Source organism: Parus major, chromosome Z (assembly GCF_001522545.3).
Source record: "Parus major isolate Abel chromosome Z, Parus_major1.1, whole genome shotgun sequence".
Classification (NCBI taxonomy): Eukaryota; Metazoa; Chordata; class Aves; order Passeriformes; family Paridae; genus Parus; species Parus major.
The window spans coordinates 9,945,069-10,006,016 of record NC_031799.1 but is presented as its reverse complement, the minus strand read 5'-3'; the positions used below and the strand labels follow the sequence as shown (position 1 = coordinate 10,006,016).

General features: G+C 40.8%; 1 protein-coding gene across 2 annotated transcripts; it reads left to right on the top strand.

The window, feature by feature from the left end:
- The first annotated feature begins 9,230 nt into the window (after positions 1 to 9,230).
- NPR3 (natriuretic peptide receptor 3) lies at positions 9,231 to 54,670 on the top strand. 2 transcript variants are annotated; one of them, XM_015614919.3, is made up of 8 exons: positions 9,231 to 10,229; positions 14,828 to 14,950; positions 18,545 to 18,711; positions 35,272 to 35,407; positions 39,183 to 39,277; positions 42,952 to 43,087; positions 44,566 to 44,650; positions 47,690 to 54,670. In XM_015614919.3, the coding sequence occupies exons 1-8, from the start codon at positions 9,527 to 9,529 to the stop codon at positions 47,799 to 47,801; spliced, it is 1,557 nt and encodes a 518-aa protein (XP_015470405.1). In that variant the 5' UTR covers positions 9,231 to 9,526; the 3' UTR covers positions 47,802 to 54,670. The 2 variants fall into 2 exon arrangements, with proteins under 2 accessions (XP_015470405.1, XP_015470404.1); XM_015614918.3 differs by having other exon boundaries at positions 44,563 to 44,650.
- Positions 54,671 to 60,948: the final 6,278 nt, after the last annotated feature.

Sequence of the window (60,948 nt, the reverse complement as noted above, 5' to 3'; positions counted from 1 at the left end):
AAGTAGTACATGTGTGTCGCTAAAGGACACAGAATGATTCACATGAACATGTCTCAGTGGTATGACAGGAAAGGAAGTAACTTTATTTTCTGACTCCAGTATTTATAGATTCTTGACATTGACCAGGGATTGGATAACTAAGTTACCACCTTCACAAGCACACTGGTCGTCACGCAAAACATCCATCAAAAGGCGTTTCTTAGTAGGAATGTGTAAACAACCTAAGTTTAGAGGACGTTCATGGGAAAGTAACTTAAACTATGAAAATATTATCAGAAGGTTTAGTTTTCAGTGTAACAGGTGTGCATGCATTCAGACAGACTCAGCTCTTTCCTGTATTCTTTTTATAGAACTCAGACATGTCATTTTGGGGTGTGCATTGCTAATCAATTATTAATTGATATATCTAGGATTAAGGTACTTTTCCAAACTCCTACCTTTAGGATAAGCTGTCCCTGCTTCACAGTATAAGAGCAGATTCCTCCTATTCTGATTATATTTTCCAGTAAGATTTGCACTTAAAACTATTGCTGTTTTTCATTTAAAGCTTTTGTTTTGGATACTGGTCTCAGAAAAGTATATGCTGTCTGCAGTTATGACTGCCACTCTGGTCTCTACTCTCAGTTTTGTGACTGGGCTGAGTGATGTGAATCCCGAGCTCCTCTTCCATTTCCTGTTTGTAGGTTAACGTCAAACTGTGAGGCACCAGTCATTTTACAAGGAAAATAAAATATTAGCTATTTTGTATACTGAGGAGGAGGGGTGATAAAGAAAAAAATTAAAATCTCGTGTCCTTGAACCCCATGTTAAAAATCACATTGATAAATTTTATGCCAAACTTCTGAATCTTGGATGCATCCTTGGTTTTTACAACTGAATTAAAGCTAGCTTTTAATTTAACTGAGCATCACCAAGATGTTGCACTACATAAAACTTTTTTGCTTATATGTGCAATTTTCCAGAATGCAAAAACTGCTTTATTTTTAACGTTTTTTTCCCTAAAAAAAAAAAAAGTTCATTTTTTGTGTGCGTTTCAGAATTCAAAGTCTGAGAATGTGAGTTTTGACAGATACATTTGTAATGAAGGAATTCCCTTTTTTAAAATAGATATCACTGATATTTTTTCCCTAAGAATAACATTTTCTTTTTCTGCAATGGAAGATCATGGCTATATTTAAGTAATACCTATACAATTAGAAGATAAATTTCATAATTTCCAAAAAATTAAGAAATAATAATCATCAGAAAAAGAAAGAAAAAAAAAAAAGGCAAAAACAATGCCTTGTCATAAGACCTTCCTGATACTCTTACCAGAAAATGAACTGATTTTCACATTACTGAGATCAAAGTGTTCCTCCTTCTTCTTGTGGGCCAAGTCCTCCATGCCATGGCATGACATGGCACATGGAGGAATTTTCTACATAATGCAATTAGAAGCAGGAAATGCTTTTTCCAGTAATTTCCTGGGTACAGTCCATAACCTTTGATTTTCCAGACTCAATTTCTTATTCCAGGCAATATCTGTTATACTTCATAGCCCTGGAAATTATCTCCAGATACCAAAGGATAAAAAATACTTTGCATTATCTTCTGTTAATGCTCCATCTAACAATTTTGTGAGGAAATTGCAGTCAGCACAGGGAATTCACATACTGCATTCTAGGATTTGGTTCTCTTTACCATATTTTTCATTGCAGTTGTGACCTAATTTCACATATTTCCAGTGAAACTTTTTTTTATTTGAAAAGTCTGTTCTTGGTTTCTCTATTTAGCTATGACTCAAATGTTCTGGTGATGTTCTTATTAACATCCCTTTTTAGTGATGTTTCATGGACACAATCCAGTAACATTGCTTCAAATAAAGGAACACATGACAGCTGATGAAAAGAGGTACATCATAACTGTGAATTTTGTCAGACCTCTTGTGACAAGTTATATAAAAGCTTTTTTCTTTGTATCATTTTCTCTTGGAAGTATTTGGAATATTTCTAAAAATAGTACAAAACTGGTAAATTATTTCAAGGTTTTATAACTACAGGGATAGAGGACAGAGAACGCCTCAGTTAGCAGTAGCTGTCACGAGGTGGATTCCTGAGGGACTCCATTGTTAGCTGCTGGACAGAGGAAGAAGATATTCCTAGAGGACATACAAAGTTTAATTTATTCACAGTTCACCTAGAAGAATGGGATGGGATGTACTGACAGTAGCATGGAACAGAAAACCAACTCATCACTGTCTTTGAGACATCTGATCCATGTAGAAGGACCACAATATGTCTTTGCAGTCCTTTCTTTCCTAGACTAAGGAAACTTAATATTTAAATCTGTTATAGGAAACATGCTTCCAGACTCTGGTTCTGCCCTTCTCAACTCTCCAGTCTGTGATTTTCTCAAAACAATGATGGTTGAAACAAGCACAGTATTCCTGTAGAGCAGAGAATACTATTGCTCAGACCTGGCATAGACCACTTAAGTTGGTAGAACACCACAGAATCACTCACTCAGCTTCTGTTGGTGTCTTGTTAGGATGAGTGGCTCTATTCCATAGTGTGTCCTGCTTTTTTCTGTACACTTCCCTGAACAGAAAAGCACTGGGAAGTAGCATATTGTTTCTTTGATTTCAAACTACCTCTCCAGTTCATTTGGCATAGATTTTTAACTTGTACTCTTTCCTCCCTCATTAACAGCTAATGACTTTGTGGGCAAGAACCAAACACCGGATAAAATCAGGGTAGAACCACCTTGAAATATCCTAGTTTAACAGAGTTTCATTTAATCATGGAAGTGTTCAGTAATTAATGCAGCCTATATTAATACAGAGCTTTTACTTTCTAATAATCAGTAATTGATTATTGTCACAACTAGCTGCAAATCTCATTGCTCTCATATCTCCCTGATGTCTTCCCATTAGTTTGGCACAGTTCTGGCTCTGTCTTCTTGTGATTCTCCCTTACAAGGAAAGCACTGCCTCATTCATTGTACAGAGCACATCCTGCTAAATAAAGCTCTCATTTCACAAACATCAGAGATTCAATCACCTCTTTAAATAATGTCATGGTTTAATATTGACACCAAGGGTTAACGACAAGATAAGGAAATACAGTAAAATATACATATTTTCTACATCTTTTTGTGTATTTTATCATCTAGATCACCTGAGCCTAATATGCCATCTCAGGTGCAGTGGCCTTGGGATAAGAAATGTGTTATTGAAGCTCACCTGGAGCTGTTTACTCTACCAGAGATTATCACCCCCTCCAGCTTCTTGGCATTTCTTCACATGGAACTGCTCCCTAGCAAGGTTTTAGTGACCTGGTTTAGCAGTAACACCTTCTACACTCAAATCAGGCTGACAGAATGAGGGTAAATAGCAATTACACATGCACTTGTCCTGACATATCTAGAAGGGCAGTAAAGTCTGGTGGCAGAACCCAGCCAGAAGGCCCCATGTTTCACATCAGCTACTGCCAGAATGGGCATGACCTGAAGTCTATTTTTTTACTCGTGGCAGTCTTATTGATTTTGGCAGTTGTACACAATAACCCAATAGTCCTGCTTCAGCTACATTGGGGTCTTGCGCTTCTCTGTCCTATGTTGGACCAGCTCCCAACTGCCTTTGAGAAAATTAAATTGACCAAACACATCTGCCTAAAAAGGTCTGTCTGGTGTAAAAAGAAGAACAGTATAACAACCAGGGTTGAAGAAAAAAAAGAATTAAGCCCCAATATTTTCTGTCCTTTTTTAAATGTGAAAACTTTTGGGAAAATTTGGGAGGAAAATGGAAGTGTAGAATTGTTTACTTCTTCAGAAAGATGTCTAACTCCTGCTAACATTTCCACCACTGTGTTTGTTTGCTCTTTCTGCCTGCTTTGGCAGCAAAAGACATGAAGAAATATTTTTTTTACAAATACAAGGAATGCTTATGTCCTTTTGACCTTAATCTAGAAGTGTACATACAGGAGAATGAGCTAAATATTTTCATGCACATTTTTTGTCTCCCTGTGTGTGATAAAAACACTTAGGCTGTCAGCAAGAGCAAAGTACAAAACTAATGGAAAGAACAAGCAGGCTCTTAAGAAATACATTATAAACTGCACACAAAGAATACATCACTTTCCAGAGGTCTCTCTTATCAATGTGCAAATAGAAGTTACACTTCCAAAAGGCCCTTCTCTCTTTGCACAGAGCATGAGGACACCTCCGTTTCCTCCCACTCTGCTTCTGGCAGAAGTGATCAGTGCTGAGTTCCTGCCTTTTAGCAGGAACTACAACTTGTGAACACTGTTCAGTTTGTTTTTTGAGCCCTTAGACCTTGGTCTAAATAAATTATATAAACTGATGTGTAAAATGGCAGGTTTGTCATTAATTTTAAGATGTCATTTTTTGATTTTCTTTGTTGTATCTCTTTATTGACTATTGGCATCCCACTCTGCTGTATACTTTGTCTTTCTCCATCCACTCATTCATTCCTGGAGCTTTTGTCCTCACTCAGTATTCTCATTTTTTCCCATTACGGTAATATAATGACAAATAACAACTGTGTATTTGTAGTCTATTCATTCATATACATATACAATGAAAGTAGTCTATATATTCATTTTTTAACCACATTAGTGCTTTTATAAACTGAAAATTACAGAACTCCTGAAGCATATTTTATTTTATTTCATTTTATTTCATTTTTAAAATATTTTTGTATCAGCTCATTGGAATAAGATCTGACAATAGTATTAAAAATGTTTTTTCCATGCATTCCCTGTAATTTAATCATCAACTAACATGCAAGAGAAAAGACATACAGGGATATCAGTACTAATTTCCACTGAGGAGTTCCTGCCTCTCATCTCTGGCATCTTGGTGCTTTTATTCCAGAACTCTTGCTCTACTGTGCCAACACAACCGCAAACCATATCAATGAACTAATTTGGTTTAAAAATATAATCCACATTTTGCTTCAGAATATTCCTAAAGATGAATCTGTTCCTGGGATGATACAACTGGCATGTCCTGCAGAGCTGAATATACAGACAAAGCAAACATGTCTGGTTTCTTTAAGTTGTAAGACTTCTTATATGGGAATATGAATTAAAGTAGACTTTGGAATAGTTCTTGTCATAGATGACAGATAAGAGCAATGCAGCTCCTTGGTTGTCAGTGGTCTGGGATGTCTAATCCCAACTCTATTTTTGAGGGACACTGTAATAGTATTTCTTACTTTTCTTTTACAATCAATATGGGTACCTATTGTAGGGTTACTATATCTCAAGCATAAATTATCTTTGCTCTCCAAATGCTTTTAAATCGTCTGGACAGAAATGCCATGATATTGGTAAGGCAGAGCTGATGTTTGTATTTCACCACTCACTCTCTGTCTCAAACTATGATACAGTTGTTTAAAGGAGGGAGATGCACATGAGGAACAGGGCAGCCACTGTCCTGTGCACTCCAGTGATCATCCACTGCTGACCTGTCTAAGACATGGAAATGGAAACAAAAGTGAACAACTTGGATCCAAGACAATTTGTTCAGTTAGATCCTCCTAATTTAGTTTAGTTAGCAAAAAAGTGTGTTCTATACCCGGGCATTACCTATGTTCAGATATTGTCTTCTAAATACAGAAATACAATAAATAAAGAAATTGGTTGCCTAAACAAAGTAAGTGTTTTCTAACATAGTTCAGTCAGAAAAGTTTCACGGTAATGTATAAGGTTACACTGTTAAAAAGAATGCAACTTTTGCATTCTTAATATTACTTTCCTGACTACAAGTACTTGCAAAATAGGAAATGTAGGGATATTTTCAAGTGAGAACAATTGCAATAACATCTTTCTTCTTAGAAATAAAAGTTATCTGGAAGATTGTGGTGTCAACTTCTGATCATTATGTTCTTTCATGAGCTTCAGTGGAACCACAAGTGTTCCACTAATGATTAATGTAATGTATTAATGTAATGTAATGTAATGATTAATGCAACTTTGCAATGTATAAAGCTGTGTTTTGGCCATGTTGCATGTTGTCTGGAGTAGCAGGCAGCAGAAAAGAATTATTGTTCCTCCTTAAACATTCATAACAAGAAGTTTACCTTTATTATTTATGGAAAAGAAAAAAAGTGGGGGTTGGTCTTTTTCATCCTAGCATCTCATTTGTAAAATAAAAATGACATCTACCTGCCTTTACTTTCTGCTGTGAAGTGGAAGCTGTTCAGATAGCAGCAACAGCAAAACAGTTATTACTATGCATGTGTGTGTGTATATATATATATATATGTATGTACATCTATGTTTTATGTTCCCTTTTGTGATCTTGTAGTTCTTATATCTTCACAGAAGTTGGTGTAACTTAATAGGAAAAAATAAAAAATAGAGGTCCCATTTCCATCTAATTTTTAAGCAATGAGATTGGCTCGTCTTGGGTTTTCATGCTGCAGTATTTTCACCTGAAAACCACGTTGATTTTTTACATAACAGAAGTATATGAAGGTAAGGTCATAGAACACAAAAAGACACAAAATACATCATGATACATTTAGAAATCCTTTAGGTGTGTTCCAAAGGAGAAGAGACTCCTTGAAATAAAAAGATAATAGATTTCTTGAAAAACATGGAAAGAGTTTGCAAGTCTGAGTGGCAGGGTATATTTGCAATAGAGGTGATGTTAAAGCATTTCATCTTTTCAGCCTGTAGGTGGGACTGTGTTTTCAGCGAACCCATCTGTGAAAAAAATTCTGAATTGGCATCAGGCAGCTCACACTGCTGCTAATGCTGGCTGGAGCAAGTCAAGTGATTCTCAGCTTGTGTTTGAGTTATTTCTGGGGAGAAAATAGCCTGTGTCCGAAATTACTTTAGTCCTAATGGGCTATTCTGAAATCTCTCTTCTTACTGCAGTCTGTGGGCATTCTGCCTGCTACAAATCTGCAACTGCAGGATTTGTTCCTATTAAAAAGCATTTATGTAGCTGAAAAAAATAATGTCTGTGGGGAAATGTTGAATTTATAACTATGGAAAATACTGTAAGTGAACTGATGATGGTGTATTAAGTGACATTTTGAATTGAGATTAACAAGTAAATTCTCATGCATAACTTCTTGGCTCAGAAAAATAAGTCAATCACAGGCTGGGATTCTTCTTCATAAAAACACTCAGGACAAAAGGGAACAGAAATGTTTATAGTGCTCTAGGCCCACAGAGACACTGACTCCCATACTGGCTCCCAACTGAATGCAGTTACTCAGGTGAGCAAGAGCCACATACTGTGGGCCAAATGGTTTTATAAAAACACTGAAATTGGCTTCTGATGCTACTACTGCTACACAGTACTGGCTAGACAGCTTTTGTTTCTTGTTTTGCCTCATGCTGGTCCTGCTTGTCCCACTCTTATTCATTCTCAGCAGTACTTTACCTCACAAGGAGCAGCCTGTGTAAAGGGGCAGCAAACCTGTGATTTATGGGCTTACTATCTCTTCTGTTGTGTTTACACAGCTTACGCTCAAGTAAGACAGCTAGGAGAGTATGGAGCTCATATGTAAAATAAGAAAGATATTCTGCTGGGGAAGAAGGAAATCAAGAGAGTTCTGACCAGATTTTGGTCCTGTAAACACATCTGTAGGGTCACCATAAAGCAATGACTACAAAGGTCAGCATTTCAAAATGTGCCTTAAGAAAATGTTTTTGCAAGATTTGTGGTAAAGATGGCTGGCGTGTTGTATATTGTAACATTCTGCTTAATCTCCTCTATGTTATACGGAGTCATTTACAACAAAAAATGCCTGACATAACTTACAGCACAGGAGCACACAAAACCAGATTCACCAGGGTGGATGTTTATATGATCTTTGGGAACACTCTGAAGTTTGATTCAGTAATCAAATAAAACTACAAGAAGCACATTTCTCAGACACTACCCATCTTTGAATTTCTGAGCTTCTTTATTTTACTGAGCCTTGTTAGATAAATTTTGATGATTATTTCTGTACATCGTGTTATCTGCTGTTTTCATTCCACTTCTCGGTTGTAATTGCACAAGTGCTTTGAGGTTTCTCTATTTAATTGAGACATCTTAAAGGTGAGCATATGGTCACCACAGGAGTGCAGGTTTCTCATTCATAGCCTGCAGAGGGAAGGCAGCAACAAAAGTTAAGTTTACACATACTGCCCTGACAACGACCTCTGTGCTGAACTAAACAAACCTTCTGTAAAGCCAGGAGCAGTTCTCTCACCTTTCAAACACAAACCTGGCACTCTCTAGCAACCATAAAACATCAAACTGTGCAGCCCTGCTCTGGCTTTCGGGATGAGTGCTGCTACAGTGCGCACAAAGCTACACAGAGCACCATACTTTAGGTTGCAGTAAAAAAGCATCAGGTGTTCCAAAGCCTCTTTCACAAAACATTTGCACATTTCACATCACTTTATTCCAGAAAAGGCTAACAAGATCTGAAGCATAACAGTTTTAGGCCAGTGAGTAGAACTGAACAAGGAAACTCTTACAATTACACAGTGTTGTCCCAGTAATTCCAAAAGTTCATTTTTCTCCTCGGTAAAATAATCTCAGACCTCTCCTTCAGTGGGGTTAACCTCTGTTGCTTGAGGCATGAAACTGTGTCAACACAGTGGGAAATTACAAAACCCGGTATCCAGACCTTCTTGGCACGGGGGACTCAGAAAGATCCCAGAGGGACACAGGCAGGGGTCACAGATCCACTATCAAGTTCCCCGTAGTCTTATGTTGTGCATGGGCACCCTTCCGGGTGAAGTGACGGAGCAGGGCAGCTCTGCTTGTACCCTGCCGCAACGCCCTTCAGGCTGCCGCCTGTATCCCCCGGTGCTGATGCTACAACACCTCCTTCCCCAAATCCCGCAGCCCTGCCTAGCGCCGAACCCCTGAGCCCTCCGGGTGCCTCCAAAGCCTTCCTTATGCGGTAAAAGCCAGCTTAAGCAGGCTGGAGCAACCCCCAAAAAATATTTAAGAAAAAAAAAGAGCGCAATGGGATCCTTTACTCCCCGGGCCCGATGGCGGGGACTCGCTTGACAAGGGAGGGCAGCAGCCGAGCAGGAAGGTAGGCGAAACACACACATCAGTGTTAGATGTATGCGATAAGGACACCCCCCGCCCGCCCGCCCGCGGAGGTGTGCGGGGCGGGGGGGCCGCAGGGAGGGGGCGGGCGGGAGGGAGCGCCCGGGCCGGCTCCTCCCTGCGCACAAACCCGGCCGCGCCGCGCCGGGCGTGCGGAGACGCTGCCGCCGCTCCCGCGCTACTTAAGCGGGGAGGGCGCAGCCCGGCAGCCCCGCAGGGAGATCCGGCGTGGGGGGGAAAGTGATCATAGTAACAGCCGTCCATCTATAAGAGAACGAGAAAAGCAGAGCCGAGATGCTCCGTCCGTGACCCGCAGGCGGGGTGGGGAGGGGCAGGTTGTGAATCCGCCAAACACCTGAGAAATAAAGCACGACCGAACAATTTCGAGGCGGGCGGGGAAGTGGGGGGGCGAAAAGTTTGCCGGAGCTCGGGCGTCTCCGGGGGGGCGGGCGCGATGCCGCCCTGGCTGCTCAGCCTCTGCTGCGTGCTGGCGGCGCGGGCGGCGCTGGGCGGCGGCCCCGCGGGCGCGGAGGAGGAGGAGGAGGAGAAGCTGATCCGGGTGCTGGTGCTGCTGCCGCAGGACGACGCCTACCTCTTCTCGCTGGGGCGGGTGCGCCCGGCCATCGAGTACGCGGTGCGGAGCCTGCGGGAGAGCGGCGCGGGTCTGCCGCCCGGCTACGCCTTCCAGCTCACCTACGAGGACTCGGCGTGCGGCAACCGCGCCCTGTTCAGCCTGGTGGACATGGTAGCCCTGCAGCGCCGCCGCCCCGACCTGCTGCTGGGGCCGGTGTGCGAGTACGCGGCGGCGCCGGTGGCGCGGCTGGCCGCGCACTGGGACGTGCCGATGCTGTCGGCGGGCGCGCTGGCCGCCGGCTTCGGCGCCAAGGGCGGCGAGTACTCGCACCTCACCCGCGTCGCGCCCGCCTACGCCAAGATGGGAGAGATGCTGCTGGCCCTCTTCCGCCACCACCAGTGGAACCGGGCCACGCTGCTCTACAGCGACAGCAACCCCGAGCGCAGCTGCTACTTCGCCATGGAGGGCGTCCATGTGGTCTTCCAGGAGGAGGCCTTCCACATGGCCGTGCACAGCTTCGACGAGACCAGCCGGCACCTCGACATCGACGACGTCGTCCGCGCCCTCCAGACGGGCGAGAGGGGTGAGTGGCGGCGGAGTGCCCGGCCGGGCTCCTCGGTGGCGTTCGGTGGCGGCTGGGGCGGTGGGAATCCCGCGGAGGGAAGGACCTGCGGCAGGGGAAGAGCCATGGCTCGTCCCCGCCCGAGGGGAAACCCGCTGCGGTGCTGCGACGGCAGCCCTGGGCCAGGCGTCCCCCGACGGATGGGAACAGCAGCCCGGAGTGAAAGCTCTGCCCGCAGAGGTAGAGTTTGGCTCCCCACCGCGTAGTGAGTGGTTTGCCCTCGGGGACTACCCTAGGAGGGCTTTGTGGCATGGTAAGAAATCAGCTTTCTGCTGGCGGTCTGCTTTACCCAAAATTATCCACGTCTGCTGGGCAGCAAATCTGTTGCTTACTCGCTGAGATTTTTGCAGTGACACTGTAAGCTCAAGGACTAAACAAGAGTGTTTTCCTCTCACCCCGCTGTGTCTTGCAGCGGGAGACCTTTTCGCGTCTTCTGCCATTGGGAGCCCTGTCGAGTACCTCGTAAATAACAGATGCATTTAGAGGAAACGGTAATTTCAGGGGATGTGTGCGTGTGAAACACCTGAGTGCATGCCGTGACATTGTCACTAACAGTTAGCAAGACACCGTGGAGATAAATGGCTTGTAAAACATCTGGGACAGTCATGTCTGGGCTGGAGAAACTGACTTTTCATCGTGGAGCAGCAAATTAAAATGTTTTGGAATGTGCAATTTTGTGCTTGGATGTGCTTTAAAGTGAGATCTTGCCTAGTAATGTGTGGATGTATTTATGGGCTTATCAGAAGCACTTTTTCTGTTATAGGGTTTGACCAGCCACAGGCTTCCCCAGTAAATTATGGGGGGAAAAAAAAAAATAAAAAAAAAAATGTGTTCCAGGAGTGAAGTTCAGGGTGAAGTTGAAGTCCTTAGATATTTTCCAAGAAAGCTGTGGATGTACAAAGCCCTTTGTACAATTCTTACATATCTTGTTGTAAAGTGTTAAAATAGCATCAGAATTGGGCAGATAATGATCATTCTGTGTGTGGCAGGCAGAACTGGTATTATGGTGGTGTAGGCTGTGGATGGAGCAGCCTTGCACTGCTGATGTTACACTGCTGTGAAACCATCAGCATGCCAGAATGTGTGAGGTAACTGAGGTCTAGGTATACAGTATAGCAGTATAGGGCTCTTTAATTCCCTATTCACTGAAGCAGGTGCTTTAAACAGAGCTTTCTTTTTAAGCACCATTTGGGGAAATAGAATGAATGGAGAGAAATAAATGTGTCAGTGCTGGAGGAAACCACAGTGTGGGGAAAGATGCTTGTCAAGTGTGTGTGTGCGGCTTTCCTGATGCTGAGAGTATTACAGCATGCTTACAGCAGGAAAAGACAAGTGTTCACCCCAGCACCACTCTTCACACCATGCTGACAGTCAGGGAAGAGAGCTTGCTTTCAGCCTGGTCTGAAATGCTTCGCTGAGTTGAGATGTTTGATCTTTAACAATTCTTGCAGCTTGCAAATGACTGAACAGAAGCAGCCCTCTTCTTTCTCCACATTGTGCCCTGTGGGGTCCCTCCTTCCATCTCACCTCTTCATTTGTCCTCTGACTCCTGCCACTCAAGTGGGACCCTCCAGCTTCCACTTGTGCCTTTCTGACTATGAAGACTGTCTGCAGGACTCACCTGACAGATTCCTTTGGCCCTGCTGCTCATGGCATCTTTCAGGTTACCACAATATTTTAAGAGTTCTACACCATGTGGAGGGTGCACCAGATGAGGTCTGAAGATCAGTCAGGTCTTTATTTGTCCTGGGGACTCACTGGAGATTCCCTGGCGGAACAGCAGGACTTGTGTGCAACAGCACACTGTCCAGTGCATTTTTTAGAAATGTTTTTGCTTGGTTTGTTTCCAGTTTTTAACTACTCCTGTGTCACACCTGCTGTGATGCCGTCCTTGGCTCTAAGCCCTCACCTTTTCTACTTTTCAGAGGCTACTGCTGTTTGGGCTCCTACCTGAGTGGTCAGCCTTCACTGAACTCCCTGCCTTGGAGTGGGCTTTCAAGCAGATGCAGGATTCTTGCTTAAAACTCTTCCAGAGCTGGGACAGAAAATGCCCCACCAGCTGTCCTGTGGGAAGCAGGACAGAGGCTGGCCCCAGGGGTTAGGTTGCTGCTGGCTGGGGGTTTGCACTGGGCTCTCAGATGCCTTGAGAGGAGGAGGCACACTCAGCCATTCACCTCTGTGTACCAGGGACTGTGTGTTCAGTCCCTGGAGCCCTGTGAAATGGTTGGAGCCACAAAAAAATGATGATGACGAATATGATAACAAAAGTTAAGTGCTTGTCTGCAATTAGTTTGATTAGTAGTTCAAGCTTCCTTTTAGGCTCAGGTAAGCCTGCTGCAGAGTTCATGTTGTAGGCTCAGGTTTACTGTAAGGTTCACAAATGCAGGTCTGTGCTTAAATGTATATGCACATAGTCCAAAGGATGTGTGTAGCAAAGGGAATGCCTATTACTTTAAACTGGAATTAAACTAAACTATTTTCTGGATGAGTCAACAATCCTAGTCAATAAATTCAGCATATTAGTATTAGAATTACTGTGGTCTCTGTGTATTATGGTGGAGGGAGAACATTTTGTATGGGTTTGCACGTACACATTTGTACATACACAATGGTAAGGTACAGATGCAGATTAAATACGTAATTTACATTTTTGGAAGATTGTGAGAAACATATCCATAGCTTATTTGCTTCAGAATATTGAAATATATAATTTTTGCTTTCCTGCTGGGTTAGAAACCCCTTCCAAATAGTTAATATTACTTCCCTTACATTCCTTTAGAGGTTTACAAAAGACAGTTTAATGTATTTTAAAGTAGTTCCCCACACACTCTTTCTTTTATTCCTTTTGCTCAATGTCTTTTATTGGTGCTGTGGGAATCCTTTGATTCCATCTACAGATTACAGTTTTACGATAGAAGTGAATTACAAAGGCAAAGTCAAGGAAGAATTGGGAGGGCAGCAAGGAAACATTTCAGAAGGAAATCTCTCACCTATATTGAAATTAAGAACAGTGAGACAAATTCATTCCTGATGTGCATCTGGAAAATATTTAGTCTAAATTTTATTGTAAGAAATTTTTTTTCTTATTCATTTTCCTTCATGCTAATATACTTCACAATGGTCATGAAGTATGTCTTGCTCTGTTGCTCTGGAAATTATTATATTTCTCTGCCATAATCAGTAGGACAGAGCTATGCATGGTATAGTTCTGAAGCGTGGGGTTGTACTGAACATGACTCACCCCAGCAGCACATCTGGAGGTTTATGCCTGTGATGGCATCCAACCAGAGAGGCGATGGGAGAAGATTCATTGTGTGCGAAAAGATTTGGCCTGTTTGGCATTTTCATTTCTTATAATAGAAAACACTTCTACCCAGAAGAGCTGAATGCGGTTTTGATTCATTTTTATTGTTGGGTTGAAAATGTTTGCGTACATTATTGTAGCTTTTGAGTCCTGCCATGTGTGACAGCGTTCTTGGAAACGTGCATGCGGTTGGTTTTGAATCGCTGTCCTAACAGGCTCTGTTAGGCTCTGCCTCTGCTGTAGGATGCAGTCCCAAAACACACTTGTGAAGTACTTTGCTCCTCCCTCTGGTATTAGGATCTTCGTACCTGTAGTCCTGTGAAACTGTGTAAAATCTTGTAGTATACCTCGTAGTATAGCTCTGTGTGGGAGCTCTCTCCCCATTGTTGAAACCTCACCTTTTGCAAAAGGAAGGAGTAGCAAGGGCAGTAGTCCCCCTGCCCAGCAGATCTGGGGGGTGACCTACCAACCATGGTCATCACAGTGGGGGTCACAGTGCCCACACAGGGCTTGTAGGTCTCATTGTGGCAGCAGAGCCTCTGCTTAGCTACTGGCCCATGATAAATGGGGCTCTGTAGTGTTTGTACCCACCTTTAATTTTCATGCTTATAAAATGGTGCTCGGTTTTTCCATTTATTAACATTAAGCATCCCATCACAAGTTGTTGCCTAGGATTGTTGTATGGTCTCTGAAGAGGGAGTCGCGTTCTGGAAGGATTCATACCACTGTCCCTGCTGCACAGGTGCTGCTCTCTCTTAAGTACAGAGAGACAGCAAAATCTAGGCCAGATACCTAAATATTAGGTAGCTGAGGTGTAGGCAAGTTCAGTCTACATCAAACTGTTCAATGGAATGGAAATTGAAATGGTAAGGTCATGGTATCTCCATCTTTGTCTTATGTCCACTTAGAAATATCAAAAGAAGCTTGTGATTGTGGTCTAGTCTACAAATACATGCAGCTAAAGAAATTTGGAGCCAGAATTTACTGCATTTTGCAAGGCTAAAAAAATCAGATCACACACAGGCTCTATTTAATTACCTTCAGAGGAGACAAGGAAAGAGGAAGCCTCTCTGTGTTCAATACCTGTCTTGTCAGCTCTTTGGGAAATCAGCTTTGTTTGCAATCTGTGTTTTCATGTTTGTTGCAAAACTGGGAGGACAGCTGGGGTCACTGTCTCTGGCAGTATTCTTGCTTCACAGGCTGTTCTCTGAAGTTTTTGAGCTTCTTCTTATCTATGTTTCTCATTCTCTTCCAGTTGTAATCATGTGTGCCAGTGGTGACACTATCAGGAACATCATGTTGGCTGCTCATCGGCAAGGAATGACCAACGGGGACTATGCTTTCTTCAATATTGAACTCTTCAACAGCTCATCATATGGTAATGTTTTTCTTGCAATGTTTTTCTTGCCCAAGTGTGTTGCAAAGTCTTTTGTAAGCTTGGTAGTATTTTTAGATTTGTTAGCCTCAAAACACGCAGCACTGAGTCCCAGAAAACACCACTGTCTCTCCCTGTTGTTGCAGTTTTCTTCCACTTGGGCTATGGTATTGCAGGAAATAAAACAGACCTTGTGGCTTGCTACTGGGTGGGTCACAAGATGCCAAATATGCTATAGCAATTCCTTATTTAATTACTTTTTGGGGAAGTAGTGCCAGACAGAGATGCTGGTTATGGTGTGGGTACCCTATTCTACAGTGTGTGTGCTCAGGTCTAGGTGACTTACACCATCCCCAGCCTTATGACTGGCAGCTCTCAGGGCAGGGGCATTCCTGGCCACCTGATGACCTGTGGGCTGAGCAGATGGCTGCAAGGAGTAATTAGCAATGGCCAGCACTGTGGGCAGTGGCAAGGTTTGGGTCTCCAGAAATCTTCTCTGTGCTGGGATATCTATGAGTCTAATTTATTTAGCTTTTGATCAGAGAACTCACTGTCTGCAAAAATTTTCAGCCATGCTGTGTTAAAGGGGAAGCACTGGATGGGACATGGGCAGTCCAAAGTTTCTAGAGCAGACTATGCCTGCTCTCAGCTGGTGCAGCTGTCTCACTTAAATTCAAAGTAATATCAGAGAAATGTGTTTGCTGTCATCAAACATCAGATGGCTGAAACTGGGGCAGGTTGTGGTGAAGTATAACATGGCTCTTAAAAGGAGCAGGTTCTTTTGTAGATGTAGAGAAAATAATTTCCTCCATGCAGACTGCTTTAACTAATCCACTACAATAACATATTAATTTTAAGTTAAAAACCAAGTGAAAGTTAAGAAAAAAAGGCAAAGTGTGGAGGTGTACTTTCTTTAAGCTGTAAAGGTTGACCAACAGAAACAGTTGAATTAAAAAATTTCACCGTAAACAGTGCTGTGTAACACTTTGTATATTGAAGATATATAACTATATAAATTCAGAGATTTAGATATGTACAGAAGTATAGCTTCTGCTACATAAATCAAGATTAGCTAAAGGATGCCAAATTTTGCCAGGTAAGAAGGAAATCACTCAAATATCCAAAACATGAAGTTGAAGATCAAGATCAAAGCTAATGTGGGAGATTCATTACCACCTTTTTTTTTTATCACAGCTAGCCCAGTCTTCTTGTAGCTTTTCTGAGAGATTAATGAAAACTGCTTGATTTCTGGTGTAGTGTAGTTAGAATGTATCATTTCCTGACATTTGTTTTAAATCTGTTTTTCTGCTTGTGGATGTGTTTCCCATGTAGAGTGAAATGACTGTGCATCAGAAGCTGACTTTTGTGCAGATGTCCATTGCATGTGAAAAACAAACACAGTAGAAGTGTAGAGAAATTCCCCCAAAAATCATTGTTCCAGTGCCTTAGATTTTGTACTATATAAAACCTAAGAGTGGGTGTGATTGGGCAATTGGCACTGCCTCCGTGTTCAGATGACTTTATTGCAGTTTGCTGTTGCCCTCTGTTCTGAATATTTCTAATTTTTCAGAAGAACAGGCTTATTAAATGCCAAGACTGCAATAATTGTACACAAGTATTGTAACAAGATGACCTCCTGCAAAATAATCCATGAAGGAATTTAAATATGTAAATTATTCTAGGAACGCTGTTATGCAAGTGAACCTACCCCAGTCGCAGTGTCTGGTTTTAAAGAAGGAACATGTATAGTGTCAAAGATAGAAAATTATATTCTTCTTGCACTACCTCTTTTTCTTTGATTTCTTTTTTTATGTCTATAATATCCTGCTTTTTAACTATTTCCATTTGCAAATGCAAAGCTGGGGCAGAAACTGTTCAGCTTAGAGGCTTCTGCAAGGCTTCCACTCTCTTTTGGGGAAGGTAGCAAGATGTGCTTGCTTACAACTGTCAGATGTGCATTTCTTTCTCTTTCAAAGCAACAAAGAGGATGGGTGCAGGCAATGGAGGGAAAAGTGGAAAAACCAGACAGTGGGATATTAGCTGCTATCCAGTGTCTCCATTGGGTGTGATGAATAGGGTTCTGTGTAAGTGATTTTGACCTTGTATTGGGAAATAAATCCCTCAATGAAGGCATATGCATCTGGAGCTCCTCCCTAAAAAAATTAAATCACTTGAAAAAAATAGCAAAGCTCATGGTATGTCTAAAGTTTACAGTCCTAGGCGGTGCTGGGCTTGGTAAATAAGGCTTTCCTGGAGTGGACAATAGAGGTAAAAAAGCTTAGGTGCTCCTGTGTCTCCTGTCCTGTGCAGGAGCTGACAGGAGCTTCCCTGGACCCAAAAGCTGAAGGAAAAAGGGCTTATTCCCCAGAAAAGTGTAGGGCCTTTACTCCTTCCCTTGTGCTTTCTGAGGAGGCAGAGTAAGTCTCCAGTTAAGTCCCACCAACAGTGCTGGGATAACAAAAACACGCTCTATTTACCTGCTTCAGGTCCAAGAGTTTGTTCTTTCAGGTGCGTGATGCAGCTGGGAAGCACTGTGCAAGGAGAACCATGGGTTTTTTACCTGTACTCCCATCTCTACAACTTGCTTCTCTTGGTCCAAATGACACTGTGGTCCTCAACCCAAGCAAAATAACTACATCATATCCGATTGCAGGTTCCTGTGTGCCTCCAGGTCACCTTGGGAATTTAGCATTAGTTTTGTCTTGGCTCATTTAGCTGTAATGGGGTTTGTTACTGTTGTTCAAAAAATAAAGACTGTCTAGGTTTTAATTACTTGTAAGCACTTAAAGGCTCACTGCTTTGGGCTACCAGTGTTCCCTCTAGCCTTTTTTAGTTATCATTTACATCAAATAGCACAAAACCTGCTCCAGAACAATATGAACCTTTCTACTGACCTCCTGAAGCTTTGGATCAGGACCTCAGGGTCTGTTTGTCAGAAGGATTTCTTTGCTAATAAACAACCAGTCACCTACCTTGCTTTTTAAAAATGTGGTTTCTTTACTGATGGCCTGAGTTACATTGTTCTCTTGCTGTGACACAAAACACATGTAAATACAGCGTAGGCACAGTATTCCGTTTTATTTCGATGTATTCCTCTCCCATTAAAAGTAGGCTAGTCTGGCAGCCATGGCACACTTGGTTTTGTCCTTGACTGCAGTGGGAGAGCCTCCCATTCAGGGTGATGATCATGCTCTTGACTCCTGCTCTCACATTCTTGGTGCCTTTCTGAATGTCCAAGAGGAGTGATATGTAACAAAAGCTTTGTACTTGAATCTTCTCTCACTTCTTCTAACTTAAATATCTCTGCATTTGAGATCTGGTATATGTGTTTGGCTCCAAGATGCCATCTCACACTTAGGATTTATTCCACTCTTTTAAAATAAGCAAACACAGCATGGGAGAAAGTTGTCTTTTGGTTTGCATATTTATTTCTTAGCTATTCTGTGCTGCCTGGTTTCCTGCACACCTTGAAGAAAGGTCTGTTTTCCTTTGTACTTTACTATCTCTCCAAATTAGATCAGAGAAGGGGACTTTGGGGTGGAAAAAGGAACCCCATAATGGTACCTAGTTTGGAAATATGCTTGTTTCCCTCTTTAGGAAATGGCTCTTGGAGAAGAGGAGACAAACACGACCTTGAAGCCAAGAAAGCATATTCATACCTCCAGACTGTCACTCTGCTGAGGACTGTGAAGCCTGAGTTTGAGAATTTTTCCCTGGAGGTGAAGAGTTCTGTTCAGAAGCAAGGTCTTCATGAAGATGACTATGTAAGTACTTGATGACAGTCTTCAGATCATAGTTTCTTCAAAAACATGCTCCTCATTAATGCAGAAGTGGTAGTGAGACCTTATCAGGACAGAATCTGTTGCAAAACTATGCTGTTGCACATATAATTATTTTTTTTGGGGGGGGGATGTATAATGCAAATTACAAGGATAGACTTGGTCTAGGTGCACTGTATCTGTGCACCAGCTTCCATGACCAATTGTCCTTTGCTCATCTCCTAGGTCATCAGCAGAAAGGCTGGGCAAAGGCAAATCTCTCTCACCCTACCACTGATAAGTCTTCTTAACAGGCAAAGAAATTCTTCCTTCCTTTTTGTTTTCTCCCAGTAATTAATTTTTTTTTTTAGAATCCAATCTCAGAAAGTTACACTGTCTGTATTGCATGCAATGAAGTCATTCCTGTGTGAATGAGAAAAGTAGTCTTATTTCTCAATGAAGCACATTTAAGTAGTTGCTGTTTTTTATTTTGAACGGTCTAAAATATCAACAGAGTCCTTGCCAGTTGCTTTAAGCCTTGGGAACACCACTATCTTTCACAGGTGGACATGGGAAACGATGCCTTTTTTTAACCTCTCAAAATGTATGAGGAAAATAACTGAAAAAAAGAAATAAAGGCATCTGCTTTTGAGCTACTGCTAAGTTAGTTATTTAGGCATTTTCATAGAAAAGTCATCTGTGGAAGCAAGAATGTATAGCATGTACGTGCAGGGATTTTTGCATGCTGATACAAGTACTTCCCAGGCAGTCAGCCTTTTCCATGGTGCAGCCTTGAGAAAAGAGGCTCGAGGAGAATTTGGTTAGTCCTTTAGCTGTAGAAAATGAGAGGCTGAAACTCAAGAAAGCAGCCTAAACCCTTAATTTTCCAGTTTCCACTTAGGCTTCCATCTCATGCCTTTGCTTTAAGCATTGTGTCCATTTTTATTTCATCAGCTTGGGCTTGAATATTGTGTTAAAGAATGAATAACCTTTCCTGTGGTTTATTGTGTAACTTTGGCTACCTTTAGAAAATTCGTTCCTCTTAGAACTTGAATGTATTTTATTGAAATATTTTATCTAAATTTTTTAATTTGAATCACAACAAGTGGTATATATTATTCCTGGGATACTTTCAAAATCTAATCATAGTCTTTTGTTGGCATGTTGAAGAAATGCCACTTCACAATTTCAAGGTGCTACAGTCTGAAGAACCTGCTAAATAAGTTCTGAAGAAGGCCATGGGACTTTAATTTGTGCTGTTCCTCCCTTTTCTCTTTGTGTCCTTTTGCAGATGTCACTTAGCAAGCTATGTCCTTTGAAAACCTGCTGTGTGTCTTTGGTTGTGGTTGGTGAAAAATGTGATTTTAAATACTTAAGTATTTTATATATATATATATTTTTATAATGCTTCAGTACTGTGGCTTTTTTTCCAGTCTGGGCAGTGTGACATTGCCCTAGCTAAGAAAAGTCTTATACTGCTGAGAGCTCAGGGTGCTGTCTGTGGGCAGTTTAGAGGCAGGCAAGAGGATGCTTTTCTCTTCTTTAGGGTGGCGATACACTGCAAACCCTGTGAAGTGTTGATTGAGGCTGCATAGATACAAGTCCTGTTCTGGTCAGCCAGAATTGTATCTAGGAGAGAGCAAATTCCTCATGTGCCATCACGGGGGAGATTTTGAAGGCTAATGTGTTTGCTGGGGAGATTCCCTCACAGCTGCACACCCACTGCCTGAAGTCCTGTGCTGTCGTTCTTCACCCCTGTGCTGTGTGTGCTGTCAGTGCTTGTGGCTGTCCTGGGGCAGCAACGGGGGCTGGCTCACTGCCATCTCATCTTTGATCTTCTTCTGCCTGGCTCTGAGGGCTGCCTCTCCCTGTGCCCCATTTCCATCTGTGATCTAGAGTCCCTCAGATTGTTCCAAGCACTCCTTCACACAAAACCTTGAGTCTTTGCTAGGGCCAGGCAAGTTGCATATGCCCCCTCCTGCTGCTGGTTCTCCTACTCTTTGTTTTTCCTTTCCCACTCGGCTTTCTTTTTGCTTCCCAATCTGTTCTTGCAGGGACATAGAGAACATCTTGTGATCTCTGTGCACCTACTGCAGGTTCCTGCCATCTGAAGCGTCAGCCCTTGGCTCACAGGCTCCTCCATGGTGGAGGCCATTGGGATCTGGAGCTGTCTGTAGAGGAGATGCAGGTCATGGCTACAGAGGAGGGAGGTTTGCTTTCAAATGCAGAGTATCCTGGTATTAGATGGAATACCTTAACTTAAAAAAAGCAGACCTCAGCAGAGCCTCCCCTACCTGCTTTTTCACAGCCTTCTAACAATGGTAAAATAAAATGTCTCTACGAGAATTAGTTTCTGTTTGAGTATAGCAAAAAAAAACATAGCTGTGTTTCTTCATTAACAGTGTGTGAAGTTTAACTTTCTGATTTGTTTTGCATTGATTATGATGAATTATACATTTCCCCACTTTGGACAGTGGGAAAGAGATGCATCATATTTCCTTAACTGATTGTCCTGCTGCCCTAGTCAGGAGAAACATTATGGTGCAGTCTTCAGGATTAAGAAAAAAAAACTTTCTGAAAGCTAATGGGAAAAAATAAAGTCAGATTGAAGGCAAATTCCTTCCTCTCTAAAAGATTTCTGGGTAGTGGGCACCCATTAAGCATGCTTTCTTTGGCAGCATGGGAAAAAAGTGGCCTGGATATGCATTAGGCAAAGCTGTGTCCTCCAAGGAAAGACAGGGAAGGAGAAGTCCTGGAGCTGAGTGGGTGGGAAGTGGCAGAGATGGATTTTGCTCTGCTGAATTCTGCTCCTGAAAACAAAACCTATGTAGAAAGATAGTCAATAGTACAGACCATCTCAAGTCATATCCATGGGTGTTGAAATATAGTCCTCATTCTTTTCTGCAAGCTGTGTCCCAAGAGGAGACGCTTAGGGAGGTTTGGATTTGAAGCATTCAGTGTGTCTGCTTTTCTGTGTGGATTTTTCCAATGTCATGGGAAAACGGGGCCCCAGGCCCATGGTCTAAATTATCTCACAGTGACCCTAACTCAGCAAAAGTCATTAGTGCTGCCATTTTGTCCTGGCCTCTTGCCAGTGCTAATCCTAAAGGCATTATTATCTACCAAAAAAGAGTATCATAAAAATGGAAAATAAGCAGATGACATAAGGAAAGATAAGGGAGACAGAAAGGGCAAAGTCCTAAAGCAGCAGCTGTCCCACTGCCAGATGCAGAACGCATACAGCCCTTGGAGGAGTAACAGGTCAAAGAGTGTTGGCTGTCTTCATCTCCAGCTGTGAAATTGCACAGAAAAGAGAAAAACGTGTTTTGGGTATGTCTTTCCCAGCTCAGAAGTTTCTGTTGTTTCTGCATGGGTGTTATGCTTTGGAGATGTGGAGGGTGGAAGAACTTGTACCTTGTGAGGGAGCAGGAAAGAGTGGGAAAGACAGTTTCTCCAGGAATCTCTCTTGTGAAGTAAAAAGCTTCCTTAAGCTCCTTTTAACTAGACAGCATTGAAAATAAGAGTGGCAGAGAGGTTCTGAGATAGCATCTTAGAAATATTTAGGTTGCACAGCATGGGGCAGTGGTGATGTTCCCTGTCTGCAATGTCCCATTGCAAAGTCCCATTGCTGCAGCTGCCCAAGTGCATTAGCAAATATTGTTAGTTTGTTTTGTTCACCAGTCTGAGTGTGAAAGCAGTTACTGTCATGTTAATGTGACACAAAGAACTGTGGGGTGAAGCAATAAATCTGCTCAGCCATCATTTTAGCTGTGTCTCATGCTTTTTCAGGAAACATGGTGTAGTTTTGTAGAAAGCCTACCTTTCTTTTACTGTGCCTTCCTGAAGAATGACTTCTCTAATAAAATAAGCAAAAAAGGTGGAATTTTTTCAGAAATCTAATCAGATTTGGGTTTCAGGCATGCAGTAGAATTGATTTAATGCTTTTATACAAGTGGTGGCAGTTTTCTTACTTTCATAATATTAATGCATTAACAAGGCATTAACAGCAGAGAGTCCTGTGCTCTATAAACCAACTAACATCCTTGGTTTAATTGCAAAATACAGGCAAGCTCTGCTTGCAGACCTATAGCCTAGTTGAGGCAGACAGCAATGGGAATTGCATGCAATTACTCGAAGGAAGAATGTAAAACTGTCTCTAAATGGGTGTGTGAATAATTCCCAACACATACTCTAGTTAAAAATGTTTATGAATAAACAGTGTTTCAGTTGAAGTATATGCATAAGCCATTTTTATTAAATAATGCTGAACACTTAATGAATTGGTGGTAGGGTGCAGTTTGGAACTTCTTAATGCACCTTCTGTTCCTGACTGAGGCATAGGACTCAATAAATGCTTTTTTTATGTCCAACCCAGTATTCTGAGCTTAGATGATTTTACAGCCAGGAATATTTGCTCTTCTGAGGTTACAGACCACCCATAGCTTGTTTTTTCTTCTCATTTAAAAGCTGAAAGTATAACTAATTAAACAAATATTTCTGCTGTGTTAACTACATGACAGCATTGTTCACAAGGTGGATGCATGGGTTTTTCCCTACCCACAGCCTTTTTCACCCTGAAAATGATCACTGGGAGAAGGGAACTGGAGCTTTGACAGTAAAGTTATCTCAGTGAAAGAATGAGCTATGTAGATTGATTAGATCAGCAAGATGCTACTCCCTATTAGAAGGGGGAACTCTGTTTTATTTAACATTTTCAGCCCTCTGAAAGGAGAAATGGTGCACTCAAAAGCAACCTTTTTAGTCCCAACAGTTAACTACAAAAGCTTCATGGGAGGTAGCTGTGCTCATAAAGTTTATCATCTCCTTCAAAACATCCGTGCCAGACTCTTCCCTGAGTGCATTCCTTACGTCAGCCTTTTAATTAGGATTGCACATCAGCTAAGATAAGGCTGGGAGAAGTGAGCAATTCAGTCTTGTAGCTGTGATGCTGAAAATGTAACTTATTCAGCAATGTCCTTCTCACTTGTCTTTTCTCAGGCACAGGCAGGCGAGATTAATGTCAGGCAGTCTTTTGTGTCTTCTGACTGCATAAGGATGGGAGAGAGTTTTGAGGAGATTTAGGGGAAAAAAAAATAAAAAGAAAGAACCCCCAAGCTCTGCCAGGGGATAATTTGTTCAAATGAATGGGTCTATTCAGCTGCTGGAGTGCTTTGCTAATTGTGTTTGAAAGAATAAAAGCAAACCACAAGCTGCTTTCAGCAGCCGGAAAAAATGGTTTCACATGCCAGCTTATTAACAAGATGAATTCTATTAGTAAAACATATTTAAGATTTTCACGACCAACCCTTCACCCCTTGGAATTAATGAGAGTGTCTTTATTTTCTGTAAGAGAAGTATTGACCTGTGGACTCCTAAATTTGGTGAATACAGCAGACTTTTTTTTTTCCCCCTGAAGTTAATGCTTTCTCACTGGTATGAAAGACCAGTGTCATCCACATCAGGGTCTTAGGCAAAACTACAGTGCAATAGTAAGTTATTTTCCTGTAACAGATGTCATAAAAGACAGTAAAAGAAAGAAATTATTCATCTCTTTTCCAGTGGATTTGTTTAGTTTTTCTAGTCTATTTAAGCATATTTTTGAAGCTGTCTTAAACCGTGGAGGAGATAGTGTAAAACTGTATGTATATCTGGAAATAGTAACATCTGAACTTTTTGGGAATGTAAAAGTTTTGAGCTGATCTTCGTGGATGTGTTGTATATTTTCCATAGCCCCATGTTTTCACTTGGATTTCACAGATATTCTCATTCCACTTTACTGAACAGGCACTCTGAAATTTATGGGTAAGGCCCTCTTTGAAGTACTTGCTAGAAATATACCTTATTTTCCACTAATAAAGTGTGAAAAAGATGCCCTCCTGCAAAATTCATAGCCTGTTTCTGGTTTTAGTGCCATGCCATTTCCATTGCAAATAAACCAAAAGCTAATTTGTCCCACTGAGGTATTGTTTTAATGTAAATTTGTAGGATTTTTGACACTGGTGTAGAATGTCCTCAGTTTGGGCTCTGAATGAAGGAAAAGGTAGACTCTCCATCTCATTTTGCATAAAATGTCACTTGAAAAATTAAATACCTTTGTTTAATGGACTTTTTAGCAGCCACTGCCTTTTTCTGTGAATCTTGTCCTCTGGGTATGTCATGAAAATAATACTGAGTTGGAAGTTTCCTTATTTACTTAAAGAATGTTCAGCTCAACAGGGCATGAAGATGAGGTTTGGGTGAGTCTGTCCCATGTCAGGATGGTGTTGCAGCCAGCAGCAGGCTCCTGGGCAGGCAGCTGGAAGCTGTTTCGCACTTGCTAGATGTCTGATTGGATGCTCCAGCCTCAGCACCTTGGGTGCTGTGGAGGGTTCACTTCACCTGTGCTGGCTGGTACTTCCACACTGTGGTCACAGTGAGTTCCCTCTGAGCCAAGCAGGTTAATCAGAGAGTTTGATTATGAGGCAGGAGGTGTGGGGAGGGAGCCATGCCTTGTTTTCTTTAGGGATGTAAAGGGAGAACAATTCTTCAAAGCCAGAAATGTCTTGAATTCCTTGTTTGAGAGCACCAGAGCAGAAGAGCTGTTGCCTTCACACTGTAGGGGATCCACGAAAGCTTTCTTGCACTCATTTGGGGTATTGGTATGGTGTAAGTGATTCTGAACAACAGCAGGGCAGGGTCTCACTTTGTGATACTCACAAGTGACGAGTCTTCTGAAAAACCAGTATAAGTGGCAATCAGCAACACCTCGAGTCTGAGATCTCCTGCTGTGTCAGCACCTTCATTTCATATGGCTGAGTGCTTGGAGGTTAAGGTGAACGTAGCTCTGGGAAAGGCTCGTTCTCCAGAGGGAAAAGAAATCCTAATAGAAGGGCAGGCCAGTCCCATGGGTGAGTCAGGTCACCCTGGTGTATGAGTGTTGGCAGAGCCAAGACAGGCAGCAGGGCTTGGGTGTGCTCCACTCCACTGGGCTGTAAGAAAAGGTCGGTGTACAGTGTGCCAGTTCTGATTTTTTTATTCTTTTTTCAGGGGATATTTAGCAATTTTACTAATGCAGAAGGGGTAATGTAATCATCCTGTGAGAGTGGGCTGTGTGAATAAATGCAATGGTGTTCTTGTGTATGCAAGGAGGCATAGGAACCCACAGGAGGATACTCAAAACTTTCCTTCTCTCTTTAGTAGATACTTTTTTCATTAGGGAGAGAAGTCTGGGACAAAAATGAGAAGGTTTAGCCCACTCTAAAAAGAACTAATATATCAAAGTGTATTGAAAAGACAAGGAGCGTCTCTGTCCCAGAGGAAATGAATAAGAGGGGCATGAGAAAGGGGCACGCGACAATGGGAGGAGGGTAGGTGAGGACGCCCTTTGCTCCGTGGCTGGGAACAAGGTGACATTCACTGAGCAGGGCATTTACATTTGATGGGAAATGCCTGTGTACAATACATCCAGTTAGCCCCTCAGCCTGCAGACTGCAAAATACCTTATAGAGCAAAACCAAGGAGGATCTCGGGGATCAGACAGTAAATGCGGAGGCAAGCAGCTACAAGAGTGAGTTTTTAGTTTCTTTGAGTGTCTGCAAATCCTCAGATTGAGAGGTTTTAACTACCATGCTGCTGCTGAAGAGTGGGAGAATGTGTTTCAGGTGTGCAGCTGGAACCTTACTGGTTGCTGACAGGTACAGACAAATATTTGCTGAGACAGCTGTTGTACCTCTCCTGTGCTAATGGGATCCTTGCAGGGATGCCAGCAAAGGGATGGTTAATCAGCCAGCTGAACACCTTTCATCAGATACCCTGAAAGATCAGATATCTGAAAGAAAATAGCAAAACCATATAGTTAAATTTTAAATTATTTGGAATGGAAGCATGACTAATAGCAGCCTGAGGGTTTGCATTAGTTCCATGCCATTAAAGTTTGCAAGTTCATATGCCCATTTGCCCTGGTATTTAATAAAAGGATCATTTGTCATGGCAACCACAGCCTCAGGTGGTCTCTCCTAGCAAATTATTTACTCCCAGCCCAGAGGTTCCCAAGGTCTTGGCAGGTCATATCTCTCCCCCAGCACCTGGATTTCGGTTCTAGGGGTGCCTCCACCTCAGGATGCCCTGCAGACAGGGCAGGGGAAAGGTGGAATTTAGATTCTCTGAAAGCAGAGCCTGCACCCTGAAGTTCTCTTATGCTGACTCAGTAAAAGGATGCCCAGGGCTTTTAGATGAAGGAGCAGAAAATCTAAAAGGACTGATGCCCTATGGGGTTTTGTTGAGGCTTTACTGTAAGTTCACTCAGTGGGGAGTTGTTACCTGCCTGGTGAGAATAAGAGGGTCACATCATCCCTCATTCCTAATCCTCCTCTGCTGGAAGAGGTGAACTGGGATGCTTATGTATCCTGGGTTTGTGTGCCTACTTTTTGCCTGATCTTAGATGGCTAACCACAGCTTCAAGCATAATTTTGAGCTAAGCATCTTTTGGCTGTGTCTAAGTCATTTGTGTTTATCCAGCCTTGAGACTCTAAAGTAAATGCTCTGCTGGGTAATCTTTGCTAATCTGCTGCAAAGCAGAAATGAAATGATCCTTTTTGTAAGATGTGTTTTTTACCCCATCCAAGATTTTACCAGCCCACCAGCTAGTGTACACAGGTAAATTCAGTTTGAATATATGAGTTGTCTCCAAAGTGATACAGTGATTTTTCTGAGTTTTGCATGAGAACTGATGTGATCTTGAGAGTTTTTAATACAAAAAATAAAATATGTCCATGATTTTTGTGGTTTGGTGATAATGTTAGTAATCCAAAATCCAAAACAATTGCACATTGTACAAAGATAAACATTTAACAAAAAAATGTCCTTCCTGTTTGTCCTAGCTCTATATTCACTTGAATCACTTTAGCTTATTTTAACAAGTGGAACCAATTTTTTCAGATGAGTGACTGTCATCCAGAAAACTGAGATGTTCCTGCTTGTAAAACATTCTTGCTTGCTGACATCAAAAACTTAATAACTAATGAAAGGATGGGGGTGGTGGTTTTTTTGCTGCTAAGTGTTTATCTGCAATTAAAATGTCCCAATTTAAATGCCAACTTAAAATGTAAGCATTCGTTACAGCTGTATAACAGATTGTCAGACTACCAATGGAGATTCTTAAAAAAATCTATTTAAAACAAGGATATTTTGGTTTCTGTATCTCTGTGTGTTTTCAGCTGAAAAGAGCAATTTCTTTTCTATCTCTTGTGTTTCACCACTATGACTAGATGTGTAATTTCTGCACATAGTTTTGTAACTCATGTGACTGGCCACATAATTTGTTAGAAGGCAGGAAATCCTAAAAAAGTAGGAGGGTTAATTTTATAAATAACATGTTCTATGGTTAAGATCCATTCAGTGTTCAGGCAGTCACATATAGTGCTATGTGCTAGAGATCCTTTGCATTTGTTGTTTATCTGATGTTAGAGATGTATTATTAACATGGGATATTTCACCTTAACTGCAGGAGCACGATAATGTATTCTCTGATTATATCCTTTTCCTTGATAGGTGACCTGGAGCCCCTTAGAATTAAATTATAAAGGTGAATAGTATGTGTGTAAATCATACATAAAGGAGAAATTCCTCTAAATTATTATTCTGTAGGTAGTTGAGTTCTGGTACAAAATAATTCTGCTCCTTAGATACATCAGTTGCATCCTTTAGGGGGCAACATTAAAAAGTAATGCAGGAACCAAAACCACAGAGGGGTAAAGTGGCTGGTAGCAGCTTACAAAAGGAGCCAGAAATAAATCCCACATGGTTTTCAGGGGAAAAATCTGGTCTAGAAGAGCATCCTGTTCCCGGATCAGGTCAGTTCTCATCTCAGCCTGCCCCTGCTTTGACCATGCCAGTGGAGGTCTGGGGAGAGTCTGAGAGCCCAGTGATGTCAGGCCACGGTTTGAGTGCAGCAGTCAGAGCCCTTTGATGTGAGCTGGCTTTACCCAAAATTCTGACTCTGCTGGGGTGACAGTTCCTCTTTCTGTGTTTAATGGAAGGAGATCGTTTTGGCTGTAGCTGGAAATTCCCAGCCTGTTTGCAGCATGCTCTGGAGGTTTACAGCTATTTTTTAGATAACCATTGGAGAGTGTTGCTAGCAATAAACAACGAATGGGCAGCTTTTGCAGGCAATGGGGTTGGAAAGTTTTCTCCATGCCTTTGTATCTCAGTTGTCACTGTAGCTTGACATATTTTAGCTGACATTTCACAGCACAGCTGCCCTGTAGTCTGGGACTGAATAGATTTTTGCTTCAGTTCACCATTGAGACAATAGAGCAACTTGTGTATGCCCCAGCCAGATGATTGTGAGTAAATCTACTAGTTGTTCAAGAATGGGGTATTAAGAAAAACAAGGAAGAAGGCTTGAAGAATGAGATGAGATACAAGAGCAAAGGAGCTGAATTTGTGGTTAGTTTTCTTTCCATAGCAAGGAAATAACCTTCACTGACAAATACCCTTAACTCCCTGAATTTAGCTGCCTTATTTAAGGAAATCACAGATACTGCTTTAATTTCTTAATTTACTTTTATTTTCTTTTTGTTAATTTATTTTATTTCAGCAGACCTTTTCTTGGATCAAAGGGCTGGCTTCTGGTCCACAGTTGTCTTTAAAGTGGATAGGAGTTTGTTGCTAGTAGTACTTCAGCCCTGTTGGAGTAAGCATCCTCTTGTCTGAGTGGAGCAGAGGCAGCAGTGATTTGGCATGCCAGGAGTGCACATCAGCTCGTGTACCAGCTGAGCAGTGCAGGCAGGCAGAGGCATAGTCTCATCCTCAAAGACAAGTGCTTAATTGCAGAACAGCATCTTTGTGTCCAAATCAAACAGAAGGTGGATAATAAAGCAGGGATCTCGCTATACATCTTGTCTCTCAGGTGGTGGAAGCAGGCTCTTTCATGGTGGAGGTGGGTGGCTGATGAGCTTCAAGCAATGCTTGAGACTCTCAAAAGGTGGGCTTCACTCAAAAATTCCTCATGCCACAGGCACATTGCCTGGTGTGCAGAGTGCTTGGGTGGGGCACACACCTCATCTCTGCTCTCAGCATCTCTGCTGCTCCAGTGAACACTGGAGATGAACAAGGAGATGAACACAAGCAGGCAGTCTTGTCAGAAGAAGCCTCCTTAGAGAAAAGTGATGTCTTGTTCAACTGTGGGGCTAAATTTCTAAGCTATAAATTTTAGAGTTGAGCCTAAGCCTCAGTCTGCAGAATTCCACTAATAAAGTTACATGCTCCCCTATGAGGAAAATATCTTACGGATTTCCACATAAACACTGTCTCCCTGTGAAACATGAAACTGATGCTACAGTACTTGAATAAATCTTTCTTAGATATGCACAAGGTTTTAAGCTGTTAAGCTCTTCTTCTTTTCCTAGGAAGATATGTGAGTTCCAGCTCCAAATAATGAAGTGAGTTTGGATATATCCTTTAGAAAACCAAGTCCTGAGCCCCTGCCTCATGTGTTCTTGAGCAGGTGCCTATTTATATATTTCTAGAGACTGGATATCAGTGAATACAGCATGAGGCTGTCCTTGGCTACAGCTGTGTGGCCCAAATTTAGTGTAATACCATGTATTACTTTTCAGTTTTAATTAAATATTGTGGAAATGGCCTTCTCTGAAGAAAACGTATTTCTATTATTTTTCCCTTTTTCTTCCTATTTGTTTGAAGCACTATGGTCCAGTAGGGGAGCAGTATGGTTGCCCAGGCAAACAGTCTGTATTTTTAGTCTTAGGCATCTAAATATACAGATTTGATTAACTGTCTTACAGCTTTATTCTCCTTTCCAGTTCCTGCTTTGGTTCCACTGCGATGCCTCACTGTCTGAAGGAAACCAAAGACATGCTGTTTATGATAGCTGATTATGGGTGTATCCTGTGGCTCTGCATTTGTTTGGAGTCCTTGAAATCCCAGTCCCAGTGCATGTTAGCATTACCCAGCTGTTATCCATAGGTGATGTTTGGGAGCTCTGTGAGTTTCTTTTGCATAACAGAATGGAGAAATCCTGTGAGGATCTGAGGAGGTGGATGGTGGGTTAGTGAAAACTTTGATCTTGTTAGTGTGGTAGCATGCTGAATGACACGTGGTAGTGTTATGGCAGTAGGATTAATACGTTACTGCAAAGTTGAAAGTGCACGTGACATTGCTGGTTTGAAATGCACTTCACCTTTTCTCAGGTAGTGATCAGGTGTAATAATATTTTTCCTTCAGCTTCACATTTTCAATCTACATGTCAGTTCCACCCAGAGTTTCTCATTGGGATTACATATACTAGAAGTTTAACACAAAATCAATTTGTAAAAATGATATTTTATCTTTAAAAAAGTTAAACGTGAATAATTTCTTTATGTTTATCATCTACTGTATGGGAATCATGACCACCTTGTTCTAGATTTGTGCAGCTCAGAACAAGGTCATAGCAACTCATCAAAGAACTGCTGAAAGCTCCTGGCCATCTCAGGACCATAAATAAGTATTTAAAACAGCATGGGCTGTGGCAGTGTCCTGAATGGGAATATGCAACATCAGCAAATGGTATTAAAGAAAGAAATCCCTGTTGTAGGGTTAAGTGAATAGTGCTGGATAGTGAGTCAGCAGAAGAAAACTGAAGATGTGTGCCAAGAATGCATGAAAGAAAAGTTATTTATGTCAGGGCTTCTTAGAAAAGCTCATAAAGAAGGCACCATAATTATAATTGGCTTGGTGAATGAGGATTAAAAGGGGAGAACTGACAGTTAAATTGCAGCTGCTTAGAAAAATACTTCTATTGAGATATGTTGTAACAGTGTGAGATAGTAGGAGCATCATGTCAAATATGTAAATTGGTAAGATTTTTGCAAAATGTCTGGGTACAGCCCTCTGCAGTTCCCTAGGGTCTTCACTGTTTGGGGCTGAAACTGTAGTTTGACAACTCGAATATTGCTATGGATGTACTGAAAAGTAAATGCAAAGACCAAGTGTGGGAGATGTTGTTTGCCTTTCCAATAGAAAAAGAAGTGATGATGATGCTCCCCACTAAGCATGGAAAGTGGTACGAATTGCTGTAATTGCTGTGATTCAGAGATGGGCAGTTCCAGATGGAGGAGAATAATCTTATTTTACAGTCAGTAGGCAGGATATAGAAAATTATGGGTCTGGCATAGCTGTGTCTTGGCTGTCTTCCACATCGGTAGTATTTTGCATTGCTGTGTATGCTGTTAACACCTTGGTATATATGAACAGTGTGGTCACAATATAGCTGCTTGGGGAACTATAACTTTGAACTGGGTAAAATTTATGCACATGATTTGCACTGAGAGGGGTTGTTGGGTTTTGGTTGTTTTCTTTTCTCTGATAGAAGGTGATTAATTAGAGGAAAAAGGCAGGAAGATAAATGGAGTATATATCTTATTCACCTGTGCAGTTAGCATACTTGCTTTTTAGGTGTATGGTTTTAGAATAGGATGTGAAGGTAGAACAGAAGATAGCTCAGAAAGAGGTTTCCACATATTTGTACTGCAGACTCCAAAGATGTTCAGCAGAGCTGGCATCTTCTCTGCTGCCACTGGCATTGCTGCCACGTTGAGGGGGTGGCCCTGCAGTACCGGGCATGGACAGAACATTTCAGTAGATCTGATGTGCAAATTGTGATCACAGCATTTGGAGCTCTGCTCACACCTGTAATTAAAAGGCAGCATAAATTAAAATGGAAAACACTACAATGAAAAGACTGCTTTGTATTAGAGCTCAACTAAAAGAACTTTTAATAATAATCTGTAAGATTAGTGGGCCTTTAATAGATTTTATACTCTGTTCAGTTTTCATCCTGGAGGCGTCTAAGTTTGAACTAACACATTATTGATTACCATGGGTGCCTTCAAGCAGCCTGTGAAGACATCTTCACAGTTACTCTCATTCCCATTTGAAGCTTTCCTGGAATATAAACTTCAGGCTCTAGCCCTTTAAAATGCTTTTCCTGCAGCAAAGAGCAAACCCTTCAAGATTTTTGCAGCTATTACTTCACATTTTAAGTCTATCCACATCATGCAACACATGGTCTGTGTGGAATTGTGGCAATTTACAAAAGATTGAACAAGATGATATGCAGGAAAACTTTATTCCCTTCATAGGGTCCTGTATCCCCTTTCAAGAAATGCTGCTTAAACATGTTCCTGGATTAATGTGAAATGTCTCAGGTGTGCCCAGCATATGGTTTGGCTGGGGAGTGTAAGTGCAATCCCATCTGCAAACAGTAATTACAACTCTTTCAGAAGATTTTAAATGGCATAAATTATCCATAGTTTCAGCTTCCTTGACAACATGAGATAAAATGCTGGGGTTTGTGTGTGAGCAACTGAGCAGTGGCATAAATGATTTTCTGACAATTTTTTAATGTGATTTTGCACATGTAATGTAAGGGGGTTTGGGCCAAGTGGAGCTTTGGCAAGAGGCTGTGGCAGTAACCTCCCAAACTGCCAAGTGAATTTTGACAGGGCTTATCTGGCAAATCTGCAGTGTCTACAGAAGGGTTTTCAGGCCCGTGGCATGACTAGATTTCAGGTTGAGCAAATTAGCTGACAAAATGGATTTTGAAGGTTGCTGTGTTACACTGAGAGGTCTTTGCCAAGGACAAAAGAAGTGACAAATAGCTTTCCGTGAAACAAATGCCAGCCACAAACTGTAAATCAGCCAGCAGAGAGGTAGAGCTACTGGAGAGTTAATTTCTCTCCTGAGAGAAAGAATGTCACATTGAGAAAGCTGAAGTTTGATCATCCACAGGCCACTTGGACGCTAACACTGGCACATGAAGCAGTTGTCAAGCTTTGTGGTTTCTTGGTTTGGTTGGGTTTTTTCTGTTCTGAAAAGTTAAAGCCCCTGCTGGCAAAGCCTGTCCTAGTATGCACCCTGTCCATCAGCTCTTTTTATTTCACCAAAAGCCTGACTTTCATCTCTTTTCAGGCTTTCTTTTTACTTCAGAATAACTGGAGCTGCCCTTTAGTCTGTGGCTGTCAGAGTGAGCTGAGCTGTTTTGCCCCTCCTGTAGCACCATGGTCTCTTCCCCTGCTGAATGTAATGCATTCAACTGTAGCATAGCTTGGAATTGCTGAAAGTCCAGTTTTAAATGTCAGAGCAACATAAACTTTTATAATATCAGTAAATAATTCTGAAATTCTCCTTACTGTTGGCAACTGCTTTAAGAGTGAAGGCGTGTCTTGGGTGTAATAACATTATCAGGGTTTGACTAGCTCAATTTAGCCAATCAACTATGTAATACTTTATATCTGTGGAGCAGTTATTTGTTAACTGGCCACATGTTTTGTCTTGTAACATTTTTAATGTCCAGCTAAACCTGAGAGAGTTAGAGTAGCACTTCACTTACTGGGATTTTAAATTGTTTTGATACACTGAAGGGGAAGATAACTTAAATGTTACTTCTGTCCAGGGGAGTATTTGTAGAGGTGAGTTGTTCACTGTAAGTGGCATTAAGAGACCCCATTATGTGGTTACGCCTTTGCTAGGATGTCAGGAGTTGTTTTTTGTTGGTTTTTTTTATTGTAATGAAACTCCTGGGTGAATGAGAACATCTTCCTTGCAGCTGAAAGATAATTTATTCAGAATTACTGTGTACTGAGTGAGTACATTGCACTGCTGAAATGTGAGTTGCTGCCTACAGAGGAGGAACAGGAATATCTGTATTCTCAGGTCATTCTGCATCAGCTTCTACTGATGGGTCTTCATCTGAACTCCAATTCTGAAATAATTATTGCTTCACCACTGAAGCACACCAGGCTCCTGACAGCAAACTTGTAATGTTTCTGCAGCACTCAGCTGTTTTTGTAACTCACATACCAAAAACTGTGCATTGCCTATGAAGGTTCATTGGCAGAAGAGAAGTCTTGTGTTAGTGTTATAAAGCAGGGTTAGGGTTATTTCACTGATTTCATGTAACTTAGTGAGAAAACGATAAAGGAGAGGAAAAAGTTCTCCTGGCAGTTCCAGAGAACACATTACTGGAGAGGGTAAGTAGTTTTCTCCACTGCTTATTTGCTAGTGGGGAGATGCTTGGCTGAACAAGGGCCAGGAATGGAAATGGTAATCATTAAACAAGCAAATCTGCCAGTTGTGCTCTCCAAAAAAAATCATGACAGAACATACTTCCCAGTCCTGAGAGGTGCTAAGTCCCCTGTGCAGAGGGAGAGGGCTCTACTTGCTGCTGTGGGACGAGGGTGCTCAGCACCTGACAGAATCTCACATGGTCAAGTGCAGAATTTGTGCCTCTGGGCATGGGAACTGGGATCTGCAAATTTCTACCCTATCTGCAAAGTTATTCAGACATAACATTATGAGTGTCCAGAATAGCAGATAGTGGTTAACTGTTTTAAAATCAGTTAGAAGTTTCCATTGTCCCCCTGAGGTTTTTTTGAGATACATTCTTTTTCAGCAGCTGAGAAAATAACTCTCCAAATTAGTCTCTTTGGTTAATTTGTAGATTTGATCTAGTCAATCAATTACCTAGGAAAGAAAAAATTTATTATGTATCAACTGCCTTCTTTTTTTTTCTTCTTTCTTTTTCAGGTGAATATGTTTGTGGAAGGATTCCATGATGCTATTCTTCTTTATGCTCTAGCTTTACAGGAAGTCCTGAAGATAGGTTTCAGTAAGAAAGATGGGGAAAAAATTGTTCAACAAACACGGAACAGAACCTATGAAGGTAATAGTTGATATGGAATTCCAGTTTTCAGAGTCAAAAATCTTAAGGTCTTTGTTCTGTGCAAAGTAAGGTCTCATGCATATTCCACTCCTAACAGAGAGGAAAGCAACCATATGAAACCATGTGCGTCTTTAAGGCTGGCTCACATATCTCACCAGTCTGTCTTTTATTTGCACCAACTGCTGAGGTCCTGACTCAGTTCAAAAACCTCTTAATTTAATGACCCTCACTGATGTTGTAAAGAAATACCAATAATTTTCTCAGGCTACTTATTTGTTTTTGAAAGGATTACAGCTGCTTGCTTTGCTCACATTCATCTATTAGCTCTGAGATTGCCTCATTTTTTCCATTTCACTTTTTTATCTTGAAAGCCTGGGAATGGATAGAAGCAAGCAGGTGCCAGGGTTGAGGTTATTTTGTGTTTCTCAATGGGATTCCTTTAGGCCCTAGAAGGATTTCCCCCAGCCCCCTTTCAGGAGCTGTGTTGTCTCAGAGGCAGCAGCTGAACAGCACTGTGCCATTCTGTGCCTAATCCTCGAAGATGCAATTCTGCAGTGCAGCTGGCACTTGTGTGTCACCTTGCTGATGCAGAGCAATGCTGATGCTTTTTCCAGGTAAGAATTGTAATAAAGAAACTGAAGATTATTGGTTTCATCTGTCATCTCTTAAAATATTTCCATCCATCTCATATAGTAGTCCAATCATTTGATGTAGGACTGGCAAGATTTCCTGTGGAAATGCCTGAGAGAAGGAAACATTTCCCCTAGATAAAAAGCAAATGATTCATCTGAATGTGTAAGAAAAACCTCAGTGGCCAGGTTCTCAGCTCCTAGAACACACTGGATATGGTGTAGGAAGGCAAGAAGGGCAGTAGCTCCAAACCAATTTTCTGTTCTCAAATTGTGGTACAATTGTGAACACAAGGCAAAAGAATATTCAGGGCAGTTTAAGATAACACTAAAGCACTTTAAAGTAAGTGATTGCTTTAAATTATGCTGGTTGCAATCATCTCATGAGAAGCCCTGCACCATCTCTAGGTTGTGCTTGGTATTCGAAGATACCTCTTCATATCTGTGGCTCTCCAAAACACTGTTTTAAAAGGGAGGGAATCTGGTGCCTAAGGATTTTCTTGTCTGTTTGTGCTGTGTGTGAGCAGATGCCTCAGCACAGCCTGTGTTTTCTCTGCTCCTGTTCCTGTGTTCCAGGAAGCCACCAGCTGGTGTGCCCATGCATCCTTTGTAGTTCCATGTGCTCCACGTGGGCTACACGGTTGACTCTCACACCTTGCTTGTAAAACCTGTCAGGAGATAAAAATGTTCTCTTTCCTCACTTTAGAAAACCAGATTGTTGCTGATGGCTGGCTTATTCAACCTATTCTGAAAATGTAGCTGACTTGGGCTTTGAGGGTGCAGTTGGTCAAAATTCTTGTAAGTCATATGACTTTTTCTCCCTGTGGCAGTACTTTGGTGGACATAAAATTGACTTTTAAAGAGGCCTTTATCTCAATGTCTTGTAGTCCAGTCCCTTAAGGAAGATAATGTCCCTTTATCCTTCCTGTGAATGGAGGCAGCATCACAGAGTACAGTTCATGCACACCCATCAGGTTCTGCTGTGGGACTGAAGCTTTGTAATTCCCTTTGACTTTTCCAGGCCTTGCTAATGAGAACTCTAGTTTCACCAGTGGAATTAATATAATTTCTAACATGTAGCTATCTGATTGTCTTGGTACCTCATTTTTACACCTGCTCTGACTTACCAGGACTCCAAACAGAATGTAGATTCTTTTTCCTGCAGAATTCCATCTGCCTGCCACAGCTGCACAGACATTATAGGCTTAGGAAAGGACAAGGCTGAGGTGATCAAAGGATTGCTTAGGATTCATTGGTTTGTTAAAGACAGCATGGTATAACTTCAGGGCACATCTGGTGCAGAGTATTTGATATTCATTGGCATTTCCTCTGAAAAAGTAGAATTTTTTTTTTTGTATGTAGGTATCTCACATAAAAAAACCCAGAAAGCTGAGATAAAATCATTCCACTTTCATGCAAATGCAATTCTTCATTAAGGTTGTTTCAAAATTTCCTACTTCTGTAGGAAATTTCTTAATTTCCTTAAGGAAATTGAGGAAATGTTTCTTAAGGAAATTGCAGGAAATGTCAGCTTTTCAAATTCCTATGAAAAATTAGTCCTTCCTACTGGAAAAAAAACCTCCAGGTTTCAATTTCAGTACTTATTTGCAAAAACTGAGTTTTGGGTTTTTTAGGTCACAAAACTGTCTGTTTCAACTAGCACCTCCTGTCAGACCCAGAATCCAAATTCATGAGTAAGCAGGGACATCACAGTTTTTCAGAGTGGCCTCTTCTTTCAGAGTCTCAGAGCCAAGTGGCTGTTACACCCACTTGATTTCCCTGCAGTAACTGAATTGACAACTATGTGATTACTGTGTTGTTACAATGAAATAGATGCTTAACAATCTTTGATTACCACTTCATATTTTGAAAACCACAGCAAGCTGAGATATTCTTGACATCACTAAATCTGAACAGACACAGAATAAATGGAGATGTTAAGTCTGTTGCATGCTCGCTATTACTTGGCACATTGGGGGAAATTTGTACTCTGAATATCTGACCTCTCTTTTCTGATTGACTGTTGCTTAGAGCCTGAATCTCCATGGCTTTGTGCCTGGTTGTAGTTGGTGCAGTTGGTGTAACATGGGTGCACAATGACACCTGTTTGCCTTGCCAAACCAGGCTGTGTTTGGTGTCAGGCAGTGGAGGATCATACTTGAGAATATCCAAAGTGAAAAAGTGTACCAGCAGTCTTAAAGTGTCTTCACCATAGTTAATTGGTATTGTTTGATGGATTTTAAGGAACTGTTTGACTTAAACTAGAGAATTTGAAGCCAAGCTTTTTGTACACAAGGACATGCATTTAAAGGTTTAGATTGAATCCAAGGATGTGTTCATTTCCCTTGGCAGACCAAACCAGTTGCCCCAGTGAGGCTGTGCAGTTTCCATCCTTGGAGATCTTGGAGAGCAGATAAAACCTTGAGCAACCTTCTGTCTGATGATGCTCTAAGCTGGAGATTGGGCTCAGGATCCCCAAAGCCCCTTCAAACTTGAGATATCCTATGAATCAATGAGTCCCAGTTTCCCCAAAGTTTTCCAGAAATTGTATAACAAAGAAGTGGAATGGGGCTCTAAGAATATAAACCAAATTAAACGTATTACATAGTTAATCTTATGTAGATGAACACAGGGCTTAATGCATTTGTAGTGCACATGGAGCCTCTGTTCCATGCCATGTCCAGTACCCCATTAGGTGGAAACCACACTGGGCTAGTTGTATGGGTGCAGTAGCCCCTTCAGCCTGTGGGATCTAGGTCTCTGCCCCTGTGTCCTCTGCAGCACATGAGCTGGGCTCTCTTTATTGAGGCATCATCAGATATTTCAGGATTAGGCTCTCTGTAAATAATTCATGTTAAATATATTTGTGTTTTAGTCGTACATGGTTTTTGGATTAGATTTTTCTCACGTATTCTTCAGTCTCACACGTTTAATATTTAAAAAGGAGAAATGTTAAGAATTCAGGAATGCAGACACCGAGATGAAATTACAGTTTCTTCTGGAATGCCAACAAAAATGCAGGGAGATTGATGAGATTTCCTGTCATATCAGTCTGTAAAAACCTGTCCACTGTTTTCATGTTTTGCTTGGAAAGGCTCAGTATTTTAACTAATTAATCTTCTGGTTCCTCACATGCCATTCTTTAGGCATTGCAGGGCAGGTGTCCATTGATGCCAATGGAGACAGATATGGGGATTTCTCTGTGATTGGAATGACAGACCCGGAGGCAGGCACACAGGAGGTAAGGAAACAAACACCATTGCAACTGGCCACTGATGAATTAGTAATTCAAAGTAATATGATATCATCTCTTTACTTGGTGGCTTAATCTTATCAATTTAAAAACCAAATCCTTTGTGTAAAATAGCTATCTTGAAGTAGTTATAGTAAACTTTTTAAACTTCGTTCTTTTCTTTAACAGTACAACTTCACATGATGCTAGCCTTTAACTAGAGGGTAAATTCTCACAAGCTGGCTAAGTACTGCTAATCTTGCATATGAGGAATTATTGTTTAAAAATGAGCAAGGCCTTTTATTTATTGGTGGGAAGAAAGATTAATCTTAGAGCAACACTGATGCACGAGTTGTCCTGACGTATTAACACAAGAAGTACAGGTATTTAAATCTTAGGCTGTGGTCAGCCACAAGCAGGTGTGCAGGCCTTGTCTGGCCTTGTTTGTCAGGCAGCCATTCCTGAGTGCCTTCTTTTCAGTGTTTAAGAAACATTTTAATCAGATGGCTCCATATGCACCAAATAGGTTTTTCCACTGGATGCAGAAGGAATGGAAGAGATGGACTGTGAAAAAGTCTGTGAGAAACAGCACCAGCTGCACGTAGAGAATAGCATGCCTGGGCTGAGTTTATTAATACATGCAGTGCCTAAGTCCAGCTGCAGGGTAATGCTTTTGTTAGTTGCAAAATCAGCATCAGCCTCAGCTTTGCTGGTCTCCCCAATTTCAACAAGCTCAAACAAAAAGTAGCAGTATCTGAGCTGGACATTTCAGTGGGTGGTTTTGAATCCAGTGAAATTACATTGCTGCTGGTATTGCAGCAGAGAAGAATTCAAGGAGCCCTTTTAGAAGTATGAGGATGTCTCGTGTATTTTAGTGTGTAAAAGTGATTGAAAAACTACACCAGTAAACTGCAGACACTCACAGGGGTAGTAGGAGTACAAAATGGTTGGGATAACTTGGGTGTGAACAACCTGTGTTTCTTCTGTTTTCTCAACCCAGGAGCTTTTTATCTTATTTATCAATTTAATTTTCATCTCTTACCCTTCTTTCCATTGCTCTTTTGCTTGCAATTTAAACTACCTTTTTTTTTTTTCAAATGTTACATTTATTCTTTTAATTTATTGTGGAATTTCCCTTTGCTTTTTTTAGATACATAAATATACATGCAATTAACATTTTACACATTATTACTTACTACTTTTGTCTGCCACATAATTTCTAATCTCATGCCTCACTCTAAAAACATTGTTTATTTGGTAGCTTGTTCTGTTCATCTGGATAACTTCTGTGTAGGAGAATGTTTCTCAGCTGAACTGTGCCAGATGGATGGGTGTTTGGGCAGAGCTATTTTCCCAGGTCTATTCTCAGAGTTTAAAGCTAGAAGAAAACTTAGATTTCCTAGTTTGATCTCTGCTATATTAGGTACAGGCAGGTTTCTTAACCTCTATGGAGCCCTGTTGTTTACAAGTGAGTAAAGCTCAAGCTGCAACAGGCATTTATTTTTGGTTTGGAGACACTGAAAGAACAGAGACTGCCTTGCTGGTGCTCTCAATGTTTGTTCCAAAGATGAACCATTCTTGCTCTTCAAAAATCTGTATCCTACTTCTGATCTGAATCCATGTGTTTCCTGCTTATAGCTTTTTGCTCTTAAACCATTCTTCATATTTTCTTATTTAATAAGTCTTGCTGGTAGAGGACTCACCCACTCCTGCTTGAAAACATATAAATAAAATAAATTAAACAGTCTCTTAATAAAAAATCTGCTGCCTGTGAATGGTCTCTATTTTTCCATTTTACTGATTTTGCCTTAATTTTTGGACAGCTGCTGAACACATTCATTTTTCAAAGGATTTATATCCTAGTTGCAGCTGTGAGAGAAATAAATGTCTTTATTTTAGTGTAAAATGTACCTTTGTGTATTTAACCAGAGGAAATGTTGTTTAATGTCATTGACTTCAAAATGAAATTCAGGTGAAAGATTTCAAGAGGCTGTCCATGCCTTGAATTCTAAATCTAGTGTATTAACATCTAAGTTTTATCTGTGGTAGGACAAAAAGATGTATTGATGTGCTCCTGCCATTGTTTCTGACACTTCAGTCACAGTAAATAGTCTTGCTGCTGTACATAGATGTTTTTAGACATATTGCTGCAGTAGAGTCAGCATAGGTTATCTTGAATGAAGCCTGAAACTGCTGAAGAAACAGGAGCTGAAACAGGACTGAAATTGTAAAGTGCCTTTATGAATTGGTACAAAAAAATACTGTCCTACTACCAGAATAATGCATATGTAAATATCAACAACTGCAGAAAGACAAGATTTGAAGGTTTCAACGTAACATAGTCAAGTACATCTGAATTCTGCCAAAACAGAAGACTCCATCCTGGAGTGTGTAGCTGAGAGTCTCAGCACTCAAAGTGCTCGAATTCCGGGAACCACAGAAGGGTTTAGATTGGGAGAGGCCTTAAAGACCATCCAGTTCCAATGCCCCTGCCATGGACAAGGACTCCTTCCTCTGGACCAGATTGCTCTGAGCTCTAACCACCCTGGCCTTGAATGGATGTTGAAGTTATATGCACAGCTTCTTTCTGCATCCTGTGCCACACCACCCTCAGAGCAAAGAATGCCTAACATCTAATCTAAATCTCTCTTCTTTTAGTTCAAATCTGTTGCCCTTGTCCTGTCACTACCTTCCTGTGATACAGTTGTTCTCCCTCTATTTTATAAACCCTCTTGATGTACTGAAAGGCTGCAGTGAGATATCACCACAATTCCAGCTCTCTCAGCCTGTCCTCACAGCAGAGGTGCTCCACCCCTCTGATCACCTTGGTGCCCTCCTCTGTGCTGGCTCCAGCAGGTCCCTGTCCCTCCTGTGCAGGGACCCCAGCTCTGGATGCTCCAGCTGGGTCTCAGCAGAGCAGAGCAGAGGGGCAGAATCCCCTCCCTCCCCTGCTGCCCACGGGGCTCTGGATGCAGCCCAGGACACGTTTGGCTCTCTGGGCTGTGAGTGCCATGGCTGGGGCATGTCCAGCCTCTCACCCACAGCACCCCCAGGTCCTTCTGGGCAGGGCTGCTCTGGGTCTGTTCATGCCCAGTCTGGACTCATGTCTAGCTGCTGATGCATTTACTTAGTTGGGTGACAATCCTCAGCACTCAACTCACTATGGTGCAATTGAATACAAGCCCAGGGAGAGTAGGAGGAATATTCAGAAGGTTAAAAAGCTTGTGTAAACTGGATTTATATAGAAAAGAAGGCTGAGGGCAGAATCAGATAAGAGCCTGTAAAGCAGCTTTGCAGAAAGGAAGAGTTTCTATGACAATTGACAATTTGGTAACAAGTGATGGATAATTACAAAAAAATAATTTTATGTTAGATGCTAGGGAAAACAACTGACAGTAAGGGTAGCTAAGTTCCAGAATAATTGATGCAGAAGTTGTCAAGTCTCCATCTTTGAAGGCTTTCATGAACAGATTAGATAAACATCTGTCAGGAATGCTTTCCTTCAGCTGATTCTGCCCCAGGGCAGGGCATGCACTAGGTAACCTCCCACAGACCCCTTCAGCCCTCTTCTCTGGGATTCAACATCATACCACAGGAGCTGAGTGAGTGACACTTCTCTTCTGCTTGTTTCACTTCCCTAAGTTGATAGTAAAATCCTTTCATCCCCTTCTTGTTTTGCCTAGGTGATCGGGGACTACTATGGGAAGCAGGGGCGATTTGAAATTCGATCGAATGTGAAATACCCGTGGAACCACGGCAGGCTGCGACTAGATGAAAGCCGAGTTTCAGAGCACACAAACAATACACCATGTAAATCATGTAAGTTTAGTGACTCAGTGCTGCTTCACCAGCTCCAAAGAGAAGAATCCATGAGTTGCTGCAAAATAATGGGCCATATTAAATTGTTTAGCACAGTTGTCCATCTGAGACATGGTGGCTGTCTCTGTCTCTCCCAACTGCTTGGGAGGTTAAGGTCTGGCAGCCAGGGGTAGTACATGGTCTGAATCGCTTCCCTGAACTTAAACATAGCAGTAATCATGCACAGGCCAGAGCCCTGGAGGCTTTAGGTCTTTATGGGGGCCTTTTAGCCAGGAAGAGGGATGTAACTGAAACCCCAGCAGAGAATAATCACACTGATAATTAGCAGCTGTGCCAGTGGGAACAATGTTCTCCCAGTGCAGAATGATTTTCAGTGTTATGAGACGGCACTGTGAGGGGCTTAGTAGGCTAAGGAGAAGTGAAGATAGTTGAATGGGGTGACATCTGTGAATTCAGAAGGCTGGGACTACCCTCGAAAGAGCAGGTGTCCAGTCTTTCTAGCACACTGACATTGCAGACCTTGTTGTAGTGACTAGGAAGTTGCAAGGAAATTGGGGTAGGAAGATAATGGTGCCTTGGTGACAAAGGATAATCTTTTCACAGGAGACGAATTGCTAGTCCTGCAGTGAAAGGCTAACTCCAGCCTGATATTTCTTGAATCCTTGAAAAACTGGTTTGAATGCAGACCATCTGTGGTCGGTGTACTGTAGCTATGCACCCTCTTCCATCTGTACAGACAGAATCCCCTTGAAGGGTCAAGGATGAAGGAAGAGAAGGAAGCAGTTGAATTTCCTTCTCTTCCTTTCCACAAACCTAGGTGGGAATGGAAATGGGAATAGACTTCATGCAGATGAAAGTGCCATTGCTCTTCAGGAGCCCTGCACTTCCCAGAGTCACTCCCTGTTTGGGCTCCCCTTCAGCCACTCTGTCCCTGTTCTGCTGCTGCTGAGATTTGAAGCAAGATAAAAGTCATATGGCTTTAACTTGAAACAATGTAATTTCAGGAAATAATATGGAGGAACTGGATATTGGATAATCATAGTGATTTTAATAAACCTGGGTGATAGAGGGTTAAGATTCTAGTCCAGGTAAGATAAGTTTGCTTCTGTTAACAGTGACTCAAGGCATATTCAGTGCTGATTCCCATTATGTGTGTCACTGTAACCCCAGTCAGTGTTACAATTCAGACCAAGCTGTCCAGGCCAGTTTCCTAACATTCCCTTGTGTCATATCTCCAGAACTGTGCCTTCATCTGACACTGATCAGGGGGCTTTCTCAACCCCAAGGAAAGCAAGGACAAAAAAGTAAACATGCAGATATTAGAACAGGTTCCCTTAGAGTCCTGAGCTCTGAAAAGCTTTATCTATTAGCTAATGTTGGTCACTAATTCCCTAATTGTGTGTATTTTCCAATATGTGAATGCAGATAGTTCTCAATATGAACCCTGATTGTTTATTTTTTTTCCCCCTTTCAAGCAGGTGGTCTAGGAGAATCAGCAGTTACAGGAATAGTCGTGGGCGCCTTGCTTGGAGCAGGATTGCTAATGGCTTTTTACTTCTTCAGGTTAGTCCAATTCATTGAAAGTTCTGTAAACTTTTTATTCATCATCCAAACTTCTCAGCTCCTGGCAGAACAACCTTGATGGGAGACAGAGAGGCACCATAATAATGTGTGGCAACATTTTCACCAGAGACGGTGAACACACTTTGATTGTGCTTTTGTGTTTATCCAAATAATTTTATTGACTTGAGTCTTCATCCTGTTACTACTTACATCTCTAAGTAATGTTACTCATGGAAGTAATTCCAGTGAGTTCCAGGCATTCACAGTTGCTTTAGTAAAATGCTCTGGCCTTGAAAGCTGCCTTTGTTTGGTGCTCCTTGCCAGCACAGTTGTGCAGGCTGTGATCTGCAAGAGATTTATATCTTGAATGGAATTGTACTGAACAGAAAGAGATTTCTGTTTTGGTGTAAGAGAGCATTTGGATTCCAAAGCTGTACATTTAACTTAATAAGCTGAGGTCAGTGCAGGGTGTTCAGTGTTTCATTCCTGTTTAAGTAAGATAATCCTTACAATGCTAGTCAGCAAATGTAAAATCTTGATAATTGATCCTATACTGATGGAATACATTAGTTATACTTGTTCAGCACCTTATGTATACAGTAGTTTATCCTCCTGCTATAGAAAAGCCAGACAGGAGAATAGAATTAACCTCTGCCTACAAGAATCAAATAATTCTATCCCATAAAAAATACCAGTTTATAAAAAATGTTAACAAAATAAAACAGGCAAAGTCTGCTTCAATTCACCATGACACTTTCAGGGTTTCAAAGAACCAAGCTTATTCATCAGGTACTTAAAATTGAAATTCTTCAGGGTGATTTTATTCTTGCATGTGTTCAGTGCTTATAGTGTTGTTTGGGTTTGAGATAGTCTTTATTCAGTCCAAGCCAACTTAATGCTATCTTTAAAAGTAAAAGAGAATAAAAATCTGTCTTTATATTTTATGTCATCAGAGGTTCTTGCATCTTACATAGATTCTCAACCAGAGATGACAGTTGTTAGGTGTGGGCTATAGCATTGCTGATATTGGGAGGGAATTGGTATGCAAGAATAAGAAAAAACCAGCAAATATCCTGGGCTGCTATAAAGCTATGCAAAGTATCATTTTAAGATCAGAAGTTAAACTCCTAGTCATCTGACACAAAGATTTGGACTGGAAATCCATGTGAAGCAAAGGTGGGTGCCTGTAAAAGTAGATGTAGTACACCTGAGCTCAACACCCAGTCTTTTTATGTATGGTCAGAGGGGAGAAATGAGCACTTTTCTTCTGTGCAGTTCATGTCATCTTCATGTAAAAGCTAAACCAGGTCTCTTAGGAGTTCCTGTTTCTCAGTTTACTGAAGAAAGCTGTGGGTGCTGTCAGATGGATCCATGTGTTGGAGATGTCTAATGACCTGTGGGTGAATTTCACTCTCCAGATCTGATTGCAATTGCTCAAAACAGAGGCAGGGACAGCCCCCTTATTCCACCATTAGAATAAATATCTGAAACCTAATAATAAATAAATATAATAAATATCTGAAATAAATTATAAAGATATAATAAATAAAATTATAAATAAAATTATAGAAATATAAGAAATTATATAGTTAATTAATTATATAATAAATATATTTATAAAAATATTTTTTTATTATTATAAAGATAAAATAAATATCTGAAACCTAACAAAAAACCTCTGAAACCCGAGGGTGTTTGGGTCAGATTTTCAGAAAAAGTAGGCTTAGCAATTGTGTACCTGGGAGTAATTTGTACTTGCAGCTTCTGTAAATTTAAACTGTAAAGGTACCCTTCTAATTACCTTTCATTTGGATCTGTAATTGTCACAAGTGAGTATGCAAATACAGTTTTGAGTGTCCATGCCAACAGTTAAAAGGTCTGGGGAGTAGTTCTGATATGTGGCTTTGACTGGATTTTAACTTAAACTCCTTAAATTCTGGATCTGTCCTTGTGCATGATCTACTACTGTGCATGCTCTGACCCATGGAAGGGTCTGACTTGAAAATACATTAATAAAGTAAACAACACAGGTTTTTCAAGTTATTTTGGTGCTTACTGATACAGACACAAGTACTGAGGTAATATTTTCAGAACTTTTAGGTTGCCACTTTCTATTCAGCCGTGTTGTTTGAAGCAGAACCTTGGTGTTGTGAAAATCTTTCTTCCACTGCTGCATATGTAGTTGTGACTCCTGCTACCTGTGCTGGTGGAACTTTCCTTGGCATGCAGAGATTTTGCCATGCATCTCCACCAGTAGTACAAGCACATGGGGCTGGACTAATGCCCTTCTGAAAAATTTGTCCTGAAACAGAGTAGAAGCATAAGTGTATAAAACATTAATGTGAATAATCTAATGATTTTTGGAGGGATATTTGGGTACTAAAGGGGAAGCAAAAAAGCAGTCAGAGGGTTTGTTTGACGTACTAAATAACATAGCAGAATTCTTCAAAAGGCCCTAGAGGAAGACACACAGGAAGAGCTGTGTCTGATACATGAGCATTTGTGTTTATTTCTTATCTGTCGTCTACATCCCTCTTCTTAATTCATCATGTTACCTCCTCTGGCATTAGAAACATAGTAGCTTTCTCAGAGGGAAATGGGAAGATTAGTTAGTTAATACATAGTTTGTGAGAAACACAGCTGAATAGTCAGATCTGTTTTTTGAACTCTCCAGAAAGTTCCCCCCCACCCAGCATACTGAAAAGTAATTTGGCTTTGATCAATATAAAGCAGTGATGTGACACAGTTCACATGACACTTCACAAAAACTCCTAATCACTTAGATCAGAAATTTTCAAAGAAGGAAATGTCCGTGCCTTAGTGCTTTGAGACTGCCATGTAGAAATTAACAGGCATTCTTGAGCCGGGTAAAATGTTCTGAGGCAAACTACTTTAATCTTTGACCAGGGTTTCACATTCTGCCACGTTTCATTTTTCAAACGGCACCCAGCTGTCCCCTACAGGCATTCTTCATAAGGGAAGTCTGTTAGCCTGTAGCTGGAGAAGGATTTCTCATTCTGTTCCTCTCCTTTTATGCAGAAAGAAATACAGAATAACTATTGAGAGACGAACTCGACAGGAGGACTGTAACATGGGGAAACATCGGCAGTTACGTGAAGACTCCATTCGATCTCATTTTTCTGCTGCATAAAGAAGAAGCTTAAAAAGAATCCCATTCTTCCTAGAGAAAAGAAAGAATCAGAGAAAAGGACACAACCAAAGACATCAGTGTAAAAAGAAGAGGCTCTTGAAGAACTCACTCTTTTAAGCAGTAATTTTGTCTTAATTTCTTTCAGAAGCTCAGGAATGATTTACTAATCACATTATGCCGCATGGCCTTTCATCTCATGAGAAAAAAAAATTATGCAGTTTGATGTTACAGGATGTACTTAATATGTAAAGACAATATTTCCTAAGGCTATTAATGCTAGCAGATCTTGTTTGATGGGGAATGCCTCATTTTGTTCCCTTTTTTTTTTTTTTTAATTTTTTATTAACTTCTACCACCTTCTTCCATATTTGCATCTCACCCATGGGTATCAAATATGGTTTCAGAGGCACAGGTGCTGGTTGCTGTCAAAAGGTAAAAAAGGATTCGTTTGGGGTATGATCCTGCATCACTGAATCACTGACATAGATAACAGGGGATATGAAATTTGGTGTACGGGCCTTAGTTCTGGGAGGGAACTGGCACTTGGTTGTAATTATTTCCACTGAGAAAGTCAGGCAGGTGGAAACACACAAACCATTCTTTCCTTGTTTGTGTGGCATCACAGTCAAAAGCACTGTTTCTCCCTCTTAGCTGGTGGGACTTAGGAAAATCTCCAGTGAAGGATGAGGAGTTTCACATGTGTAAAATAGTGACAGCAAAGACAGTCACATTTCTGGAGAGGACTGATTAATTCCTCAGTCTTATATGTGCTTTGTCACGCTCTTTTCTGTCCACTGCCATGACTTTTCAGGGGGGCAGATGTAGTCCATGTTGAGCCTGCTCCTGTTCCCAGTGAAGTCAATGGCAAAATCCCATTAACTTCACTGAGCATGGGACTGCATCCGTAACTGTAAATATGAAAGTATTTGTATAGCTGATGCAATTCAAAAGGGGATTTTTTTTTTTGTATGTAAAAATGACATTTCATGCTACCATTTTATTTTTTAGGATATTTTTAATCTTGTATTTTTCTATTAAAGTATCTATTTTTGCTTTGGTAGGATTAAAAATTAAGGAAGAGGATGTTTTGAAGACATATTTTTTATGATAGGAGTAATATGCAGGGAAAGTCAACAGCTGTAAATACACTTTAGAACCAGTATTTAGGGGAGGAGAAATGATTTTGTGGATGGTAGTAGACTTTTTGCCCCACATTTTTCTCTAGGCATGTGCAACATTCAAAGAGTTACTTAAAAAAAACAAATGCAGTTATTGAATTGTCTATGTGATGATCACCCTGATGCTGTAAAAAATGCATTTTTCACATGTTTAAGAGTCCTATAGAAGTTAGTGAGATTTAACTATTCATGTGTGTACAATTAAACACCCAAGGAACTACCTTCAGGAATCGTGTTAAAACACTATTTGAGGCTGACTTTAATCCTGCTGCCATCAGTATCCCCGGAAATTTTGCCATTTATTTTACTAGGAGCAAAACTGAATCTGTGTTGAATTAGCTACTGACAGGTTATTTTATACTAGACAAAGGAGAGCTTTGCACTTTCTAGTCTACAAATGAACAGTACTTACTGTAAATGTGGTGGAGATGACCCATAGAAGTATTGCCAGTGGGGATACAGAGAGAACTATGGTTCTTCATTAAATATTTTGGTTTATTCTATTCTGATTTCATAAGCAAAGCTTTCTGGTCTCAGCAGTTCTAGTCAGACTTGAAAGTTAATCTCAAAACTGTCTCTAAAGCATGATTTCTACAAAACTTCTAGGCCCTAAAAAGCCAGACTACCAATTCTGAGAAACCACTTTGGGACACCTGGGAGTGAAGAACAAGATCCTTGCTGTGCCTGCTTTCTGCTGCTTTTTATTTCTTGTTGGACATGTATTTTTCCTTATTCACTTAACTTTATTCTTAGCATATGGAGGGTTCATCATCACCTGCCCTTGTGATACACTGTCCTATGTCCCAGGCAGCCACAGGGCAAAGCTTTGTGGCTGTCAAGGCAGCTCCAGTACAGCAAGTTGATTTCCAGCATCCCATTTCCCAGTCTGGGTCTGTGTCCCTTCCACAAAGGTGCTTTAGCCAAAGGAGCACTGATCAGTGGACTGTTTTCAGAAATATTCTCCTTATTTTCTGGGCACCAGAGAAGGATGGTATTCTCTTTATATCATGGGCACCAGAAATAGGCGACAGCAGCAATCATACTGCTATGGACTTGGGGAGGAAAAAAGACTTCCTGATTATTTTCTGGATTTTTTTTTTCCCCAAGCATTTGAGTTTATCTAGCCCCTGGGCAAGCTTAAGGTTTGGGATGTTTTTTTATATACTTCTCAAATCAATTTTGATCTACTTCTGGTTTTGAAAATAGGCCTTTCAGTATTTTGACTTTCTTTTACCCATTATGACTACTCTGCCACAGAAAAAAGGCAAGGAAAATTTTTAAATGTGTGGAGAAATGAGGATATGATTTGAAGCATAAGCTTTTTTGGAAATTATTTTTGTTGTGACTTGCTTTGCAGTATGCACTAATACTCAAACAGTGGCTAGTTAGGAATCAAGACATTTGTGTAGATGTGCATTTTTCCTCTGCCATGCACAATTGAAGACAGGGAGTCTGGCTGGGACAATAAAATCTCAGGACAGTGTATTTATTATGTCATTTTATGATACCTATAAAAAAAGAAAGTATAGTGAAAGGTCATTTTTATAATTAAAAAAATATTAATTCTGATCCTTTAGAACTCTTGTGCAGGGTTTTATATCATGACCTCAGGAAGTGTTTCTTTGATGTCTGTTGATGGATGCTGACCTAGGCTTAGCCAAAACTGTGCATCCCAGCACCTCCCAAGGGGTGAACCTTCTTTGCACCTTAGAGCATTTTGGATCAATGGGGTTTAATGTTTGCAAATCAATGCACACAAATGTATGCGTTTTTCCCATGGAAGTGTGGAGATCATTTAAGACATTTCACCTAAGTAGATTCCTTCACAGCATAAATAAACTTGCTCTTCTTAGCTGCCTTTCACAGACCTTTTGCTAATAGCTCCCAAGTCTTCCATGGACCATAGATCAGAAGCTGCCTTAAGTTTAGATTATTCAGCAGAGAGATTCTTTACTGGCTAATGCACTTTTCCTTTCTGGTTCATCTGCATTAGCTCAATGCCACAATGTTTAGGCTCCAAACTCTGTAAGGGAATGTGTAATCAAAATAATAATAATTGATTATCAAAAGAGCTTTCAAAACCTACATTTTTGGCTTCAACAAATTGCCCATAATACAAATATACATCTGTATTACAGAGAAGCACAAGGAGACCCTTGACTCAGCTCAGCACTTCAGAACACACTTAAAATATGCTCAACTTCAGCTTCTAAGTGCTTTGCCCACTTGGGACCAAAGTATGACCCTGGCCATGGCTGAACCAAAGGGAGATTGGCCGTGTGCTTGAATTTAAGAAAGGCTGGCTATGTATATTTATTGCTAAATTTTACAGCTGTGCCTGTTAAATTGAAATTGAACTAGTGATTCATACTGTTTGTCAAAGTTTGGCAAATTCTGCTAATTCAGTATTTATTAAAATTACTAAAAAGTCATCAGCTTAATTTTTGATTCACCTCAGAATCCTCTTCCTGAAGGTTCTATGGACAGTTTTTCTGCCTTTTTACCCTCATAACTTCAACACCCAGGCTTCTACTGCAATTGACAAAGATGAAGCAGAACTTTCTGAAGTATTGTGATTTAGTTTCCTGAAACCCACAGCTGCAGAGTCAGATGTTTAGGTCCTGTGCCACTGGTAGTTCTGAAACCTTTGTTTATGGACAGTTTGTGTGTTCTGAGTTGTCTGTGACTACCACCATCCCTGGTTAATTACCAGCTCCTGCTCTAGTGTGCTTCATTGAAGACCACACCCAGCTGAGCTCTGAAAACATTCAGTCTTTGCTAAAACTTGTGAGTGTGATTAAGAGCACCTTGGAAGATTGTGGACAGGATTCAGTTTATTAAAGAGTTGTACTAATTAATTTCTGAAAATAAACCATGTTGATCTATTTTCAATTTGCTCGTAAGCAATGCGCCATTGCATTATTGGGAGTATTTTATTGGGGTTTTCCAGTGGAGAGTTATTAAGGTGTAGCTAATACGTAGAAAACATTCGTGCTGGACAAAATAAAGAGTGTTCTCCCTGACATATTTTATTGGGAGGTTGATCTCTGATTCATTTTTTGTCTTAGAATTGCAATCACACATTAAGCTGACAAAAAACCTCTTACTGATTCAGTGGAAGTAAATTCAGGCCCTCAATGAGTTTCTTCAGGCTTGAAGCAGTTCAGAGTGAGTTTCTCAGCTTTGCAGTAGAACAGGCTGCATCAGCCTTAGCTGACCTTGGCTCCAGTGATGTTTTTAGCTCATGAATGCCATAGTGCTCCTGGAAAGCCAAGAATAGACATCAAAGACAGGAAGCTAATAGTCCTGGTCATAAATTTCTTTGGCAATTCAGTCCACCTTTTCCGGAGCTCAAGACAGTTCTACATCCTTCACTGCCCTTCTCTGTGCTTCAGAGTGTAGCCATGTGGGCATTCTGGTTCTTTCAGTAAAGCAGTCAAGGTTATTTTTCCTTATTTTCTCGAAGAGTAGAGTGAGCAGCCTTTATTTACCCTTTTTTTTTTTTTTTTTTTCATGGTCTTTTGTCTAACTTTAAAAGTACTTTGAAAAGAAGACAGCCATTTCCCATCATTTATGGGAATGAAAATATTAAGGAGCATGTCAGAAATGCTCCTTCTTCACTGAGAATGTTGGTTTTTATGTAATTTCAGACATGGTTCATTGCTGGACACTGCTCAGCTGTCAACACACCTTGTGTTGGTCCGTGGCTATGCCAGCCACTATCAGAGTTCTGGACCTGGAATTACCTGTTGGGGTTTTTTTTTTATCCTTATTGTTTTTGCTATAAAATGGTGTCAAGTCTAACAACCACCTTCCCCAAGGCAGGGCACATGGGAACAGACATACCCATTTCTAGTGGTACATTACCTTTTCTGTTGGTTAGCAACGTGCCTTAGTAACTCACCTCACAACAGTGAGCTGTAAAGGACAAATTTCCAGCTGCATGTTTTGTAGGAGTCAGTTTTAGCCCTTTTTAGAAACAAACAAACACAGGCATTGCTCTTGGAATGTATTTTTAAGGACATGCTGGGAAAAATTTTGCTTTCAGGTGTGTTGTGTGTATGTCCTCCTCCCCCTTTCTTTCTCGCTGTTGAAAGCACAAAAAGATTTGTATGTGTGTGTGAAACCTTTCAAGTGGAAGAATGGAAGAGTTTGCACTGTGCATATCCCTGCTTAGAGGCAGAAATTAATGCAGATGGCTTGAGGGCTGAATTGTTTTTCGTTCTCAGATACCTTTTAACATCTGAACTCTGAGACTGATGGAAAGTGATTGTTGAAATTAAAACAAATAGCTGTTTGTGAGACTTCAGACCTGGCTGTCTGCAGGGTCAGCAAGCTGTGCAGCAGACATTGGTAGTGTCTGTTCTCTTCTAAAGAATAACAACAGAAAGCCTGAGCACTGTGGTTTGCCCCACAGAAGCCTTAAGTCTGTCATAGATGCAGCTCCCCCTTTATCTCACACATAGAGGAAGAAAGGAAAAAGGTTAATGTTGGACCATTAATGGAATTATTGCTGGTTTTGATCAAGAAAATAAGGCTGCCACAGTTTTGAGGCTTTCTTGGGTTAGAGTTTAGTTGTGTCCAGTGTATCACTATATAGACTTTTTTTTTATGCAATTACTTCTGCCAGGATTTACATTTTAGAAGGTGCTAAGTGACATAAAACAAATTAACAGTACAAAAAACTCGTGGAAAAGGAGAGGCTTACAGTTCCCTCAAAATTTCTCACAAACCACTAAATTAATATTCTGAATCAAAGACAAATTATTCTGAATAATTTGACACTGTCACAGTTTGTATGTTAAGCTATATTCAGAAATGTTAGCTGGATTCATTCAATGAAAAATCTTTGAAAGGTTAAAATCCACTCTGTGTGAACTGTTCCTTGGTGTTTCTGTCACATGAATGTTTCTAGAGGACACTTGAACAAGCAACAAAAATGTACCAAAATGGGTATTAAAAAAAAATGAAATCTTATTTTAGGAGTTTCTTTTGTAATGTCAACTGGTATGCATAAGGAACACACAACTGTGCCCCCCACACCCCAACTACAAGCACAGGTTTTGCTGATATTGTGCACTGGCAGCAGGCACAAGGAGCTCAGCTGTGTTATTTTCTACTTGGGGATTGCCTGGACTTCTCTTTCTCCCAGAAAAGAGAGTCTTAATGTGCAGGTCTGAAAGTGCTGAGAAAACCTGGAGAGGTGGGATGAAGGCAATGGGCAGAATTTGTATTTCTTGTGCATAGGGTGTAACAGTCAAAAACTAACAGGACTCAGGATTGACGCTGTGGACAGAAACTTTGTCCCCTTTTTATGGTGATGCTGTTCCCTATTACTGGAAAAATACTGGACAACAGAGAAACCTAGTACCAGGTGAGCAGAAAACAAAAGGAAAGCTGCGCAGTATATTGTACTGATGTAAGTAGAACTATCTGCATATAATGTGATTTTATTTATTGTTGTTTTTGTGTAGAGGAGAGTGCGTATTCATGACTGTGGATATAACCTTTGTTTTTTTGTGTAATGTGTTTTATTTCTTCTATGACTTGGTCATTTAAAATATCTGCATTCACTGGTGTCCTTTGACTCTTTATTCTGTGCATTTTCTTTCACACTTTTTAAAAATTCAAGAATATCACATAACCTAAATTGTAACAAAATGTTTCCATTAAAGACATAGGAATATGTTATCACCTGTTTCTGTGGTGTCTTTTGTCATCTATTTACTGCATGGTCTGTTCCACATAAGAAAGTATTGTCAGACAGTACAGAGTTAATAACGGGAGGGTTATTCTTGGTCTAAGAAACTGTATAAGCCACTGATTTTAATAACGCTTAGCAACTGATTGAATCAGGAATCAATCTAACCTTTCCTTGGGACGAAAGCTCAACCATTGTATTTTGAGATCTGGGAAAGGTTTTAATCAGTGAACTCCAAATGAACTTTGAATATTTTTGTGTTTATTCTCAGTTGTCTAGAAATACAAGTAATTATGAACCAAACTATTGAAATGCATTGAAATCTTAACTAGCAAGCATTAATTTTTATAGCCCACAGAGGGACAAAACTTATATATTTCACTAAGTTACAAGTTCATTTCTTATCAGCAATCTTATCAAAATTGGGGAATTTGATTCTGTTTCTTTCCTGTGTTATTAAATACAGTCTTCACATTATCCTGTTTTGTCTAGCCTTGTGCTTTCTGTGTGCATGTATCTGTTGGAGAAATGTTGCCAGATTTAAGATCTGTGTTTTGAGAGTATGCCAGACCTTTATAATCTGAAATAACTGGAAATGAGTGTGAGGAAGAAGAATCTGATCACACTCGTATCAAAACTTCAAGTATTAAGAATTCACTGGAGAGCTGATGGAGAGATAAAAACATCCTCTGGGTTAACTATGGATCCTTCTGCAGCCCAGGAAAGGAAAAAAAAAAGCAGAGTAAAAGCACAGATTTTTAGAGGTCCATTCATTTAGGGGAGGGTTGGACTAATATCCTAGCAGCAGTGCCTTTCACCGGTAAAAACCTAAATATGTCACTACATTTAATTAACTCAATGCTGAAAAAAAAATTAAAAAAATACTGGTTTTTACAGCTGATTAATAGTCCAAAGTCATTAATCTTCTGAAATTGTAGAAGGTATTCCCAATATTTGTTAGACTTGAGCTTATTTTAAATCTGCCTCCTTACAGATACACTTATATGCACATTTTACAAATAAAAATTACTATTTCTCCTGCTTTTGCTTGATGGTTATGCTTTTATATCTTCATCCCATTACAGACAGGAATCATCTGTAAGTACCTTAAATTTTTCCCAGTATTTCTGTATAAAGCATCATAGAAAAAATTTTACAAATAGTCTTTTGTGTTCTAGATAACTCAGTTAACATTAAAGGTGTTTTGGGAACAAAAGTAGATGTTTTACATGACACATCTCCAGTCTCTTCTAGCAATTTAAGATTCAGGTCAGGGTAAGCTAAAGATCAGTTTACTAGTATTTGCTAATTTTCTAAATTTTCTAGAACTGAGAGTAGGAATGGTTAATGCTTTAACCCTACTATCTTGTAGGGACACATCTTCAGGGAAAACAGCAGGAAGACAGACTTTTGACATCTTGCCTTCCTTGACAGCAACTGAAAAAAGTCTCGTCAACTTTTCTGAAATGAAGTTTTCTCTCAGTCCTGGGGATATTTTTACTCAGGCATGAGAGATCAGTGACTGAATTTATGTTCAGTACATGACCCTCAGGCCAACATGTCACCACCTTCACAGAGACAGGACTGTCTTCCACTGGCACTAGATTGATTAATTTTTTTTTTAATAGCTTATCCTTCAAGATAAATGCTTGAAGTGTGATGAACTGTGTAGAGATAAACATACATCAACATTTATGAAACTGTTCATCCAAATGTGTCAGGGATCCCTTTGTTAGAGAGCATCAGCCAGTCTGACAGGTAAAAATGTCATTTGGTGAAATTACTTAGGGCAATTGATGTTCACTGGTAGAAACTTTTGGATATCATTTTAGATATCCTGAAACCTAGCTGGACGCATTTTTGTGGCTTCCTTAGGAAACTATTTCTTGAGGAACATTCATCACATTTCTGAAAAATTGTGGTGGCATTTGAGCCAAATCTTGGTCTTGAACCTCAGCCAATGTTTTCTTGAGTTGAAAGAGCACTGCCAATAAAAAGTAATTGTACAACTGACAGAACCTCTTTTCTTTCCTCCTAGGAATAACCATAATTTGCAATCTCTAAAGCCTGGATGAGCCAAAAAGAGTCTCCCTGTGTACATATGCTACTCTTGGTAAGTCTTTCTGTGTCATTTGAGGGTTGGTTTGATGGTCTTTAGTCCTCAGAAAAAAATAATCATATTCCCCTTTCCCCAGTTAATTGTTCTGGCAAGCCTGGCATTTTATTATCAGTGTCAATTACTTCTTGACACTGCCATTTAATTTAGGGTTTTGATACCTGTGTATACAGTTCAAAAATAAGATGATGGAAAAAATTGTAACTGTGTATTTATAATTGTTCTGGGCAGGAGACATAAGAAGCACATGTCTATGTAAGCTCTGGTTTTCTCCCACCTGTGTTTTTGTGATATGAAAGCAGTCCAGGTGCCAGCTGCTCACTACATGAGCACCTCCAAAGGCCAACAACCACCACTGTGCTGTCTGTCAGCCAGCAAGCTTCCCCTTTTGGTGTCTAGCAGGCTAAAAGCACACTTAAAACCATATAAAGCAGATAAGAGAAGGGGTGCTTGTGCCTCTTCCTCCTGTCTTGCCTGGTGTTAGAGCAGTAGTGGTGTGACTGGAGGAAACTCAGCATCCTGCATTTGGATGAGGTACACAGTACTGCAATCATTCTGCCTCCTCAGAGAAAAAACCATGCTATTTGTAGAACAGTGTGTACTCAATTTACTGTTGCATAAAAAATGAGAATGCCTCAGGTAAAAGCATTTAAAAATAATTTCCCCATAATCTGAATGCCTTGATTACCAGATGACAGCAAACGTTTCTCACCTTTTATTTCTCTTTCTGCAGCAGAGCAATTTTTGTCATTATTTAATGTTCAAGGGGGAAGAGTGAGAAGACAGGCTTCACTGTAGCACAGGGGCATTTTGACAGAAACATTGATTTAAGTCCCTCTTAAACCCTTACAGAAGAAAGGTATGATCTGGCACTTGCTACACCCCTGGTAACTAGTATTTATTAAAATGACAGTATTAGGAGCAGTCCCTCTGACTGTGACTTAATGTGTCCTGGCCAAGTTAGATGCCTGAATCAAGGTCTGGAATAATGTCTCTGCCATCTGAAGAGGGAGCAGCCTGCTCCCATAATGAAAAATTTCAGATAGTGAGAAGGTCCTGGCAGCACTGTTTGTCCCTGGCCTTGCACACATGTATAAACATGTATAAAATACATGTATAAACATGTATAATCCCTGCTAAACAAGATTGGCAGTAACCATTTTGCTTGGGCATTCTCAAAGCATGGAGTACCCTGAGACTCCTCTGCAGTATTTGGCTGCATGTACAGGATGGAGGGTCCAGAGGAGGAATTCACAGACTAAATCCTGCTGTGCAAGATTTCCTCAGAACAAATGAAAGGATCCTGCTTGCTCCTGTTTGGTTACTGCAGAGTTTCATGAGAAATCAGCTGAAATTACAGCATAAGAAGTACCTTCCTTACTTAAGAAAAAATACTTAAAGTATCTCTTATGCTCAGACATCAAAGTGTCTATATAAAAATAAAAATAAAAATAAAAACAGATTGATAAACCCCTCGGTTTGGTGAAGGAGTACAAAAAGCACAGCAATAGCCTGATGAGTACAGGAAATTAAACTGGAGGACTCCGGCTACTGGGTAATGATGAGAAAAAGGCATATTGTAGATTGAGGAGGTGAGGGATTTAGTCTGTTCTCAGGATAGATTTACCAGAGCATGGAACTGGCCAGTATCCAACCTTCTACCCTTCTGGGGTAGAGAGAAATGTGACTTTTTACTGGGTCCTGGGCAGTTTCAGGGAAGAAATAACAGAGTCTGTCAGGAAGGCACCAAAAGGTTTAAAGAATGCAGATAATCTCTGGCTTTTTGCATGCCTTCTTAAACAGAAATAAACATCAGAACCACCTGGGATTCACCCAGCACCAGTTATAAATATGAATAATGGAGTAAAGACATCAAACAAAGGAAAATGCAGGCTATGTATCAGGAAAAATTGCATAAGAGTGTGATCTATTAGCCCTCGTGCACTCCTCCCAAAGGGGGTGGAGGTAGAATTTCTGTTGCTCGAAGCAATAAAACCCCAGGCCCTGGGGAGTGTGCTGCAGGAAAAATCCCACACTGACTGGAAGGATGAGGTGATTTAATGGGTGGTCATTTCCACCTTCAAATCTCTTTTATGTACATGCCAAGGTGCCTTTAGTGACAAGCTGCAGTTCAACGCCAGAGCTGAAGGCAGCCTGGACACAGCTTGAGAGGGTGATTCAGAAGTAGTAGACAGGAAAGGAGGTATAGAAAGAGGGGTGGGGGTGTTAATTAACTGAGACAAGCCAAAGTGCATAAAAAATTTTCCAGTTCAGTTTGGGATGGGAACTGAGGCTGAAATAAAGAAAGAGTGGTTAAGTGATCCCATCATTCCTTAAATATTTATGTACACATGTCACATGTCAGTGGCAAGTATGTTAAAGTCTTATTAATATTGCTTTCCTTAGTCAAGACCTGACAAATTGATACAGATATTAAGGGTTTCTGCCTTGGACACAGATACCACTTCTCTGTAACCCCTTACCTGGGTCTGACCAGGGGAAATTCTTTCTCTGCCTGAGCTGCAGCTGAAACAAAATTTTCCATCGGCACCAGCAGCAAACACTTAATTTCCTCCTCCCTACAGCTCCCCCTTCTCTGCCAAGGAAATAAAAATGAAAGAGAAATAACCTTTTCTAATCATGAATGTCTGCATAAGAGATTATGTTTTATTTAGCCCCTTTACATTGTCAATTGTTTCTATAGTCACTTCTTTCATTACTTATTTTCACTTTGTTATTTTTTCCCTTTGTTTCCTCCATCACCCTCTCCAGTCCCTCTTCTCCACACCTAACCTATGTCCTTCCTTCTGCCTGCCAGTTTTCCTAAGTTGTTTATTTCTTTTCCTTTAATGCCATTTTAAAAGTTTTTGTTGACTTACTTTAAAGAGCCCCTCTGGAATGTACACTCCTGGAGGAAAAGTGCCAATCAAGCTGGAAGCCTGACACAACAAATCTCAGTCCCAGGGGTCTTTCCACTGTGTCCCCCAGGCTGTGCTGAGGGGTGCTGCATCTTCCTCCTTTGTCACTGGCCTGCTCTGAGTGTTGCCCCTTGTCGTGGTTTAAAACCAATAACTAAGAAAATTACTTATTTCTTGCTGTGAGATATGGATTAGAACAAGAGCAAAACAGGCATAAAACTTAAAAGGAATAAACAAAGTTTATTGACAAACTACAATAATAAGAACACCGGAATAAACTTCCAGAAAAACCTTTTCATCCCCTATCTACCCACTATTCTTTTGTTCACATGACAACAGAGACAAAAACTTTGGATCTTCGGTGGTTAAAACAGTCCCAATTCTTGCTACAGTCTTTTCACCAGTCTTTGTAGAGAAACAAAAGTTTCTTCCTGTTAATTTATGGAGTTTCTCACAAGAAAACTATTTTTGTTACAGTTTTCCATTGCCCTGATATCAGCTGCCCAGAGCTGCTGTTATCAGAGCCCACCCCTCCCATTTTTACATCACTCTGAGGTGTGTATTATGGGCCATGAGTCTAGGGATAACATTTTTAAGGATGAGTATTCAAAGGCAAAAAAAAAAGTCTTCTTCATCTGTTTCTGTGAGCTTCACTAGACGACAGTTTTCTCATTGCCTCTCAAGGCTTCAAATCTCCCAGCACTTCACTATACCATAATTACTCAAGTTTACACTTTGAACACTTTATTCCTCCCTAGATACTTATCATGAATTAAAGGAGTTCTTTTCAGGACTTCATTGTCCATCTCCATAGTTTTAACAGAAAGATATTTCAGCTAAATTAAAGCATCTTCTTAATTCTCTACCTTTTCTGAATTAATTTCTCTTCTTTTCTTTCCTGCCACTGGTAGTCCATAAAGTCTCTTTTCATGTTGATCACTCTCCTTTTTTCTCTCTGGATAAAAGATTAATCCGCAAGTCTCATCTGGGTAATGACAGAGTTAAAATCTTGCCCAGGCTGTTGTAGGTAGTTCTGTGGCCTTGGCCGGTTCAGGAACTGAAGCCGTCTGCGATGGAAAGTTCCTCATGGCTGCTCTGGAGAGTGTAGTCGCCGCCCCAGCCCGCTGCAGGCCCAGAGTCTCTCTCCTTCTTCACTCAGCAGTTTCTAGTGAATTTAGTTACAGCAAAAACCCTGCAGCCGAGCCAGAGATCAGCTTGGCCCAGCCCAGCCAGA

Bases quoted from the DNA above. Each gene is read 5' to 3' on its own strand.
- NPR3 (XM_015614918.3), top strand. From the start codon at position 9,527: ATGCCGCCCTGGCTGCTCAGCCTCTGCTGCGTGCTGGCGGCGCGGGCG. The intron at 18,712-35,271 runs GTAAGTACTTGA...TTTCTTTTTCAG, and splicing joins GTCTTCATGAAGATGACTAT to GTGAATATGTTTGTGGAAGG. The intron at 39,278-42,951 runs GTAAGGAAACAA...TGTTTTGCCTAG, and splicing joins CGGAGGCAGGCACACAGGAG to GTGATCGGGGACTACTATGG.